The sequence below is a fragment of the Benincasa hispida genome, chromosome 6, assembly GCF_027475165.1.
Source record: "Benincasa hispida cultivar pf3 chromosome 6, pf3_genome.v1.1, whole genome shotgun sequence".
Lineage (NCBI taxonomy): Eukaryota > Viridiplantae > Streptophyta > Magnoliopsida > Cucurbitales > Cucurbitaceae > Benincasa > Benincasa hispida.
The window spans coordinates 2,533,067-2,605,155 of record NC_143483.1 but is presented as its reverse complement, the minus strand read 5'-3'; the positions used below and the strand labels follow the sequence as shown (position 1 = coordinate 2,605,155).

The 72,089-nt window shown below is 34.7% G+C and overlaps 5 protein-coding genes across 7 annotated transcripts; 2 read left to right on the top strand and 3 right to left on the bottom strand.

The window, feature by feature from the left end:
* Positions 1-6,504: 6,504 nt before the first annotated feature.
* LOC120080101 (putative nucleoredoxin 1) lies at positions 6,505-9,061 on the bottom strand. Its single transcript, XM_039034660.2, has 4 exons — positions 8,731-9,061; positions 8,027-8,506; positions 7,460-7,939; positions 6,505-7,341 (listed from the first exon to the last, which is right to left on the bottom strand). The coding sequence occupies exons 1-4, from the start codon at positions 8,812-8,814 to the stop codon at positions 6,700-6,702; spliced, it is 1,686 nt and encodes a 561-aa protein (XP_038890588.1). The 5' UTR covers positions 8,815-9,061; the 3' UTR covers positions 6,505-6,699.
* Positions 9,062-14,551: 5,490 nt separating this feature from the next.
* On the bottom strand, positions 14,552-17,118 carry LOC120079901 (putative nucleoredoxin 1). Its single transcript, XM_039034354.2, has 4 exons — positions 16,735-17,118; positions 16,052-16,531; positions 15,467-15,946; positions 14,552-15,347 (listed from the first exon to the last, which is right to left on the bottom strand). The coding sequence occupies exons 1-4, from the start codon at positions 16,816-16,818 to the stop codon at positions 14,709-14,711; spliced, it is 1,683 nt and encodes a 560-aa protein (XP_038890282.1). The 5' UTR covers positions 16,819-17,118; the 3' UTR covers positions 14,552-14,708.
* Positions 17,119-42,967: 25,849 nt separating this feature from the next.
* Positions 42,968-47,069, top strand: LOC120080232 (SUN domain-containing protein 3-like). Of its 2 annotated transcripts, none has more exons than XM_039034813.2 (5): positions 42,968-43,097; positions 43,807-44,018; positions 44,801-46,074; positions 46,151-46,236; positions 46,812-47,069. In XM_039034813.2, exons 2-5 carry the CDS (start codon positions 43,856-43,858, stop codon positions 47,041-47,043), a joined length of 1,755 nt encoding a protein of 584 aa, XP_038890741.1. In that variant the 5' UTR covers positions 42,968-43,097; positions 43,807-43,855; the 3' UTR covers positions 47,044-47,069. The 2 variants fall into 2 exon arrangements, with proteins under 2 accessions (XP_038890741.1, XP_038890740.1); XM_039034812.2 differs by lacking the exon at positions 42,968-43,097 and adding an exon at positions 43,214-43,484.
* Positions 47,070-47,175: 106 nt separating this feature from the next.
* On the top strand, positions 47,176-51,801 carry LOC120079654 (putative glycosyltransferase At5g03795). The gene is made up of 4 exons (XM_039033927.2): positions 47,176-47,949; positions 49,535-49,767; positions 50,530-50,878; positions 50,954-51,801. Exons 1-4 carry the CDS (start codon positions 47,650-47,652, stop codon positions 51,614-51,616), a joined length of 1,545 nt encoding a protein of 514 aa, XP_038889855.1. The 5' UTR covers positions 47,176-47,649; the 3' UTR covers positions 51,617-51,801.
* A 79-nt stretch (positions 51,802-51,880) lies between these two features.
* Positions 51,881-63,012, bottom strand: LOC120079653 (dynamin-2A-like). Of its 2 annotated transcripts, none has more exons than XM_039033924.2 (22): positions 62,484-63,012; positions 61,783-61,833; positions 61,549-61,669; positions 61,135-61,227; positions 60,412-60,473; positions 60,111-60,228; positions 59,474-59,816; positions 58,931-59,078; positions 58,214-58,315; positions 57,994-58,113; positions 57,244-57,327; positions 56,866-56,993; positions 56,541-56,625; positions 56,314-56,461; positions 55,242-55,318; positions 54,238-54,294; positions 53,803-53,953; positions 53,490-53,650; positions 53,076-53,189; positions 52,896-52,963; positions 52,625-52,791; positions 51,881-52,493 (listed from the first exon to the last, which is right to left on the bottom strand). In XM_039033924.2, the coding sequence occupies exons 1-22, from the start codon at positions 62,643-62,645 to the stop codon at positions 52,258-52,260; spliced, it is 2,796 nt and encodes a 931-aa protein (XP_038889852.2). In that variant the 5' UTR covers positions 62,646-63,012; the 3' UTR covers positions 51,881-52,257. The 2 variants fall into 2 exon arrangements, with proteins under 2 accessions (XP_038889852.2, XP_038889854.2); XM_039033926.2 differs by having other exon boundaries at positions 60,111-60,223; positions 62,484-62,988.
* Positions 63,013-72,089: the final 9,077 nt, after the last annotated feature.

The window sequence follows — 72,089 nt, the reverse complement described above, 5'->3', positions numbered from 1 at the left end:
ACCTTTCACTGGAAAAGGTCACATAGCCAAAGAACCTTTAGAGCTAGTGCAGACCTCTGTGGTCTGATAAATGTAAAAGCTAAAGGAGATTACGAATATTTCATCACCTTTATTGATGATTATTCAAGATATGGGTATGTTTATTTAATGTAACATAAGTCTGAATCTTTTGAAAACTTCAAAGAATTCGAGGTTGAAGTTGAAAATGCATTAAACAGAACGATTAAAACATTTCAATCTAATCAAGGTGGAGAGTTTGTGGATCTGACATTCCAAAATTGTTTGATAGAATATGGAATAGTATCCTAACTCTCAGCATCTGGTACACCTCAACAGAATGGTGTATCAGAAAGGAGAAATGGAACCCTGTTGGACATGGTTCGATCAATGATGAGTTACGCTTCCTTACCTAACTTGTTTTGGGACTATGTAGTAGAGACTACAACATAAATCCTGAACTATGTTCCATCCAAAAGTGTTGCTAGAACATCTTTGAAATTATGGAATGGTCGTAAAACTAGTTTACGCCATTTCAGAATTTGGGGTTGCCCAGCACACGTGCTTGAGGCTAATCTTAGGAAATTGAAACCACATTCAAAATTGTGCCTATTTGTAGGCTACCTCAAAGGAACGAGAGGTGGTTACTTCTTTGATCCTAAAGAAAAAAAAGTGTTTGTATCGATGAATGCTACTTTTCTTGAAGAAGACCACATAAGGGAGCATAGGCCACGAAGTAAGATTGTATTGAATGAAATTTCCAAAGAAACTATTGAATCTTCAACAAGAGTTGTTGAAGAACTTAGTACTTCAACAAGAGTTTTTGAAGTAGGATCGTCTATTAGGTCAAATCCACCTCAAGTGTTGAGGGAACCTCGACGTAATGGGAAGGTTGCGAGCCCACCTGTTCGTTATATGGTTTTAATAGAAATCATGGCTATGGTAGTTGATGGTGAAGTTGAGGATCCATTATCTTACAAGAAGGCAATAGAGGATATTGACAAGGATGGTGTGTTATGGTGTGAGTTTGCGGTGATGTACGTTATACGGTGATCATACAAGTTTTCCTAACAAGGCCCAAGTATAAACCTTCTTAGGTTTCCTGGTAAGTCCAGGGTCGAAAACAGGGACTACTAAATAGATATGCGACAAACACTTTGATTCTATTGCGGTAGTAAAAACAAATGAAGTGGATAGTGTTTTGATTGAATTTTTTCCTATGCAACAGAGTTGAACACAGAGTTGATGAAAGCGTAGAGTTACGATAAGTATGCGATGAAGGAGTTGAGAAGGGGTTTAGCTAACATTTCCTAATATTATGCACAAGTTATGCGATCATGCTACACACAAATATCAGTACTACATCTCTCAATGCAAAATGCCATAGTTCCTATTTCTAGGACACATGCGATGTATAAATAGTAATAGAACTTATGTCTAAGTTTCTACTTCTTGTTTATGCGATTCTAATCCGACTATCTCAAGCATAGATTCTAATCTGACTGTCTCAAGTCTAGATTCTATCTTTAGACTACTCTCTCAAGTATGTCCAAAGGGTGAATGATGCATACATAAGACAAGATGATCGTATAAAATGTAAATCTTAAGTCATGCTAGTTGAGTACTTCTCAACCCATTCAGAAATTTAGTTACTCATGCGTGGTATGGAGAGATTGAACATAGATTGAAATGAGGTTTCCATTTTCTACAAATAAAGTACTGAGTATAAAATAACAAATGGATTTGAGAGACAAGAAGCCCGGTAAACAATGTCTTGCTTCCCATGGCCTTTTACACTGCTCTTTATCACTTCAACTTTGTTCTAGTTGTGTATTCTTGTTCTCGCAAGTGATGGCCCTCTCTCCTTTGTGTTGCTTTCTGGCAGTCTCTCGATTTTTCCGGAAGCGATTTCTCTTGGCTTCTTCCTCGTCTCCTTGCTCTCTCCCTCCATTATGTATATGTATGAGTATGTGCATGAACAGACTAACTAACTAACTCCCTTTTTTCTCTGGTGGCCTTCAGTATTTATAGATTTCAAGGTGAAGTAGCTTTTCTTGCTAATGATTGCAATAATGGCATTAATTCCCCTACTCTATTGTGTCATTTAATAGTCACTGAAAGTTGAGTGTACTTGCTATAGTGTGGCTTTTAACGGCTTGTCAACTAAATTCAGAATCGACCATTATCAGCTTTCCGTCCCATCATGATTTATTATGTCGTCGCCTTGATGCGAGGTCTCGGCCACCTTTTTAAGAAACTTCTCACGATCACATGACTTGCGATCGCAATGTTCAAGTGCGCTGATGCATTGTGCCTTTGGATTATAATTTCATATATGCCATCGCATTGTACCTGCACAAAATAGGTAAATTAACTGCTTTTATGCGATGAGCGCTTGCGATCACAATTCCTTTCAGTTTAGCGCTTTCGGACATGATATTGCCTATTTTACCATCGCATTCTCTCATTGTTTTACTTATTTGAGTTGTAATAACTTGTATTTCTACCAGTTATCACCTGACATCTGTGATGCATTGGGGATAGTTAGTAGATATCAATCTAATCTAGGATTAGATCACTGGATCGCTGTTAAAGACATCCTCAAGTATCTACGGAGAACGAGGGATTACATGCTCATGTATGGTTCTAAAGATTTGATCCTTACAGGATACACAGACTCTGATTTTCAGACTGTTAAAGATTTTAGGAAATCCACATTGGGATCAGTGTTCACTCTTAAAGAAAGGGCAGTAATATGAAGAAGCACCAAGTAATGGTGCATCGTTGAATCCACTATGGAGGCTGAGTATGTAGCGGCTTGTGAAACTACTAAGGAAGCTGTTAGGATTAGGAAATTTTTTACTAATCTAGAAGTCGTTCCAAACATGTCAAAGCCCATCACAATTTATTGTGATAATAGTGGTGTTGTGGCTAATTCTCGAAAGCGTAGGAGTCACAAGCGCGGGAAGCATATAGAGCGAAAGTATCATCTCATTCGAGAGATTGTGCATCGAGGGGACGTGATTGTCACACAGATAGCTTTGAAGCACAACGTTGCTGATTCGTTTACAAAGCCCTCACAGCTAAGGTGTTTGAGAGTCACCTGCAGAGTATAGGTTTGTGGGACAGACCATGTTTAGACAAGGCAAGTGGGAGATTTATATTGGGCACGTGTTATGCCCTAGTTTTTGTGTACTTTGTATTTTGACTATATTGTAAATGATTTGAACAAGCTCATTATTTTTTTTAATAAAATATATGATATTTTATTCCACATTTTATTGCATTAACCACAAACCAATAAACTAACATCCAATGTTATCTTGTAGTTTAAACATATATGTAGAGACATACGGGTGGATCATGTTTAAATGATAACCTAAATGGTCTGTAGTAGATGGATAAGACTGGGTAATCCTGCCTTATCCTTGTGACAATACGAGTATGGCTTGCTTTGCAGGTGTTACAATTATTGTAAAGTACTACAAGCGATCTAATCCTGATCATTCATGTATAGAAATGTGAACGGGGATATTTCATATAAAGGAGTTTGTATAAGACCGGACCACGAAATTTTTAATCTCATTATATAACGTCATTCATAATAGAGACTTACATTTCACCAGGATGACCATAGATAACATGACCTAAATCCTGAGTGAGTTGTGAACTCCTACCTATGAGGGCGGTCCTTTAATTTGTATGGGTGAGAGTGGCCAGATCACCGACTCAATAAGCCTATCATTTTGGGGATTTGTTTGATTAGGGAGCTTGGAACATAACTACACAAGAAGGAATTCACTTTTTCCTCGAGGTCGGGGTAAGTAGATAAATTGCTCCCTTGAGAGCTGATTCTGAGGCTTGAATAATATGGCGCCACACCCTTTCCTGGCCCGAGAGGGATTGTATCATAGTTGGACTATGATCTATTTTTCATTAGAGGGATCAGTGGTACTTAAAGAGTTAGATGTAACTATAGGGACAAAACGGTAATTTTGGTCTAGCTGTAGTTACGAGCAATTTGTGAAGGGTCATCGTACTATTGATTGGTTATATCCAATGGACACAGAAATATATCTGTAGTACAAAGAGTGCAGCTATCGGTTTTAGTGGAGTGCCCGACAGTTAACGGATGATGAATAATCTAATTAAAGAGTTTAATTAATTATTCATGTATCCTTGGAGCTTCAAGTTACAGGTCCATGAGGTCCCCTTGGTAGCTCAATAGGATTAAATGAGAATCAGTTTTTGGATTAATTTGAACTGTTTCATTGAGGGATCTAATTGTATATGATATAATTAAGTTATTTTAATTATTTGTGATATAATTATTATAATGTATTTGATACGTTATAGCTTTAGTGAGAGGAAATAAATATTTTAATATGATTCAAATATTAATTATATGAATTGGATTCATAATTGTTAAATTTGATATAAATGTGATTTATATTAAATGTCATATGAGAGAGAAAAGAAACGATAGATTATATTGTATATGATATGATATTAAAACTATAGACTATATGTTATATTTGATGTAACATATAATTTAATATATATTATATGATAAGTTAGTTATCATATTTATATTTATATATTGGTAATATTTTGGCTTTTGAAAAAGAGGAGAGAGTCTCCTTCTTCAAGAGATACATTGAGTTGTTCCATGAGTCTTGGGTTGTTAGTGAATAATCTCAACTCTTCATCCTCTCTACTCAAAAATTCCCTCATTCCAAAATAGTTAGAGCCCATCACTCCTAGGTTCTTTACCTGAGAATACCGAGGAAGCAATCGTGATAGTGTTCGAATCTTGATCAAGGATACTTGAAGAAAGTGGTAAGGGTTTCTGGAACCCTAAGTTTTCATTTAACTTAGCATGTTGTAATTTATGTAAATGCATATCTTGTTCTTTCTTTTCTATAAAAATTAATTTATTTAAAGAATGGTGTTTGGGACGATCCACTTCTACTTAAGATTCCCTTCAATTTGGGATCCTTCAATGTTATATTTCAATAAAATGAACATTTCTCTACTTCCTAACGTTCAATTTTTAACTCTCAATTAATTTTAACTCAACCATAAATGTTAATTAAAAAAAAAAAAAAAAAAAAAAAGAGCCAATTCTTGTTTTTTGCCCATTAGTTGGAGGAAATGTGCAATTATTTTGGGTCCTACAAGAAATACAACAAACTAATGAAGTTAAATGCAAATAAAATTAAAATTAAATATACTACAACGTACCTTTAAATGTTTGAAATGAATTAGATCAAAACACTAAGACTTAACGGAGGCAAACTAGAAATGTGATCTAAAATAAAATGTATGAAACCACACAACGTAACATCTAATTTATTATAAAAGAAAGGAAAGAAAAGTACCATTTTCAGCACAATCTTTCTTCTAATAACCACGCTTATATGAATTTAAAAAAAAAAATAACAGAAGTGGAAAACAAGAAAGTTACAAAAGAATTGCATAGTCTTTTTTTAGTAACCACCTACATACAAATATTGCATTTAACGTAGGCAAAATACTAGTATTTATATAACCAACTCTACAATATACTTTAACAGTGATAGAACGCATGAGTTGAACACAAAAAATAGGGTTGTCATTAAGTGTCTATTTACATATTTAAAAAAGATAGGGTTGTCATTAAGGATTTATTTACATGTTCACAAAAAATAGGATTGTCATTAAGAGTCTCGTAAGAGGTGGCCTTCGCTGGAGTTGACCTCCCTAAGTGAATGTTAGTGTTGGTTGTCATATGTGGTTGTCACTTAAGTTGATCATCCAAGGTGGTCTTCGGCGAAGTTATCAGAGCCTAGAGTTGGTCGTCGGAGTTGGCCACATGGGGTAATTGTCGGAATATGTCGCTGGAGTTGCTTATTCGAAGGTAGTCATTGGAGTTAGTCGCTAGAGTTTGTCGTCAGAGGTGGTTGGTGGAGCCCGAAGTTCGTTATCGAAGTTAATCATGCGAATATGGAAGTCAGAGTGTGTCGTCAAAGTTACTTTGTACGAAGGTGGTTGTCAAAATTCGTCGTTGGAGTTATCATTAGAAGTGGTTGTCGAAACTTAGAGTTGGTCGTAGAAGTTAACCACCCGAAGATGGTCATTGAAATATGTCGCCGGAGTGTGGTACCGGTAGTCACCGACAGTGGTCAAGGGATAAACTATTAAAAACATTAGAAAAATGGAGAATTGGGAGACTTGGGGTGAGTTAGGGTGAGTTGGTAAAATAACCAACTCAACATCACCAATCTTTAGAGTTGGTGGGCCAAACATTGAATTGGTAAAAAATACAACTCAACCAAACTCAGATTGGGTTGCCAAACATCCCCTTAGACTCCACTCTTCGTTCTATAATCCAATTGAACGAAAATGTGAAATTGGTGTTGAATCCCATAAAAACTTTGTGATTTAGGCAAGTTATCTTATTTTATTAGAAACTGAATCAATCTGGTATTTTTCATAATCAGCATTCCAAAAATAAAGGGCACAAAATGCTTGAAACTGCCAACTTCTTTTGATTTATTTTAAACTACAAAATCCCATTACAGACCAGCTGATCTGGAATAACATAACTGTAGTATACAGCACAGAGAACACACCAAGGCAGCACAGAAGATAAGTCAACAAGCAAATAACATACCCTCATAGCCTTTCATATATATTCTTTGCAATTCTGCATATGTTTTCTCAGGCTCTACGGCACACGTCTCCCTCGCAAATCCACCCTTCTTTCTGCTCCGCAGCTCCCTCATCATTTTTCAAAGCACATTTTGGGTGCAAACTGAAGTCACATTCCTCACAATAAAACGACCAACCATATCCCATTTCATCACACGCATCACAAGAATATTCAGTTTGACGTGTTCGAACAAGTTCATGTTCTTCATGTAGTTCATGCTTTAGTTTCTCAGGCCACCCCTCTGCCTCTTTGTCCAACTGCTCCTCCAATTGCTTCAGATGTTCCTCCGTGAATGGATAGGCATCTGCTCCATGAGATGTTATAAGCTTACGAGCATCTTTTGAAACAGTATGACCACTTCGGTTAAGGGCTACGAGTGTAGGAATGCCTTCAATTTTGAACCTTCGATTTAGGAACTTCTTCCTTTCATCACCAAATGGTAGGGCTAACCAAGGCATCCCTGAAAAGAATTCCTCAAACGAATCTTGGTCACTATCACTCGAAATGAAAATGACTTCAAATTCTTTGTCCTTTTGTTTAATTTCATTATATGCCTCTATAAGCTTAGGCAAGAATGCACGACACGGAGGGCACCAGTGTGCTGAGAAATAGAGCAGAATGTTCTTGCCAACAAGTTCAGATACCGGTATCTGGCCAAATAGAAAATAATTAAGCGTAAGAATACAGATGGAAGCAACTTAGAAGTACTACACAATACAATGTGTCTGAACTCAGAGATTATGTTAAGTAGAAACGATTAACCATTACCTTTTTACCATTCTTTTCAATAACGAAATCTCTATCCCCAGAAACTAAAAGAGACTCCAGAGTCTGTGACTCAAGCTTTGCCTTCTGAATCTCAGTAAGCTTCTCAATTTTTTCAGGAGTGAAAGGGTAAGCATCAGGGCCGTGATCTTCGATGAGTTCCACTGCGTTCGGGTGCAAAGTCTTCCCGTCCTGCCCAATTATGACCAGAGTAGGAATATCACTAAGCTCAAAATATCGAATGAGTTTTTTACATTTCTCATCCTGAAACGGCAATGCCAGCCATGGCATTGTTTTCAATGCTTGATTGAAGTCATCATCCTCATCATCTAAAGAAATCAATACAATCTCAAATTTTTGTCCCTTCTCTTTGAGTTTGTTGTAAGTATCAACCAAAATAGGCGTAAAATCATCACATGGTTCATGGCCATATACCGAGAAGTATAACGCTATCACTTTCCCTTCTAGCTCAGAGACCAGAACCTACAGCACAAACATTTGTTTCTTATCACATCATTCCAATGAAAAGTTCAAGATTACAAGGGAAAAAAAGGGAAGAAACTATAATACCTGAGTTCCATCATTTGAGATCACATAATTGCGCGAGTTCGAAACCAAAAGGGAACTAATGGTTTGGTTCCTTTTCGCTTCCTCTTCTTTCTCCTTCAAAAATTTGATATGTTCAGAAGTAAAAGGATAGGCATTAACCCCATATTCACTGACTAGTCTCACTCCATCGTTAGTCAAAACCCTCCCATTGGCGTCGAGAACAACAAGATGAGGAATTCCCCTGACTTTGAAGAGTTCATTCAAACGTTCATTGGTATCTGAATTCGGAAATGGAATTGACAACCATGGCATTTTAGAGAAGTAATCCTTGAAAGACTCTTCATCGTTGTCACCAGAAACAAAGACAACTTCAATATCACCCTTAGAAGCTAATTCCTCATAAACCCCAGCAAATATTGGAGTGAAACGACGACAAGGAGGACACCAAGACGCGGAGAAATACAATCCCACAATCTTTCCAATTAAGGAACTGATCTTCACCTGTTCAAAAAACCAAATCAACGGGCGATAAGAGTATATTTCGCTAATTCCTTTTTACAGATTCCACAAATTTATAGAAAATCGAGTGAAAAACAAGAATCACAATTTCAAAATATTCCAGGGTCAGTTAATTATCCAGCAACCCAACACGAAATTAAACTATGGAATTATAGTTCAACAAATAGAATTAACATCTCAACTCAATATATGGAAAAGAAACATACTTGGTCGCCATTATTGCGGTTGAGAAAGTCTCTGCCCTCGGAGGAAAAGAGGGAATTGATATCGTGCACAGAATCAGAAGCCATAAGTGATTTGAAAATCCCACTCTAGTTTGTTGGCAGGACACATCAAAATCAAAGAAATCCCCACTAATATAGCGAAATCATAAGCTTCGCGAGCAAGAAACATTAGCATTAGAAAAACGCAAACAGAAGGACTTTGAAGTCACTTGGAAAAGCATCGGATCCGAGTCATGGAGTTGACTTCACTTCATTGGTCGGTCTTAAAGTCATCAGTCTTGCTTTGCTATGCACGTTGTACTTTAATTATTTCAATTTAATTCAGCCTCATCAAATTTTATGGGTCTCAGGCATTGATTGGGCCAGGCTTAGGCCAACTCAACCTCTTATATAGGCTATAACTCAATCCATCGACCTTGCTCGATAGGCCAAAATTAGATTAAACTCGGACTTACCCTTTGGAATAGGCTCAAATTGACCCTTTAAATATATTATATTATTAATACTCATTTTAAATTTAAAAATAGGTTTGAAGAGACTTGTTTATTGAGTATGCAAATTCGTTCATTATTCAAATTTTTCAATGTGAGACAAGAATAGAGTAATCTTTTAATGATTTTCAATTTCCAACTCTCGCCCACTCTTGCATTTAATCTCCTTATTTAGGGGACTTTTGGGGAAGGAGTTATTTTTATAGTCCTAGGTTATTATAGTTGGGTTATAACAATTTGTGTTTAGGACGTATTTTAGTTTTGGTTAAAATAGCATGTGTTTCAGGTATAAACTATTTTAATTTAAAAAGATAATAGTAAACACTGTAGTAAAAAATAAAAAATAAAAAATAAAAATCATTGCAAATGAAGATTTTGAAATAGTGTTGACTATAAGTAATTGGAGAATACAAAATAGTATTTACGATACCAAGAGGTGGTTATTATAGTCTTAGAATAGTCTTTCCCCAAACACACCCTTATTATTTTTAATTTAAATTGCACTTTTGGACCAACCAGATGGCTCAATCCAAATACGGGTCAAATAGGCTGACCTTGGACCAGCGCAATTTAAAAAAGAAAGATTCATATTCAATCCAATTTATGAAAGGACTACCGTATTGGTCAACCATTGACTTTGGACTGAGCTTGGATTCATATTTAGGCTTTAGGAGACTAAAATTTAATTATTGTAATAAGTTTTCAATTTTTTTTCAATTGTGGAGTGGGGTCCGAGTCTCGTAGCTTAACATCATCATGCATACTAAATGTTGGTTGAATTTGGTTCATTTGGACCCTTTTTTATTTTAGTATATCATATAGTAAAATTAATCCCATATTAAAAAAAGTTGAGTATATGCATAAAATCTTATGATTGTTTACATCTACAATAACAAATTATTTTCAAACTAAAAGTGATTTTTTCAAGAAAAGGTTACAATTTATAGAACATATTTGGATCATGTTTGATAGTCATTTTAAAACGGTATAAATCACTTGTCGTTTTCACTATTAAACATATTTTTAATTATTTCAAACTAATTTTTATGATATAAAAATGTGAATATAAAAGTGTAAAAGTTAATATTAAATTAATTTTGAACGATCAAAAGCATTTTCATAGTGATTTTAAACGTTAAAAAAATTGATTTTGACGATTTAAAATCACTCCCAACTCATGATAGTGGATAAGATTGATAGCAAAGGGTAAATTATTGTAATAAAATGGAAAATAAATAAATGTGAAAAAATGTGAAGTTCTAAGATTCAAACACAGACCTAAAATATAATATGAATAATAAATTTGTTAACCATATGAATAATAAACTTGTTAACCATAGTATTAAATTTTCATCGACGTGTCGATATTTTCACGTTTCTATGGATTCGATAGTTACATGCTAGCTGAATCAATATTTCTATTATATTATAAAAATATCTATAAAACACAAAAAATAAGCATCAAAATGCCATTAATATAGAGATAATATAAATAATTAACTTGTTTGAAAATCATAAAATTTTTATTTCTTAATTTAAATTTATTTATCGGATATTTTATTTCATAATTTTTCTAGGAATATCCATCAAAATCATAATTTTATCAAAATTTTCATAAAATTATGATTTTAATATTTTTGTTGACAATTGATGGAATTAAAAGAAACATGCATAGTGGAAGCAACGAATCATAACGCTCTAATTACAAATAATTAATTAAGATTAAGCATGCAAAGAGAATTAGAGATATATTTGTAGTTTCACGATAAACTTCGTCTCCATTCAGCACCTCTAACAATAAATTCTTCTTATTATTCGATTGAAAAACACGGTTGTGGACAGAATTGTTAATGAATGACACTGACATTTTAAAACCTTAATCTTGACCGTTAGACTAAAAAGAGATTTCTTTATTCATAAGCATACTCTAGTTTAAATTCACATATGCGCTTTTTTAAAAAATGAAAACTGAATTCGAAAAGGAATTTTTTTTTTTTTTTTTTTGAAATTTCTGAACATCTTTTAAAAAAGTTTTTAAAATTTAGAAATATGTAGCTAAATACCAATTAGCCCTATTTTAAAAATTAAAAATAAAATTAAAAAATCAATTGATTATCAAACGATCCCTTACCACCTGCCATTGGTTTTTCAATTTTATGTGATCATATATTTAATTTAAGTTTTTTTTTATGAAGAAGTTGAATAGGAATTCAACTATGATCTAAAGAAATGTTGTATTTATTATGTTGTTTTTCAAAGAAACGTTATCAAGTATAATATAATTATAGCGCATGACAAAGTTAAAACTCTTACATCTATGGATAATTTTTTAAAAAAAAATAAAATTTCTACCATTTTCACTATGACAAAAACCCAAGATCTACAAATTACAATGAAAGGAAAAAAAATTAAATTGAGTACAACTCAACTGATATATGTTAGTGACCAAAAAGTCTAGGTGGTTCAAATCCTCCACTCTTATTACATTAAGAAGGTAAAAAAATTAAGAAAAAAAAAAAGATAAATGTCTATTTTTATTATCAAATGGATGAAAAATAAGTCTTTTTTTTAAAAATAGCATCTCAAACTCTTTTAAATTCTATGAAATATCAATAAGATTTCATAAATAAATGGAAGGTAAAATTGTTCATAATCTACCTCTATATTTTGCTTTTATTTATAATGATTATAAAAGTATTTAAGCATGGTTGAAAATTAGATTATCCATTCTATCGTTTTTACAATTTTATATAAATTTTTATGTGAGTTTTTATTATTTTAAAATTTTATTTTACTTATTTTAATTATGATGAGAGAGATGTAGAGTTAAGGGGAGAAATGAGTAGGAGATTTTGGATAGATGATTGGAGTGGAATGGTTAAAGAAGTTGAAAGGATTTTCTTCGTTCAATTAGCCCAAAGTTTCAAGTTGAATGGATTTTCTTCATTCAATTAGCACCAAAATTTCTTTAATAAAAAGTAAATATTTAGACATAATTTATATTATTTAAAAAAAAAAAGGGGCTTCTCAATTAAATAAATAAAAGGAAGCAATATGGGAAGGAAAAAAAATTTGATTTCATTGTAATCCCTTTTTATATGGTATAGATATAAATATGGATAGATCATTGATTTTTTTCAATAAATACTTTTAGAAAAATACATTGATTATACAAAAAGAAGGAAAAAAATGGCATTAAAAAAAGGCCTTAGTTATACACTCATTTCTTCGTAACAAAGAGTAGAAAAACACTCTTATTCAACTTCCTTAAAATTGAGTTGTAGCGTCACAATTATTTTAAGTTCGAGATATAGATACGATATATGCATCATTTGCAACTTGAATGTAGATTAAAAAGGCTTAGAGAACAAAAAATAAAGTATTTTTTATATATAATAGTAGAAGTTGAGAGACAAAACTCTTTAATTTTAAAATAGTTAATTTTTTTTAATTAAATTAAATAAAAAAAATCTTTAGAGTAGGACCTGCATTTTTACCTTCCAACCTTTGAGTTTCCATTACACTTATTATTGATAATTAATAATAAATTATTTATTTAATATATTGATAATTAATTATTTACTATCTAATATCATATCTTGTAAATTAGTAAATTAAAGAAAGTTTGGACAATAATGTGTCCAGATTTTTTTTCCCGAAATTCTCACTTTTTAATATAAATAAATATAAATTTGTAAACATTTTCTTTTGAGAACATTTTCTGTTAAGAAACAAACACAGTAACTTTCCATTTTTATCAATGGTCATTTTCATTTCCAATTAAGTGAAAATCATGGAATGATTTAAATCAACCCCTCATAAAATACAATTTTGCAAAACCATCAATTTATCACTATATTTGTTTTGATGGTATCATATATTGTAAAATTAATATAGAATTATTATTATAATTAATGTAAATTTAAAAGGGTATTGTAAATTGTAGTTACAAAAAGGGATGAGAGTAATTAAATTAATATGTTTTTTAAGAGTAAGCAATTAACTTAATATTAAATAAATAGGATATGCTCGACCTATGGTTTTAGAAGTTATTTGCTTTATATATATATATATATATATATATACACACTAATAAACTGATTGATGATTTAGTTATTTTCTCTTGTTTAGTACTTATTTTCTATGGTTCAAATGAGGAAATTTATGTTTTATTAATCATTAGACTAAAAAAATAGGTAAGAAATAAAATTAAAAGAATGATTATACAACAATTAACAAAATTAATTAGAAAAAATTACATAAAATATCTCTAAGATAATACAGACTACACATTCAACTACAAATAATAACTTTACAATTCCTACAACTTGGTGCTACACAAATATGCAAGTTCAATTAGTGTAAAGTCTTATTCATTTAAAAGTTTTACCACATGGTAGAACAATTGTTTCTACTTTGATGACATAGTCTTGGTGATGTCAACGGTGAACATAACTGCAAAATTAGATAAATGGTAGAACTTCTATTCAACTAATTTTAATTTGTCATTGATTAGATATGCATTTGGAGACAATGTAGTGAAAGAATAAAAAATAAAGGCGAGTACAATCTCATAAATGTCACTTTTATAGTAGTTGATAACAAAAAGTTATAAAACTTTTGGTATTCTAAAACTTATAAGATTCTTTAATAAATTATAAGGGAATGAAATAAAAAAAAATTATAAGTGGTAGAAAATAAAATACTTTTGGCATTCCTTTTATTTGTTATTATTGATAATCAAGTTATTGTTTCTAATTAATTATTTTTAGCACAATCTATAACTATTTATAAATTACATAATTAAGGATAAATTTATATTTCAATTAACTTGTATAAACAAAACCGTGGATGCATGTAGGTGGTGTGTAATTAGTTATTTATTAACTATTTATTTTTAGTTAAAATGAAACTAATAGCAAGTGGCGTATTTTGTACATTTTAAATTTAATAAAGGGATAAAATAGTCTTTAAAAGGTTTTTCAAAATTTGTAGTTTTTTAATAGGTTATGGATAATAGATACTGGTAAAGGTGAACGCAGGAACGTCAAGGCAAATGCATCAATCTTGCCTTGGTTTGATCTTAAAAAGGATTCCACATGATAATTAGAGAACTTAATCACAAGTTCCAAGTGCAAGAGCATCAAACCATGACTTTTATCTTCTACAACTAAATCTAGTGAAAAGGGACTCAACTCTTATCTGTTAAGGTGGGAATGTTTGAGGCTCGAGAGACTGAACTATCAAATTTTGCAATTTAGGGATTCAAGCAATCTCAAGCTAAGATATCCAAAAACATAGGGGCAACAATCTCGAAATGATATGCCTCTTCATTTATTGAAACTATGAATACAGACGATGGTTTGAGAGAGCATAATAGCTGCAGTACATCAACAGGGCATCACAAAAGGCAACAAGCAAAGCACATACCATGATAAGATTCCATATTTCTCGCTATTCTGAATGTTCTTACGCTCTACGGCACACGCCTCCCTCGCAAATCCACCCTTCTTTTCCCTCCGCTCCCTCATTGTTCTTCAAAGCACATTTTGGGTGCAAGTCAAAGTCACACTCCTCACAGTAAAAGGACCAACCATATCCCATCTCATTGCAGTCATCACAAACATACGAAATTCGACGTGTTCGAACAAGTTCATGAGCGTCATGTAGTTCATGTTTCAGTTTCTCAGGCCACCCCTTTGCCTCTTCTTCCAGCTGGTCCTCCAACTGCTTGAGGCGTTCCTCTGTAAATGGATAGGCATCTGCGCCATGTTCTGTAATGAGCGTACAGGCTTCTGTCGAGACTGTACGACCGCTTTCGTTAATGGCCACAAGTGCAGGAATACCTTGGATTTTGAACCTGCGATTAAGGAAGTTCTTCCTTTTATCCCCAAATGGCAGGGCTAACCAAGGCATTCCTGAAAAGAATTCTTGAAACGAAGCTTGGTCTCGATCGCTTGAAATGAATATGACTTCAAAATCCTTGTATTTTTGCTTAATTTCATTGTATGCATCTGTAAGCTTAGGCAAGAATGCACGGCATGGCGGGCACCAGTGTGCAGAGAAATAGAGCAGAATGTTCTTGCCAACAAGTTCAGATACTGGGACCTGGCCAAACAAAAGCCAATCGAACAGAAACATAAAAATACAGAAACAACTTAAGAATACTATGCAGCACATTATGGGTTAACTCAAAGAGTATGCCAAGTAGCAACACGAAACTTTACCTTTGCACCATCTTTTCCAATAACAAAATCGTTTTCTCCATGAACCAAAAGGGATTCCAGAGTCTGCGACTCGAGCTTTGACTTCTCAATCTCTGCAAGCTCCACAAGTTTCTCTGGAGTGAAAGGGTAGGCATCAACACCATGCTCTTCAACCAGTTCCGCGGCATTTGAGATCAAAGTCTTTCCATCCTGCCCAATTATAACAAGGGTAGGAATAGTACTAAGCTCAAAATATCGAACGAGTATTTTACATTTCTCATCCTGAAATGGCAATGCCAACCATGGCACTGTTTTGAGTGCTTCACTGAAATCTTCATTTTCATCATCTAAAGATATCAACACAATCTCAAAGTTTTGTCCCTTCTCTTTTAGTTTCTTGTAAGTATCAACCAAAATAGGCGTAAACTCATCACACGGTTCATGGCCGTACACTGAGAAGTACAACCCAATCACTTTCCCTTCAAGCTCAGAGACAGGAATCTACAGCACAAAAATCATAGCTTATAACATTAAATCCAGTAAAAGAAAACTCTAGTTTTAGGAACAAAAGAGGAAGAATCCCATAAATCATTCAAGAAATTTTACCTGATTTCCATCATTTGAGATCACATAATTGCGTGAATTTGAAACCAAAATGGAACTAATAGTTTGGTTCCTTCTCGCTTCCTCCTCTTTATCCTTCAGATGTTGGATCTGTTCAGAGGTAAAGGGATAAGCATTAACCCCATGTTCGCTCACTAGTCTCACTCCTTGATTAGTTGAAACCTTCCCACTGGGGTCGAGAACAACAAGATGAGGAATTCCCCTCACTTTGAAAAGTTCTTTCAAGCGCTTAATGGTCTCTGAATCGGAAAATGGAATAGACAACCAGGGCATTTTAGAGAAGTAATCCTTGAATGAATCTTCATCTCTATCAGAAGAGACGAATATAACTTCAAAATCACCCTTAGATGCTAATTCCTCATAAACCCCAGCAAAAACGGGAGTGAAACGGCGACAGGGAGGGCACCATGACGCCGAGAAATACAGTCCGACATTCTTTCCGATTAAGGAACTGATCTTCACCTGTTGAAACTCCAAATTAATGACCCATAAGACGATTTCACCAAATTTCATTTCACAGATTCCCAAATGTTCAAACAACAGTTCAAATCTTCCTAGGGTAAGTTAACTATTCGACAATCAGATACGAAATCAACAACGACAGATAGTTCAATTTCCACTCAGCCAAAGGACATCGCATATTCAAATTGGAAAAAGATTCATACCTGATCGCCATTATTGCGGATGAGAAAGTCCCTCTCATTGGATGAAATGAGGGAACTCAGATTGTGCACGGCATCAGAATCCATAGACGTTGCAAATCCTTGATTGCTGTTGTGTTCTTAAGCAAATTAGCAGGGATGGAATGGGTGTATCAAAATCAAAGAAGTTGAAGTGAATTTATAGAAAGCACAAGCTTAGCGAGCAAGTAAATTTGTTCGATAATAAAAACGCTTAGACGAAGACTTCCAAGTCGCGTGAAAGTCCCATGTCGCCTTTCTTTAAAAAGTTTGACGTCTTTTTTCATACCCAATTTTGATTTTGTTCCCTCAAAAGTTCAAGGCATTTGGGATGCCAAAATCAACTTTAATTAGCACAATCCTTTTCATAAGGGACCCTTTATTATTCTCTATTTTCAGTTTTTTGTTTTTTATTTCCTGTTTCAACCAAATATTTGGTAATTATTTGTGTTTTGTTTTGTCTGAAGAAAAACTAAAACAGAAAGATAATCATTTCTTGTTTATGATTTTTTGTATTTCTTTTTTTTTTTTTTTTTTCTTATTTTATAGTTTAAATATGATTTAATTGATAAAATAAATATATATAACATGCATTAAAATTTTAAAAAGAAAATACCTGTGCAACATTTATATTATCAAAACACATAAGTCCATTTTCCCTTTTTGTTGTGACCGTCCATTTTCACTATATATTTGTAGAAAAATTTTGGGGGTGTTGTTTTGGAATGGTTTCTTTCTCCCCTTTTTGTTGTGACCGTCCATTTTCCCTGTATCTTCTTCTTTGTACTTTGCCTGATATTAATATTTAATGAATCCACATGCTTTTACACTCATTCTTCTATCTTTACTTATCTTTGCCTTATGTCTTCTATAGCTTATCCTTTTGAAATTCATTTTAATGTTCTATCTTCTTTTGCTTTGACGAATGAGCAACTGTGATGAACCTCATGTATTTCCTTAACTCATCCCCAACAAATTGCATGCTTGTTTCTATCCTAGTAACTTTTTCACTAATTAATAGTCTTTATCTTTTATGTGCACAAGCCTCTCTTCAACCCTCTTTTTCAAAGTTTTTGAATACTTTGTTTTCATTTTTCTTAAAAGTGCAATGAGGACCTTGCCACTTTCAAAATTTTGGGGGTGTGAGAGGTCTAAGCAGATGCGTTCAAATTTTGCTTTGCGTTTTCATAAACTATTTAATTAAAAAAAATAAATAAAATAAATAAAAAGAAGAAGAAGAAGAAGAAAATTTTAGTAATAAACTCCACTATCAGCGCAAGGGAAAAACTCAACCTGATAAGAGTTAAGTTGAGAAAGGTAATTACCCATAGTTGGATACTTCACATGACACCCGTGCAGGTAAGCCAAAACGAAAATAAGTCACCAGGATCAATGCAATTTAAATATCATCAAATAAAGACAACTCCACTGTCTAGCAAGAGTTAAAACTTAGCCAAGATTTGGGTCGAACTTGGGACACAATGGTAGTTGGATGCTCACATGATACCCGTGAAAGCAAGCCAAAACGAAGGGTGTAATCAAGTCCAGTGCATCTCCTAGAATTTGAATAAGTAAAACGTAAAATATTCGTAGCTGCAAACAACGCATTTCAGAATGAAAAAGGAATATGAAAATATTTGAAATGAGGAAAATATTTTTGAGCAAAAGTTTGTCGGATTCAAGAATAACAAAAGATATCCTTAGAGAAGTGACTAGATTCGAAAGAAGTAGGTGACTTGAAAAATGGTTGCTGTTAGTTAAACGCACTCTAAGAAGCTAGTCTAGCGCTATGTTAAGATGTAGGGTAAGCATGAATTTCCTTAGTATAAAATATGCTTCAGGACAAGCATTATTCTAAATTTGGGAGTGTGATAACTTGTAGAAATACAAGTTATTGTAGTCTTTTTCTTAGAATAATGAAGGAAGGAAAGAAGATGATGCGTCAATCATGCTTAGAATTCATGCTAAATATCAAACTTGCATTAAAGTATCTCAAAATCACCTGCTGACTACATATCATGAGCATATTGCGCCAAAAGTATTTATTTTGCAGATGCCGCAGGAGGCATCGCATGTGTTGATCTTCCAAAGAACAAACAGATGATCGCATGCCTCAGGATCTCTAAAACTATACCAGCGGATTTTTGTCAAGCTTTCAGAATGTTGACCATGATTACAGTGCTGACATTTGCACCTACCACGTCAGACGATGACGACTGATCAGAGCGGGAATCCCAGCAAGGAACAATGTGTGACTCTATAAATAGAGTCTTAACGTCAAGAAGAAAAGGGGAAGTCGTCAGCTCGTTAGAAAACTTACAATCCAAAGATTTTGTGATTTAGAGAGAGAAATCCAACTTTATCTTTCTCACTTCGATTCATCATCGAACCCTCATCGGAACAAGAGCCTGAGAGGGCCTTCTCTATCCTGCTCAACCATTTCAACACCAGCAGCCTAGACATTCATTTGTTTAAAGCAAGAAATTGCTACCAACTACCTTTTTACCTTATTCTTTTATCATTTTGTTGTTGTACTGCACGTTTAAGAAATTATTTACCTGTATTCAACAACTATATTTCTATTTGAATATCATCATGTCTTCATTCATCATTTTCTCTATTTTTTCTTTCATTTTAACCGTTTCCATGAGTCACTAATCTCAACGGGTTAACGGGGTAGGTTAATATCATGAGCTAAGCAGAATCTGAGGAAGTTATCCTGTTTGCTTAATGTATAGTCATTTAAATGTTGGCCTATGAACACTCATAGAGACAAGTAGTTATAACTAGCCTTCTGAGAAGGAAAGTAGTTGTGGAACTCGTTAAGCAAAGCAAGAAGTATTTTTAAAGATAGAAACAACCTTGTGCTCATAACAACTTCATTCATGCATTATAGAGATATGATAAATGTGGCTGGCCATCGAAAGGTGTGCGATAATTGGAAGTTGTGAGCCAGGATAAGTTCCTACGTTAATGCTTGGTGATGCAATATTAATCTTCTCCCCGACCCTGACTTCTCCATTCATTTTACCTTCACGTTAAGGTTGTTATTTTTTACCATCTCTCATAAGCATCTATGCCAGTTTAGAATTGAGTTAATTGCATGTTTTCAACCTTATTCATATAAATTTGTAACTCTGCCACATTCTTACATTTATCTATCTCGATTGGTACAAATCCCCACGTTTGACCTTAGAACACCCTGAGAAACTCGTAATGAGGTTACATTTGGCTTAAGAATGAGAAAATTTGTGATTGACGCATACTCACTATACTTAGACGCAGATATTAATAACGCAAATACATCTTATTGTGGACCAAAATCAACATATATTTTTAGCACAACAATTTTTTTGTGCCATTGCCGAGGATTTGGCAACTAATTGAGTCTTTGATTTTTTTTTTTTTTTTTTTTTTGAATTCTACAGGCACCCTTTCTCTTTTTGGAGTATTATAAGCTTAAGTGACAGGCTAACGACAGCATATGAGTATGGGAATAGAACCTAAACTTAAGATTGACCCTGAAATAGAAATAACATTCCGTCACAAAATACGGAAGAATCGTAACTAGCGTAGAAGGAACATAGCTAACAACAACAACAAGAATTAGAATAATCTGGTAGAAGCAAATGGTTTATTCAACCATCAATGGCAGGATCCTATTCTACTTGCTGCTGATCGCAACATTCCTATGAGGAATTATTTGACCCTAAATCTCTATGATTTCTCGCCTGGCATCATGAGGCCAACCATTTACGAAAACCCAAGGTTTAAGATCAAACTAGTAATGTTGCAAATGATCCAGAATGTCAGACAATTTAGAGGGTTGTAGGGTGAAGATCCCCATGCCCATCTTACAAGTTTTATGGAGATGTGCAAAACATTCTCCATTCCAAGCATGACACTAGAAAGGATCCATTTATCTCTATTCCTTATCACTCTCTAAGACAAGGCCAAGAAATGGGCCTATTCCCTTTAGTCGAACGAGATAGTATTTTGGGATCAGTTGATTGAACATTTTATGAAGAAGTTTTTCCCTCCAGCTATTAATGCAAGGAGACGGTGGGATATTCTAAATTTTGAGTAGGGAGATATGGAAACCTTGAGCACCGTATGGGTCCAATTCCGACATCTTGCAAGGAATTGCCCATATATTGGTATTTCTAACTATGTTCTGATGGAAACATTTTACAATGGGTTGAACAAAGCCACACAGGCAGTTGCAGATGCTTCCGCAGCGAGATGATTCATGGACAAGACCTACATAGAGGAAAAGGTGATTTTGGATCAAATTTCCAGGAATATGGATGACTGGGTTGATGGTGGCTACGGAAGCTTGAACACTAACAAAAGGAAAATGGAAAGGGCAATAGTACCAGTAGATGCGATAAGCTCATTAGGTGCCCAAATGGCTTATGTTACTTCTCTTCTATAGACCATGGCAATCAATCAAGGAGCTTTGAATAGAAATGTTGTGCAATTAAACATAATAACACAAGTTACAGCAATAAGCTGCATCCAATGTGAGGAGCCCTACTCTGTTGAAGCTTGTCCACATGACCCACAGACAGTCTGCTCTATCCACAATAACCCTCAGTAACACCTATAATTCAGGTTGGAGAAATCACCCCAATTTGCTTTGGAAGAGAATCAAGATCAGACTGGGAAGAAGAACTTGCATCAACAGCAACAGGTGCATAGAGGGAATCCTCCCTGATTCAACCAGCATCCTCAAGGCCATAAGCAACACCAGAAACGTCATCAATTCAATCATAGTCAGGCATCCAATTCCAATGCATCATCATCCTTAGAAGCACTCCTCGAGAAGTATATTAAAAAAAAAGATGCATTAATTCAATTGCAAGCCTCTTACAAAATCTAAAAGTCCAAGTGGCACAGCTTGCCAGCTATTTGAACACTAGCAACCAGGATCCTTGCCAAGTTATTCTGAAGCTCTGTGAGGAAATGGAAAAGAGTAATGTCAAGCTGTGACATTGCACAGCAAAAAAACTACAAACTACACGTCAACCGATCCCAGAGAAGCAAAGTTAGAAAAGACTCCCTTGACACAAGTAAAGGAATCCTCCACAGTTATTGAACTTACACCCACCCTAGAAAAATTTGTTAACTCTAACTCAACTACCTCTACTTTGACCAGTGATTTGTCTACCTCTTCATCTAAGTTTTCGGACCAATGTCCTGATAATGTACGACCACATAAGAAAAATTCTTCCCAAACCATCAATTTAGAGCTTGCGATGCAAGCAACTGATGCGTCCAATGAACAAAAACAAGCAAGAGAAATCTTGTAAGTCCCACATGAAGAAACTCTTATCAAAGAGTACTTCTGAGCGGAAGCAAGATCGTTCCAAACTCATTGTGACAGAATTATCGCATTCACAATCAAACAGACTAGTTATGCATTTAACAATAAACTACAGGCATGCTTTGAAACTTTTAATCAACAAAAGAGAACAAGATACATAACAGTTGAAGAACTCTTCTACACAGAAATCTCGCTCTCGTCCAGGAAGCCAATCTCGCTCTTGTTGAGGTCGTCCACCAAATCGCTATCGTCTGCCCACGAACGGATTCCTCACGAACTCGGCAGCAAGGAAGACACCACCAATTGAAACTTTCGGTATTCTCGGAGTGAGAATCCAAGAGGTGTGGGCTCTATTGAATTTGGTAGAGGGAAGGAGGCAGAGACGATCGTTTACCATGACCAAGCAAGTGGGAGATATCGGGTGTCTATCGTATAGACGATGCTTGATCGTTTAGGTAAAGGTACACGACCGTGTAGTAAAAGGGGCGAGATCATATAGATGACTATTTAGTAAAATGCTCAGGCGTGCGATCGTTTAGAAAGAGCTAGACGATCATTTAGTAAATTGCGCGTGTATACGATTGTTTAGAAACTTTGAGCTATTATGTATGCTCTCGGTTTGCTATGCAATAGGTAGTATATACAATTCGGTGAGCGAATATCTGACTTTTTACAAAATGAAAATAATTTTCATTTTATCTTTTAGTTACGAAAACTAAATGCAACCTCCCACTACCTCATTCGGTTACGGAGAAAAAGTCGACACAATTATCCCATAATTGTTAAATTAAAAATTAAATATAATCTTATTATATTTATAGCCTATGGTTTAATATTACATCATATGCAACATATGAACCATAGTCATTTTCTCCTCCACTAGATATAAATCATATTTATATCATTTTCCTCCAATTAATGTATCTCATACATCATGTCAACTATATTATATATGATTGACCCGTTCAATCATATCATATATAATCGAACTCCCTCTTGTCAATTTGAACACTTCAAATTGACCCAAAAACTGATTCTCAACTTGAATCCATTGAGCTACCAAGGGACCTTGTGGACCTATGGCTCAAAGTTCCAACGGTACGTGAATAGCTGAATAAAAGTTGTTAACCATAAGATCCACCATCCGTTAATTGTTAAGCATTCCACTACAGCCCGACAGTTGTACTCTTCTCACCACAGATATGTTTCTATGTCCATCGGATATAACCAATCAACAGTACGATAACCCTTCACAGATGCTCGTAAGTATAGTTGGGTCAATTTACTATTTTTCTCCTGTAGTTACATCTAACTCCTTAAGTACCACTGATCCCTCTAATGAACAATACAACATAGTTCTACTATGTGTGGAGACCTCTCGAGCCATGAGAAGGTGTGTGGCGCCACATCATTCAAGCTTCAAGATCAGCCCTTAAGGGAGCAATCTATCTACTTACCTCTGCTTCGGGCAAGAAGTGAGTTCCATCTTGTGTAGCTGAGTTCCCAGCTCCCAAATTAGAAAAATCCCCAAAGTGGTAGGTTTAAGTCGGCGATCTGGCCATTCGCACCCATGCAAATCAAATGACCGCCCTCAAATGAGGAGTTCCCAACTCGCTCAGGATTGAGGTCATGTTACCTATGGTCATTCTAATGAAGTGAAGTCTCTGTCATGAACGACATTATATAACAAGACTATAACACTTCGTGGTTCGGTCTTATACAAACTCCTTTGTATAGGATGCCCCCGCTCTCATGTCTCCACATGAATGATCAGGATCAGACCATCTGTAACAAGTCACAATACTTGTAACTATTCTACAAAGCGGGCTGCATCCGTAGCATAACTAGGATAAGGTTTCCCTCCTATATCCATATACTACAGACCATTTTGGTTATCACTTAAGACATGTTCCAACTGTATGTCTCCACATACATGCTAAGTTACAACAACAACCAGGGATCTTACTTTATTGGTTTGCGGTAAAGCAATTAAAACATCCAATGTTCCATAGACAAAAGTGAAGAAAAATATCATATATTATTACATCACAAGCATTTGTTAAAAAATGTGTTTACAAACTACAAGACCCAACGAGATTTTAGGTCATCATCCCCAACACCACAGCCATTTCTCAGCAAGCTGAAAAGAAATGATGACTGCAGGGAATTTAAAAGATTTCTGGATGTCTTAAAGCAACATCACATCAATATATCTCTTGTTGAAGCATTAGAACAGATGCCTAGCTACGTGAAGTTCTCAAAAGACATCCTCGCAAACAAACGAAGGCTAGGTGAGTATGAAACTGTCGCACTAACACATAAGCTCGATCAACCGTTCAAAACAAGACCCTATATGTCCCAAACAAATTGACCAAATTTCAGTATGATTCAACGATTCAAACTCTGACAATTGATAATTTTGTGGAAGTTGTCGGTGAAAAACCGAACTGCTGTCTTTCTCCGATTTTCTGCATCTTTTCACTCTCCTTCGATTTCAAGTATCCCAATTCTTTTTTCTTTTTCAAATTCCAAAAAGATAAATCAACTATTTTATCACACTATTTTCAAAATCTCCAAAAATCTATCAAATTATCTTAATTTAGGCTCCAAAAACCAAAATTAAAGGGCATAAAATCCATCAATTTGATACAAGTTAAATCCTTCCAAATATTTAAATCAGTTTAAAACCATATAAAATTAATTATCTCCTCAATTGTTTTAAGTTGGTTCCAAAATCCAAAAACTAAAGGAAATTAAAGGCAACAACTTAAGATAATTAACTACAATTTATCCGGAACTCGGGATGTTACATTTTTTCCACCTTTAGAACTTTTGTCTTTGAAAGTTCAAATCTTGAAAAAGCTTTTGATACTTAGTTCTCACCTTATCCTTTTGTTTGGGGATTTCTTTATTGATCTAAGTGAGTATGTACTTCAAACTTTAGTTGCCCATAAAGATCTATACCTTCTCTCCATTTAAATAACATCTCCAAATTTCCAAAGCAAAGACAGTTCAAGTCAACCCAAATGCTCGTTAACATCCAAATTTTAACTTAGAGAGTCAAACCAAACTTAATTTGATCTCAAAATATGAATCTCCTTTATCTTCTCAATATAATTAAATCTTTCTTAAATACTATTATTTTCTTCACACTTATTTGTTGAGGCCAACAAATTTTAAGGTGCGCTTTCCATTTCCCAAATGAAATATAATCTCTATATCAAGCAAGTCATGTGATTACCAATAATGATCTACAATTCAATTCCAAACTTCAAGCTTTAGCAAAGAGTATCCTCCACAAGTTAACATAGTTTTTAGACTCCAAATACTTATCCTCCCTCTTAGTATAGCTAATTAAACTTGAGTCCTTTCATCACAACAAAGACATAGACAAAACATAAACACCTTTGAAGTATCTTGAATTTAATCCTTTACAATTCCTTAACCTCTCAAATCCACTTTGTGTTTCCTTCCATCAACAACCTTAGTTTCATGCTTGACATGTGTTTTACATTGGCACAACTTCCTTTATGCACATATACACCCATTATTCACAAAAAAAATTGCAATGCAAACTCGTAATACATTCTATATTGGACAATTTGGGTTACTAAGAACTCCACTTTCGATTATCTCTCCTTAACTTTTATTCCACTTCAAGTCTTAGGTACTTTTCAAATTTTAACTTTCGTTTTAATCACATCAACTAAACTAAGTACTTTTATGAAGATATTCTTCACCTTAAGTTCATTTACTTTCCAACTTGAACCTTTCCAACCATTTAGAGCATAGCACATGAAAAAAGCCAAGGTACCCTATTTAGTTCATCCACCTTAAACATCATAAGAATAATGATAACCTATCAAAAGCTTTAATCAAGAGCCAAACACTCCAACTAGTAATTATTCTTCCTTTTAGGCACATTACATGAAGAACCAAAACACAACATCGTACTCAACCCACCAATCTCCAACACCACAAAAAAATGATCATGACCTATTAATCCTCTCAAAATTTCTACTGAAACATTTTGACTTCAATATCTAATAGATTTTAATAGAGCTATAGTCTCTTATTCCTCTCTTTCTTATTTATAAAGCTAATGTAACCTTATACTTGAGTGTGGGCCTTGTGATGGAGATTTATTTGTTCTACCGCTAACTTCATTACCTAATGCCAAAACATATCACCATTCCTTAGTGATTCTAAATTGGACTACTTCATTCTCTAGCTTAGATAGATACATCATTTACTATCTACACTGTCATATCATAACACTACATAGTTCATCAGGTTTAAAAATCTTTAAACTGTTTATTCTTTCTTAGCAGCTCTTTCATAAGATAAGATTGTGTTAAGTAACTTTTAACATCCATCGATTTCATTTAAGTCATAATTGAACAATCATCTCATACTAGTTTCATAAAGACATTACCAAGCAGTAGAACATAACTTGTGATATTAAACTGAACAAATATTTTTATATAAACTTTTCATAATACTTTTACTGCTCAAATGTTCCTAGCAATGATGAAGAATCCGTTGATGAGCCATAGGGACATTCTACACTTACGATATAAGTCAGTCTACAGAACCTAAAAACTTGGACTCTAATACCAAATATAACGACCCGACTTCCTAGGACTTATACTATGTTGTTACTACATGCAAGCATAAATCTCAAAATAACTCTCTCATAAATTTTAACTAAAACCAAAATAATTTTATTAAATAAATTATTTTTGTAAAATCTATAACTGAAAATCTTTGGTCGGGGTCCCCCTATAATATAAGTTCAAAAGAAATTTCATCAAACTTTATAAATAAAATTTTCAAACAATGAAACTCTAAGTTCAAACATCAAAATTGGAATTTAAAACATTAAAATATGAAAACATGAGCAGAAGCATCTCTCTGGTTCCAATGGCACGGTCACGGATTCCTTCTTTCATTCATCGGTATGTCCTTATTGTTACCTGAAAAACATAATATAAGAAAGGATGAGTATAAAATTCTCACTAAGTAACCCTACTACCAAGGTCGATCTAAGCATTTATGTCCAATAAATGCAACATTCTAATAGGACATGCAAAAACCTCTACTTATCATGAATGACCATCTAGTAAATAATTTAACCCAACCTACCGTCAGTGAGATGTACCCACAAACCTCTAGTGAAATCCCAAAGAAGATCACTAATCTCTAGTGAAGTCCTGAAGGAGATCATTAACCTCTGGTGAATCCTAAAAGAGACACTAACCTCTGGTGAATCCTGAAGGAAACACAAAACTCTGGTGAAATTTCGGAGGAGATCTCTAACCTCTGGTGAAATCCCAAAAGAGATCACTAATCTTTGGTGAATCCCCAAGGAAACACAAACCTTTGGTGAAATCCCAAAGGAGATCACTAACCTCTGGTGAATCTTGAAGGAAACACAAACCTCTGATGAATTCTCGAAGGAGATCACAAACCTCTAGTGGGTACAAGACTACGGGTAGGGGCAAGTATCACTAACATAAATGTCATACATCATAAAACAGAGTCCTACACATGAATCATAACACAAAGCTCATACGTCTTCATACATGTCAAATAAGATCTGGTTCATGCTCATACATTCTTGTAAAATATCTTTTAGAACAAGATCTTGCTCATACTTATTACATACTTCAAACAAGCCAGTCATATGTTCATATTTCCTTTCTAATCAGGCATCATGATTCATACAGTCTTAAAACTATCAAAATTATCCTTAATTTTATCGTCCGACATGAAAGCGATTCCAGTAGTAAGATTACTTACCTTGGAATTAAGTCCAAATAGCTAGCAATTTAACTTCGCAAAATATTGAATCTTAAATAAATCCAAAAGCATAAACTGAAAATAAATCCAACGTTTAGGGAACAATTTCAATCACACTTAACCTGAATGTCTCTAAACAATTTATCCAACACATGGTTTGATCCAAAACACTTTGAAGCTTGAACACCACGATCCAACAACTATATCACCAAAATCAACCTTTAACTCTAATGGACAACAACTTTAGACCATCTAATCCAACCTCAAAAAATCACAATTAAAACAAAAGGTAAGTCGACACTAGGTGAGTATCCAAAAATTCTCAAAAAAGACCCCAAACCTTATAGAAAAGGACGCCGAACAATTTTAATATTATTGGAAAGCACCTTGAGAGTCTGTAAAATCCAATTTCAACATCAAAATAATATGGAAGCCAAAACTTAAACAAAAAATTGATGGATATTCAAGATCTTCCAAGAAAACTCATAAAACACCAAATTGAAGGATCTCTGTTTACAGATAACCTGTGAGCAGAAGCGGAACGTCCAAATCCCATTGTGAATGGACTCATACATTTACAGTCATACAGAACAAATTATGCATAAATCTTAAATTACAGCATGCTTTCGAAATGAAAAACAAAGGATAAGAGACTATATCTTTGAAGAACTCTTCTTCAAGTATATCCCTCGATCAAACTCGCTCAAGAACATAACGAACAACTCTATCTCCCTCGAACAAGTAGCAACTCGATCCTCAAACTAATCGGACACTACCACTAGATTACCTAGGTATTCTCGGTGTGAAAATCCAGGAGTGATAGGCTCTGGCTTATTTTGTTTAGAGGGAAGGTTTAGAGTTTACAAGGAAGATGATCGTATAGGTAACAACACTATCGTGTAGAAAAACTAGTCTATCGCATAGACTTCCTACTCGATCGTTTAGGCTCTCAAGTGATCGTATAATAAGACTTTCTTACTCGATAGCTAATCTCGTCTATCTGGCACTTGTGTGTTTTTGGAATAATTAAAAACAATTTTATTTTGTCCCAATTTGCCATAAAATCGTATAACTACCCACTAAGGGTGGTTATGAAGAAAAATGAATTAATTATCATATAATTAATAAATTATAAATAAATCTGGAAACTAAATTATCATATTATATTTATAACCTATAGTTTTACTATTGCATCACATACAATATATAAACTATAGTTTTTTTTCTTTATTCTATGGCATTTAATATAAATCATATTTATATTAAATTTAACAACTATGAATCTAATTCATAGAAATTAAATCATATTCAAATAGTAGTTCCTCCAATCAAACAATAATGTATCTAATACATTATATCAACTATATCATATATAATTGAACTAATTTAATTATATCATATATAATCAAATTCCTTCTTATTCATTTGAACATTTCAAATTAACCCAAAAACTGATTCTCAACTTAAACTCATTGAGCTACCAAGGGGACCTTATGAACCTATAGCTTGAAGCTCCAACAGTATATGAATAACTGACTAAATTCTTTAATCACATTATTCACCATCCATTAACTGTCGAGCATTCCACTAAAGACCGACATCTATACTCTTCGCGCTACAGATATAATTATGTGTCTATTGGATATAACCAATCAACAGTACCTTTCACAAATCGCTCGTAAGTACAGCTGAGCCAAATTACCGTTTTGCCTCTGTAGTTACGTCTAACTCCCTAAGTACCACTGATCCCTCTAATGAACAATAGATCATAGTCCTACTATAACTAAACCCCTTTTGGGCAAAGAGAGGGTGTGGAGCCACATTGTTCAAGTCCCGGAATTAACCCTTAAGGGAGCAATTTATCTACTTACCCCTGCTTCGGGGAACGATTGAATTCCATCTTGTGTAGCTGAGTTCCCAGCTTTCCAATCAGACGAATCCCCAAAATGGTAGGCTTGTTGAGTCGGCAATATGGCCACTCTCACCCATGCAAAATCACAAGACCATCCTCATAGGCAGGAGTTCACAACTCACTCAGGATAAATGTCATGTTACCTATGGTCATCCTAGTGAAAAAAAAGTCTCAATTATGAACGGTGTTATATAACGAGACTAAACATTTCGTGATCCAGTCTTATACAAACTCCTTTGTATAGAATATCCCCACTTGCATGTAAAATACATAAATGATCAGATCAGATCATTTGTAGCACTTTACAACATTTGTAACACCTACAAAGCGAGTTATACTCGTAGTGTCACCAGGATAAGATATCTAGCCTTATCCATATACTACAGACCATTTAGTTTATCACTTAAAACACGATCCACTTATATGTCTCCATATACATGTTTAAGTTACAATGATAACCATGGATCTGAGTCTATTGGTTTGTTGTTAATGCAACTAAAATATCAAATATTTCATAGACAATGTGAATAAAATATCATATATTATAAACCACAGAATGTTTGTTCATACAAGTGCTTACAAACTACATGACCCTACGAGATTTAGAGCATCAATCTCAACAATCTTCCACTTGTTCTAAAGCTAATAGGGTGTACAAGATAATCAAATTACGAGTACACAAAACAATAAACTAGGACACAAACGCCCAACAAGATTTCCCACTTGCCCTAGTCCAACCATGGTCTGTCCTATAGACCCAACTCTGCAGGTGACCCTCAAACACTATAGCCGTGAGGGCCTTCGTAAATGGATCGGCAAATGTCGTGCTCCGAAGATATTTTCATGACAATCATATCCCCTCGATGTACAATCTCTTGGATGAGATGGTATTTCTGCTCAATGTGCTTGTCGCACTTATATGACTCCGAGGCTCACGGGAATTCGCCACAACACCACTATTATCACAATAAAGGGTGATAGGCCTAAACATGTTTAGAACAACTTCCAAATCAGTCAGGAATTTCCTGAGCCAAACGGCCTCCTTAGCAACTTCACAAGCCACTACATACTCGACCTCCATGGTGGAGTCTGCAATGCACCCTTATTTGGTGCTTCGCCAAACTACAACCCCTCCATTAAGAGTGAACATTGGTCCGGAAGTGGATTTCAAAGAATCCCTATCAGTTTGAAAACTAGAGTCTGTGTATCCTATAAGGATCAAATCCTTAGAATCATACACAAGTATGTAGTCTCTTGTTCTCCGAAGATACTTGAGGATGTTCTTGACAACTGTTTAGTGACCATATCCTGGATTAGACTGATATCTATTGACTATCCCTACGATATAGCAAATGTCAGATCTAGTACATAACATCGCATACATCAAATTGCCTACGATAGAGGCATAAGGGACCCGTCTCATTTCCTCAACCTCTTAAGGTGTCTTAGGACACTATTCATTAGACAATGTAACTCCGTGCCTGAAAGGCAAAAGGCCCCTCTTGAAGTTCTGCATCGAGTAATTGATCAACATCTTGTTAATGTACGATGCTTGAGACAGTGCTAGCATTTTGTTCTTACGATCTCGAAAGATTTGAATCTCAAGAACAAATTGAGCATCTCCCAAATCTTTCATTTGGAATTGGGTCACTAGACAGTTGTTAACTGAAGTCAGTAAGCCTACATCATTCCCAATGAGTAGGATATTGTCTACATATAACACTAGGAAAACTACTTAACTGTTGATGATTTTCTTGTAGACACAAAGCTCATTAACATTTTGGTCAAAGCCATAAGATTTGATCGCATTATCTGTTGAGATTGATGTCTTAATTCTCCCGGAATCTCATTATTTTGTAAAGATACACATTGTTTGATGAATAAATAAATGTTATTTCATATGGCATTTACTCATATCCAATAAACAAAACTCCTTGGTTATCTTATGTGAACTTAAGCATGTATATGTGATATACAAGTGGATCATGCCTTAAATGATAATCTAAATAGGTCTGTAGTATAAGGATTAAGGTGGGATACCTGATCCTGGTTATACTACGGATATGGCCCGCTTTGTAGAGGTTTGCAAGTGTTGTAAACTACTACAGATGGTAGATCCTGACCATTCATATGGAGACGTGCGAGCGGGGGTGTTCTATACAAAGATTTTGTATAAGACTTGAACCACGAAATGACTAGACTCTGTATATAACATCGTTGATACGAGAGACTTACATCTCACCTAAACGACCATAGGTGACACGACCTCAATCCTAAGTGTTTTGGAAACTCCTGCCTTTGAGGGTGGTCCTTTGATTAGTATGGGTGAGAGTGGCAAGATTGCCAACTCAACATGCCTACCTTTTTGGGGACTTTTCTGATCTAGAAGCTGGGAACTCAATCCACAAGATGGAATTCACTCCTTTTCTGAAGCAGGGATAAGTAGAGAGATTGCTCCCTTGAGGGCTGATTTCGGGACTTGAACATAGTGGCCACAACTTTTCTTTGGAAGAGAGGACTCAGTCATAGTAGGACTATGACTTATGTTCATTAGAGGGATCAGTGGTACTTAAGAAGTTAGATGTAACTACAAAGGCATAACAATTATTGGCCCAACTGTACTTACGAGCGATCTGTAAAGGGTTGTCGCACTTCTGATTGGTTAAGATAGACACATAATATATCTGTGGTAAGGAGAGTTCAGTTGTCATCCTTTATTAGAGTGCCTGACAATTAACTGATGGTGGATCCTGTGACTAAAGAGTTTAGTCAGTTATTCACGTTCCGTTGGAGCATCAAGCTACAGGTCCATAAGGTCCCCTTGGTAGCTCAATGGATTCAGTTGAGGATCAGTTCTTGGTGTTGATTTGAAATGTTCAAATTGACAAGAGGTATTTTGATTATATATGATATGATCGGTATGATGTATGAGATACATCTAGGAGGATTGATGTAAATGAGATTTACATTAAGTACCGTCAAATAGAAAAAGAATTATGGTTTATATGTTTCATGAGATGAAATATTAAAACTATAGGTTATAAATATAGTATGATAAGTTGGTTATCATTTATATTTATTATAATATTAATTATTGGATAATTAAATTTTTTTCTAATAAACAATTGAGTGGGAGGTTATTGGTGGTTCATGGTAACCATGAGATAAAAGAAAAATTGTTTTCCTAATTTTAATAAGTTTTGAAAATTTGTTTTGAGATTTCTCTCTCGGAAAAAGAATCTCACGGAGCTTTTCAAGTAAATATGGATTTACTAAACGACAGCTTGACAAAAGGTAAACGATCGTGTAGTGTTTGTAGGCGACAGACACGCTGCTAAACGATGAGCTAAACGATCACTTAGCTTTTGCTAGACGATCGCTTAGGTTTTGCTAAACGATTAGGCATCGACCTATACGATAGGTTCAGCCATCTCCCACTTGCCCAATCCTGTACACGATTGTTGAATCCTTCTTCGCTTGCCTTATACCAAGTCCACATAGAGTCCACCCTCTGGATTCTCAGACATAGAATACCAAGGTAACCTTCTTAATGGTGTCATACTCAACTCGACACCGTCGAGGTTCTGTGGAGGTCGTTCGTGTTGTTGGGGAGTTTGTGACCGAGGCGATCGTAGAGGACGAGTGCGCGGTGTTCGTGCTATGTTGCAGTCGTGTTGTTCGAGCATTCGAGGTTGCTGTGTTCAAGCGTTTGTGATCAAAGAGCATGGAGACGAGTCTACAAATGTGTGTAGAGATTTCTCTTCTTGATCATTTGTAGTTTTCATGGTGTAATTTCTGTATTGAATGCATAACCGTTTGTCTTTGTTTACGACTGTAATTTGTTATGTTCATACATGATTATAATTTGGAATGATCTATTTCACTGCTCATGGAAATCCTCGTGTTTGATTTCCTTCATTATCAAACCTTATGTTCCAAGATAGAGATGTCTGTTTCAGTCCATAAATGGACCGATTGAGCTTGCAAATCTTTTGCTCTTGACCTTGGACTATGAACCCCTTAGGTTGCACCATATAAATGGTCTCCTCGAGATTGTCATTCAGAAAAGTAGCCTTGACATCCATTTGCCATATCTCATAGTTATAATATGAGGCAATGGATAGAATGATGCAGATAGACTTCAACATAGCAACAGGCGAGGAAGTCTCATCATAGTCGACTCCCTCTACCTGTGTATAACCCTTTGCCACCAGTTTAGCCTTGAAGGTTTGCACCTTCCCATCAACGTTTCCTCTTGTAGATCCATTTACAACTTATAGATTTTATTGGGATTGGTGTCCTAATGCTCCCAGAGTCTCGTTGTTTTGTAAAGATACACATTGTTTGATGAATAAAATAAGTGTTATTTAATTCTGGTATTTACTCATATCCAATAAACAAAGCTCTTTGGTTATCTTATGTGAACTTAAGCATGTATATGTGACATACAAGTGGATCATGCCTCAAGAGATAACCTAAATAGGTCTGTAGTATAAGGATTAAAGTGGGATGCCTGATCCTGGTGACACTACAGATACGGCTCGCTTTGTAGAGGTTTGCAAGTGTTGTAAACTACTACAGATGGTAGATCAGGACCATTCATGTGGAGACGTGCGAGCGGGGTTGTCCTATACAAAGAGTTTGTATAAGACCTAGACCACAAGATGATTAGACTTTGTATATAACGCCGTTGATACAAGAGACTCACATCTCACCTAAACGACCATAGGTGACACAGCCTCAATCCTGAGTGTTTTGGGAACTCCTGCCTTTGAGGGCGGTTTTTAAATTAGTATGGGTGAAAGTGGCAAGATTGTCAACTCAACATGCCTACCTTTTTAGGGACTTGTCTGATCTGGGAGCTGGGAACTCAATCCACAAGATGGAATTCACTCATTTCCCGAAGCATGAATAAGTAGAGAGATTGCTCCCTTAATGGCTGATTCTGGGGTTTGAACATAGTGGCCACAGCTTCTCTTTGGAAGAGAAGACTCGGTCATAGTAGAACTATGACTTATGTTCATTAGAGGGGTCAGTGATACTTAAGGAGACAGATGTAACTACAGAGGCATAACGGTTATTGGCCCAGTTATGCTTACGAGCGATTTGTGAAGGTTGTCGCACTTCTGATTGGTTAAGATGGACATATAATATATCTGTGATAAGGAGAATTCAGCTGTCGGTATTTAGTGGAGTGTCTGGCAGTTAACAGATGGTGGATCCCGTGACTAAAGAGTTTAGTCAGTTATTCACCTACCGTTGGAGCTTCGAGCTACAGGTCCATAAGCTCCCCTTGGTAGCTCAATGGATTTAGTTGAGGATCAATTATTGGTGTTGATTTGAAATGTTTAAATTGACAAGAGGTATTTTGATTATATATGATATAATCGGTTTGATGTATGAGATGCGTCTAGTGGAGGATTGATGTAAATGAGATTTACATTAAGTATCATGGAATAGAAAAAGAACTATGGTTTATATGTTTCATGAGATGAAATATTAAAACTATATGTTATAAATATAGTATAATAAGTTGGTTATCATTTATATTTATAATAATATTAATTATTTGATAATTAATTCTTTTTCTTTAATAACCAATTGAGTGGGTGGTTATTGGATTCATGGTAACCGTGAGTTTAAAAGGAAAATGGTTTTCCTATTTTTAGGAAGATTCTATAAACTGTTGAAGTTTTCATAAAAGTTTTGGAGATTTCTCTCTGGGCGAAAAAAAATCTCATGAAGTCATCAAGTAAATATAGATTTACTAAACGATGGCTAGGGCGAGCTAAACGATTGTACAGTATTTACTAAACGATTGTATATTTTTACTAGACGATCACTTACCCAAAGTGAACGATCGTATAGTGTCTGTAGGCGACAGACCGAGCTAAGCAATGAGCTAAACGATCACATAGCTAGATAATCGCATAGCTTTATCTAAACGATTGAGTATTGATCTATACGATAGGTCTCTACCATCTCCCACTTGCCCAGTCGTGTATACGATCAGTGTTTCCTCCTTCATCTACCTCATACCAAGTCTGAACAAAGCCCACCCTTTGGATTCTCACACCGAGAATACCAAGGTACCTTGTTGGTGGTGTCAGACTCAACTCGAGATCGAGGTGCTGTGGAGGTCGTTCGTACTGTTGTTAAGGAGTTCATGGTCGAGGCGATCGCTGAGGACGAGCACGGTGTTCGTGCTGCAGTGTTGTGTTCGTGTAGATCGAGCGTTCGAGGTTGCTGTTATTCGAGCAATCGTGTGCAAAGGAGCGTGGAGACACATCTTCAAATGTTCGTAGAGTTTGCTCTTTGTTCATTTGAGTTTTCATGCTGTAATTTCTGCATTTTAATTGTATAACCGCTTGTTTGAAGTCGACTGTAAATGTATTGTTTATTCATGATTGTGATTTGGAATAATCTTATTTTCGTTGCTCATGAAAATCTCGAATCCGATTTCCTTCAATTGTAACCCCATCAGATTGATCTACAAGATCCCAAACTTAATTGAAGTACATAGACTCCATTTCGAGATTCATGGCTTTGACCCATTCATCTTTGTCAACATCCTCCATTGCCTTCTTGTAAGACAACGAATCCTCAACCTTTCTATCAGCTACCATAGCTAGGATTTCAATTAAACCCATATAGCGAATATGTGGGTTCCCAACTCTTCTACTACGTCGAGGTTCCCTCAACACTTGAGGTGGATTTGACCTACTAGATGAACCTATGACAACAACTCTTGTTGAGGTAGTAGGCTCTTCAACCAACTCTTGTTGAAGATTCAGTTTCTTTGGAAAGATCATTCAACACGATTTCGCTTCTAAGTCTGTGCTCCCTTATATGATCCTCCTCAAGAAAAGTAGTGTTTATGGATACAAATACTTTGTTTTCTTTATTATCATAAAATTAACCCTATTGTGTCCCTTTGGGGTAGCATATAAATAGGCATAACCTCGAACATGGTTCCTGTTTCTTAGGATTAGCCTCAAGCAAAAGTGTTGGGCAACCCTAGATACAGAAATGACGTAAACTAGCTTTACGACCATTCCACAACTCCAAAGGTGTTCTGGCAACACTTTTGGAAGGAACACAGTTCAGGATGTAAGTTGTAGTCTCTACTGAAAAATCCCAAAACGAGTCAAGTAAGGAAGCTAACTCATTATCGACCAAACCATGTCTAACAGGGTTCGATTTCTCCTCTCTGATACACCATTTTTCTATGGTGTACTAGATGCTGAGAGTTAGAAAACTATTCCATATTCTATCATATAGTTCTGGAACTCATAATCCAAAAACTCTCTACCTCGATCAGATCGAAACGTTTTAATAGTTTTACTTAATGCGTTTTCAACTTCAGCCTTGAACTCTTCAAACTTTTCAAAGGACTCAAACATATGTTGCATTGAATAAATGTACCCATACCTCAAATAATCATCAGTAAAAGTGATGAAATATTCATAGCCTTGTTTATAGAGAATCTTTGAGCGAAAACTGATCGTCCAAGCCCCATTGTGAATGAACTCATACATTTACAGTCATACAAAATAGATTAGGCACAAATCTTAAATTACAGCATGCTTTCGAAATGAAAAACAAAGGATAACAGACTATACCTTTGAAGAACCCTTCTTCAAGTATATCCTTGATCAAACTTGCTCACAAACACAGCGAACAGCTCGATCTCCCTCGAACAATTAGGAACTCGATCCTCGAACTAACCGAACACTACCACTCGATTACCTTGGTATTCTCAGTGTAAGAATCCAGGAGTGGTGGGCTCTGGCTTATTTTTGTTAGAGGGAATGTTTAGAGTTTAGGAGGAAGATGATCGTATAGGCAACTGAAGGAACTCTAAATCTAGAGAACCAATGAGAGGAAGCAGATCGTTCCAAACTCCATTGTGAAAGAATAGAAACATTTACAATCAAACAGAACAGTTATGCATCGAGAATAAAATTACAACATGCTTCTAAGTTAAAAATAAAGGATCGAGTAAACATATCTTTGAAGAATCCTTTCTTCTAGTATTTCCTCCATCAAACTCGAATGCTTCCAACAACACAAACGCAACGAACAAACCCAACAAACAATTGGCAAATACTCGATCATAATCAAGTACAACTCGATCCTCAACCCTCGAACAGAAACTCGACACCACCACTTGGTTACCTTGGTATTCTCGGAATTAGCCCCGAAATTAGCCCTTAAGGGAGCAATTTATCTTCTTACCCCTGCTTTGGGGAAAGAGTGAATTTCGTCTTGTGTAGCTGAGTTCCCAACTCCCCAATCAGACGAATCCCCAAAGTGGTAGGTATAAGTTGGCGATCTGGCTACCCGCACCCATGCAAATCAAAGGATCACCCTCATAGGCAAGAGTTCACAACTCACTCAGAATTAAAATCATGTTACCTATGGTCATTCTAGTGAAATGAAAGTCTCAATTATGAACGACGTTATATAACAAGACTAAACATTTCATGGTCCGGTCTTATACAAACTCTTTTGTATAAAGCATCCCCACTCGCATGTCTAATATACAAATGATCAAGATCAAACCATTTGTAGCACTTTACAACATTTGCAACACCTACAAAGCAGGCCATACTCGTAGTGTCACAGGGATAAGGTATCCAGTCTTATCCATATACTACAGACCATTTAGGTTATCACTTAAAGTACGGTCCACTTGTATGTCTCTACATACATGCTTAAGTTACAACGATAACAAGGGATCTTAGTTTATTGGTTTGTGGTTAATGCAACTAAAATATCTCATATTTCATAAACTGAAGTGAATAAAATATCTCATATTATATATCAAAAAACTGTTTGTTCATACATGTGTTTACAAACTACAGGACCCTACTGTTGGGTTTTATGTTCTAAAAACTCGCAGTTTGTAAAATGATAAACATTTTCTATTATCAATATACTTGTTATTGATCTCATAAATTGTGTGAAAGTCTAAATCCAATAAACTAAGACCCATGACTATTGTATGACTACTTGAACTTTATGTGGAGACATAAGAGCGGATCAGGTTCGAGTAAATAGCCAAAATGATCTATGATACATGAATAAGGTTAGGTACCTTATTCTAGTAACACCATTGGATGCGGCCTACTCTGTAGTTGTTACAAAGAGTTGTAAAGTGCTACATACGATGTAATCCTAATTCGTACATGTTATGACATGAGGAGTGGGGGCGTCCTATGCAATGAATTTGTATAAGATCAGGACCAAGAAATAAGTCACTTTTACTTTATAACGTTGTTTACTGTTTAAGACTGACTATTTCACCTAGATGACCTAGGTAACTCGATCTTAATCCTGAGCTAACTATGAACTCCTGTTTATTCGGGATTGTCCTTAGATTTGCATATTTAAGGGTTGGCTCAACAACACCGGTGTTCAATAAGACTCCCATTTCAGGGGTAAGATCGGATAGATAGCTGGGGACATACGGTGCAAGACGGAGTTCATGCCTACTCGATTTAGGGATAGGAGAAAGGTTTTCTCTCAAGTACTGAATCCAGGTCTTGAACAAGGGGCCCCACCCCCTTACTGGGTTGAGAGAGTTTGGTTTGGTGATTGGATCACAAACTAGTTGTTCATTAGAGGATCAATAGGGACTTGAGGAATAAGACGTAATCTGGGGGGTAAAACAGATATTTGACCCAGCCGTTATTACGAACAACCTGTGAAGGGTCGACTTGCTGATTATGGTTAAATCATGTAGACATAATATATCTACGGTGAGGGGAGTACAACTATGGGCTTTAGTGGAGTGACCCATTAGTTAACGAATGGAGATTAATTTGGTCTAATGAGTTTAGTCAATTAATCTCGGATCGTTAAAGCCCATGATCTGTAGGTCTGCAAGGTCCCCCTACTAGCTCATAACGGACTAGCTCTAGAATAGTGTGATATGTTAATTTGAAACGTTCAAATTAGAATTAGGGGAATTAGTAATTATATGAGATATAAGTATGTGTTTAATTTTAGAATTAAACGGAATAGGAGAATTTATATATTTAAATATATAAAGATTGATATGTGTTAAAATTAATTTAATATTTGATATTAAATTAATTAAGTTTTATTTAATAATTAATTAATTAAATTTTCTTTTTTAAAATCAAAATAAGATTTTATAAAATAAAATTTTGATTTTTAGATAAAATTAGAAAATTGGAAAACAAAACACACAAAATGGAAAAAGAAGTTTTTCCATTATCCATCTTTTGAAGTAGCTTACTCAAATGGCAATATCTTTGCCTTGTCTTCTCCAAGCATGAGCTGCAACTCATGCAACTTTTCTCTTTGCATGTTGATTTGCAATATAATGAAGAGATTGAAGTGAAATCGGGATGCAATCTATAGAGTTTTTGAGAGAAAATTCGGGTTGAAGAAAGGGTTCTTCAACAAGGTTGCTACAGTGAACTTTTCTTCTTCTACCCTTGATTCAAGCTTGTTTTGAGTCCCACAACTCAATCTAGAGCACCAAGAGAATAGTGGAGAAGGTCTTGAGGTGGTCTACAACAAGATTTGGAGAAGATAGCAGCTGATGAAGGTGGTTTGAAGAAATTCTACAAAAGGTATGTCTTGAAACCCATTTTTTTCTACAAAAGCATGCTTTATATTTTGCCAAAATTAGTGAATTTGAGTGCTTAGATGATCCTTGAGCTTCCGCTGTTGTTGATACAATCCCACACCAACGAGAATTAGGGCATCAACCCTAACAGTAACAACACTATCGTGTAGAAAAACTACTGGTCTAGAAAGCGTTATGCTTGTTCTAATTTCGTGTGTAATTATTGGAGATGCTTTTTTCACTCGTAATTGTTTGGTCATTTTTCCAAAGGGTAGTATAGGGCTAATTTTCATTGTTCTTAAATGGGTAAGATTGGCCTTTTCTAGAAAGTGCCCTTGTAATATTATTGTGTGTATTGATTAAAGATTGTTCTTAAGAACTCGAGAGATTTGAAATCTTAAACCCTAAATATAGGACTTGTAAATCCGAATAAGAAAGAAGAGACCCCACAACAGATAATCAAAACATGTGATGAAAAAAATGAGTGATATTGAACTTCTTTCAATTTCACTGAGGACATCTGAGGTTCAAGTTTCATGAATATGAAACCAAGTATTCAGTAGGAAAAAACACAGTAGGAAAGCTCTTTGCACGTGCCCTTCATTGGTCGTTTTTCAAAGGGGTAACATAAATGAATTTTCATCGTTTTTAGAGATATTTTGAGAAATCTTTTAATTTTTAATGCAATAGTCGTATTATTTGTTTAACTAATATAACTAACTAATATGAAATGTTCAGTCTCATTCATACATTAATTATTTTCCAATGAGGGAAGTTAATTAATCATATATGCTCTCAATATTTAAGTCGTCTTGCTATACTCTTCCATAAACTAAATTAAATTCACATTAAAATTATATATATTCATTCTTTTGAAGTTTTGTCACGATTATTTGACTATAATTTTGTAAATATAAGATTGATTGAGAATAAGAAAATACAAAGCTTAGTTTGGTAGTATCTAAAAGAAACTAGTTTGGAAATAAAAATAATTTAATTATTGATTGGCTAAATAATACCCTTAAACTTTGAAAAGAAGTCTAAAGATACCCTTACGTTAGTTTTGGATGGAAACCGTTAGGCTTTAGTTTCAAAAGTATTTTTTTGAACTTTTAAAAGTTTCAATAACAACTTTAAACATTAAATATACTAAAAAATACTTTAGCATCTCGTTTATATATATATATATATATATATAACCATCAAGGGTTCTTAGGACTTGACTATTTTAACAAAGTTGTATATTAATCTATAAAGTATAAACACATATACGATAGATACGGCGACACATCAATTTCTAAAAAAGTAGGATACAAATACATTGGGGATATGTTTTTTTATATAACAAAATCTAAGAAATATGTAAATTTAATATGAAGATACTAAATGCAATCCAATTAAAAGCATAAAATGTTAAGTTAATAACAACAACAAAATACAATAGAAATACTGATAGAATATAAAAGACAATACCAAAGATATTGAAATACAATATTCAATAAAATACATATAAAAGGTTGGGGGTATACCAAGTCAGGTCAATTAAAGAAGAAGAATATTAGAGGAGGGAGTACGAAGATAAACAAAGAACTTATTCATGAAATTGTTGAAGATAATCAAGTGAGTTCTTTTTTGCGTAACTTTATGGGAACTCAGGTTTAAAGATGAAGATTGCATGATTTTACAGTTTGGTCCTTTTTACTTTTAGTTTTAGGCCGAGGAAGTGTGTTTTTTAAATAGGGCATTGCTTAGTTCTGGAAGGGGACACACGTATTCGATATTTAAAAGAGAGAGAGAAAAGAAAAGAAAAAAAAAAGATATGTCAAATCGCGTATCAGATACGTATCTAGAAAGTATCGGGAAGTATCAGTATCTGATATCGATTCTCTGCCTCACATAAAGTATCCATGGTTCATAGATATTAATATTTAAGTGTGTTAATACATCAATGGAGCTTAATACACAAAAAGAGACACATTGACAATTTGGGTCATAATTTAGAGGGCAACTCGTAGGAGGTGAAAGAAAGAAAGTATGTGCATTATTATGAAACGTGTAATAATGAAGAGACTTTGTTGATCTTTTCGCCCTTCAAATTAGACTATTTATTGTGGTCACTTAAGAATTTAATGATATTCATTTATCAATTTTTTTTCTTTTGTGTTTGATGATTCATAGTTTTGTTGAGTTTTGATGTAAATTTTTTATTTTAAAATTTTAAATGTTCAGTAATGTTTAAAATATCGATGTCGATATAAATATCGAAGCCTTAGTTTTACGGAATATTCGATGGAAATATACATAAAATTTCGATTTCAATGGATATTTTGGAAACATTATAAAAAAAATAAATAAATTTAAATTAGTAATTAATATTTGTATGATCTTTAAACCAATTAACATATATATTATTTATATTATATTTAAATTAGTAATATTTTATTACTTACTTGTCATATTTTTTACATTTTCTACTGCATAATGGAAACATCAATCCATCCCTATATCCAACCTATGGAAAGTTAAAAGATAATTGATGGAAATATCTAACATTTCGAAATCGAAATTTAATGCTATGGTAATAAGTTTTATATTTTGTTTTTCTTTCTAAATGATCTTTGAAAACAGATTGAGAAATCAGAAGCTTGAAGGCTCCGAAAAAGGAAGAACAGTTTCAAGTTTGATCCAAGGAAGCAAACTTTCAGGTACTCTCTCTCTGCCTCCATTAATGTCGAACTTCAAAGCGCTTTCTCATCTCTTCTCTGTCAAGAAGCACGAAACAGTAATAATTAAAGAAAGCAGACATTCTCCGGATGAATCCATCACTGTTTACTTTAATTACGAAAATGGCAATAAAGAAGGTAACAGTATTCTTTGAGTATTCTAATGGTTGACAATTCCCTCAATGACGAAGTAACCACGCGGAATTTCGCCTTAAACTACGTCGTTTCGTTCCACTTCCTTTGCTTCTCCCTTTTTTCTTCCAATTATTATCAATTTTTAATTTCTTTGGAAACTGAATCAATCTGCATCTTCCCTCCCTATCTATTTCTTTGGTTCTCAGCTTCTTCTGACACTGATTTTGAAACCAGGTTTGTTATTGGATTATGAATATTTCATTTTTATTACTGTAATTAGATAGATGTCTGATTTACATTCTGGGTTTTGCTATACATATGTTTTTTCCTCAACTTTGGGATGGATCTGGTATTTGGGTAATTGAGTGGAACTTCAATCGTGGGAATTTTAGTGGGATCTGCCCCTCTGTTTGCTTTCTATTCCTTTTCTGTGGAATTTGGGTTTCTGATTTGTATAGAAAGCGAAAATTACTCATTTTTAATGTGGATTATTGTATTCTATTTGGTATTTAGAGTTTGGTCGTGACCAAGACTTGTTCCCTCTTTTCTGATGCAGAGTGGCATCATTTTCTAGTTGATCAATCAGCAGTTTGAATTGATGTGCAATGCGGAGACCTGTTGGAGCTCTTCTGCGTGATAGAAGAGCTGTTCAAGTGCCTATTAGTGGAAGAAATCTTTTGTATAAAATTTCTGTGTCTTTGGTTTTTATTCTGTGGGGAGTTATCTTGCTCTTTAGCTTATGGTTCAGCCGTGGCGATGGCTGCCAAGGTATGCTTGCTTTAAACACAGTTTCGATGTCCTTAGTGAAGATTTGTTTGAATTTAGAAGGGAATTGAAACTAACTACACCATTCTCTTGTGATTTCTGATTCTGACTGAACTGTTTTCAATTGGTTTTTATCAGTTGGCTGCTTCCGTGTTTCCTACATATAATGGGATTCTGAGTAATTGTGCCGTTCTATTATCCCTTCTTTTATTTTCCAATCCGTTGGTTTTATAAGATTCAAAATTGTTTTGTTCCCCTTGTATTCAAAATTCTGGTGTCGGTTTTAGTCTTGTAATATTGGGTTGTGAATTTTCTCAACGCTGTTAACTGATAAGCACAATTGGCAATCCTTCACTAATGAAGTTCGAGCATAATAGGATGCAAACCCAGTATATCTGTGTGGGTATAATAGAGTAAGCCCACTATATGACCTTACAGTTCAAAGGATACAATAGAATAACCCCCTGCAGAGTACTTTGCTTCCTGAAATTATATTTATGTAGACGCTTCTTAGTGGAAACTTTAATGGAGTCCCTGAAGTTGGCTTCCTTTGCTTAAAATTTGTTTTATTTTGTTACCACTCTTGTAAGTTAGTTTCGAACTGTTGAACTGGTTTGGCTTTGTTATTAATCACCAACCTGGCTAAATTAAAATTAAAAAAGGATTTTCTACGCTAATAGAATAACTCCATGATTTATTGACCAGACTTGATATTGATAGTATTACTGACTGATTGTCTATACCCTTCTTTTCTTTGGGTTTCACTTCTTTTCTTTGGGTTTCAGAAGGATCAGTTTTACTTCCTGATGGTGTATCTACTTCAAATGAATCTAAATTGGAAAAGAACAAGGACTCTGACGTTTTATATGAACCTCCAATGGGAGAAACTGAATGTACCATTCATTTAAAAGATTCATGCTCAATTGATACTGCAAGCCCTGGTTCTGACAATGAAATACTTTCAAGTGAAGAAAGTAGCAGTCATATACAAGCTCCTACGAGGTTGCCTGAGGCTGAGAGCTCTAGCACTGGAGTAAAATCTGAAAGCAAACCTCTCAAGGGAGATATCTCGTCGGACACTGTTCTACTCAGCCTTGAAGAATTCAAAAGCAGAGCCTTTATATCCCGGAGTAAGTCTGAAACTGGCCAGGCTGGGAATCCTATCCATAGAGTAGAACCTGGTGGTGCAGAGTACAATTACGCTTCAGCTTCAAAGGGAGCAAAGGTTTTGGCTTTCAACAAGGAAGCAAAGGGAGCTTCAAACATTTTAGGCAGGGACAAAGATAAGTACCTCAGAAATCCATGTTCTGCTGAAGAGAAATTTGTTATCATAGAACTTTCAGAAGAAACCTTAGTAGTAACAATTAAAATTGCTAATTTTGAGCACCATTCTTCTAACTTAAAAGAATTTGAGGTACATGGGAGTTTGGTTTATCCAACAGATGTTTGGTTCAAGCTCGGTAATTTCACTGCTCCAAATGCAAAGCAAGCACATAGATTCGTTCTCAAGGACCCAAAATGGGTGAGATATTTAAAGTTAAATTTTCTTACCCATTATGGTTCAGAATTCTATTGCACACTCAGCACTGTGGAAGTTTACGGAATGGATGCTGTTGAGATGATGCTAGAGGATTTAATATCTGCTCAACATAAACCTTCTATATCAGATGAAGCTACTACTGATAAGAGAGTAATTCCCTCCCAGCCTGGACCCAATGATGAAGAACAACATGGTAGAGAGTTGCATTCTCTTGCTACTGAGGAAAGTGATGATGATGTTGTTTTAGAACTCACAAAGAGCAAGACACCTGATCCAGTCGAAGAATCACACCATCAACAGCCTGGCAGAATGCCTGGTGACACTGTTCTCAAAATTTTGACACAGAAAGTTCGTTCACTAGACCTAAGTTTATCTATTTTGGAGCGGTATCTGGAGGATTTAACTTCCAAATATGGCAATATATTCAAAGATTTCGACAAAGATATAGCAAATAATGATCTACTCATTGAGAAGACCCGAGAGGATATAAGAAATATTCGTAAAACCCAGGACATCACAGTATGTCATACTCGTGTCCTTTCAATTCATCTTTTGTTAATAACATTGCCTAAACATTGCTTTGTTGTCAATGTAGGACAAAGAACTTCGTGATCTCATTTCTTGGAAGTCCATTGTTTCCTTACAGTTGGATGGTCTGCAAAGACATAATTCTATCCTCAGGTTTAAATTCTATTTTGGTTCTCTGAATATAACTCTTAAATATTCTAAGTTTGTTCGCTTGAATTGTTAATAGAAACACGACATAGGTATATTCTGTTTATAACTCTTAAATATTCTATTCATTACTTCTTTCGAACGGTTAAATACTATTTATCACTTTGCACAAGTATTGTTTTTCTAATACAACAAAGATATTTCGTTGACAATTTTTTATTTTTCTTTTGTATTTTGCTCAACTATTTGTTTCCTTCCTACTTTCTTCAACATGTATCGTATCCAATAAAATTCCTCCATAAAATTATTCTTATATTTTAATTCTGGAAAGTATTCTCATACAGCCCCTTCTGTCCTTTTGATTCGCCCCCCTATTTTTGGCAAGCGTTATAATTTTTTTTATCATTCTTATCTAAGTTTTCCTTTGGAGAAGAAAAGAATAAAGATTTTGTCGTTGAAAGCTAACTGCACTGCCTAAAGTCACCTTAGCAATCTTTGTTACTTCAAAAACTGTGTAAAGTTCTCTTTGTAAAATTCTTCCTGTGGTGAAAGAGGCTGAAAGCTTCTGTTGTATTTTGCAGATCTGAGATTGAAAGGGTCCAGAAGAATCAGACTTCACTGGAAAACAAAGGAATAGTTGTTTTTCTTGTGTGCCTCATTTTTTCATCATTTGCTATTTTTAGGTTATTTTTGCACATTGTTCTTAGAGTATATGAAAGAACAAATAATTCCAGGAAATTTTGTTGTGTAAGCCCTTCCTGGTATCTATTGCTTTTGAGCTGTTGTATTATTCTTTTCATACAGTCACTGTAATCAAGGATTGCCCCCTTATTTCTCCATTTTCCTTCTCCAATGTAAATGCTCCATCTGCCCCCACCCAAAGTGAAGAATTAAAATATGAATATGAAAGATGAATGAGAAAGTAAGACTAAAAATAGATGTTTTTTGTTTCAATAAGAAATTCCAAATAGCCAAACTGACTTTTAGTTTTTATCTTGTGCCCTTGTGATTCAGATACAGTAATGGCTTAACTAATTACATTAAATGCATTATATAACATTAATATGTCATTACACATTGTCTTCTTTAATATTTGATATGGATATAGAACTTGAGATACTTTTAAATGCAATAGGAATAGAAAGAAAGAAACAGAAAACAAAAAAAGAAATGTTTGGATAATAAGGTTGGTATCAATCTTTAGAAGGAAAATGCAATGATTGTAATATGAATTTGTAATAGAAAGAATCACAATATGCAAGCCAACAAGATCTCAAAACAGCATTAATATGTATGAGAATTGAGAATCTCCTTCAAATTCAGCAAGGAATGACTCACAAAGAAGCAATGAATCTTTGGAACTATGAGTTGTTATAACATTATAGTTATTATTAGTACACATTCACAAGCATTGTGTTGATGATGATGATGATGGAAGATCAAAGGCATGGAGAAGGAGAAATGGAGCATTATTTTAAGAAGCCATTCTTCTCATCTTTTTCCCCATTTTTGTTTGTGTTGGTTTTACTTCCTTCTCTTGTACTAGTTTTTCTAGTTTGTAAGATTGATTTGGAGATTCCTTGGAGGACTGGCTTGGATAAAGACTTCTCAAGTTTGCAAAGCTCACAACTTCATTCTTTTTCAAATAACATTTCTTCTCCTAAGTTGCTTGAACCAGCTGCTTTGGACCTCAATGGACAGTCTTTTCCCCCTCCAATTGTAAGTATAATCTTGGTTTTTCACACTTTGATACACTTTTTTGTTTGCCTCCTTATAATTAAATGATGTAGACAAGACTATTTAATCACTCTTCCCAGTTATAGGCCAGATCTTTTTTCTTTTTTTTTTTCTTTTTCCTTTTAGCCTTTAAACCTCATTTCACAGTCATGGATAAGTGGTCCTTTTGAGGTGTATTTGGGACTCCAACTTGCCGTAGGGATATGTGTCGAAAAAAGATGATATTAATGGTTATTTTAACGTTGGTTTTAGTAAAACTATTCACAACTCAATGGTTAAAATAACAAAATTTTCTTTCGTCTAATGTTTTCAATGACTCTATCATCGATGACCAACTCCGGTGACTAACTATGACGACTATCTCTTGCAATCATTCTAGCGAGGACTACCTCTGACGCCCAATTTCTATGACAACCACCTTAAACGACTAGCTCTGACGCCCAATTTCGACAATCCTCTGAAATTTATTTAGGAAAAAATACATTTTTGATCCCTATATTATGAGTCTAATTTTTATTCGGTCTCACGTTTCAAAGTATTACACTTTTGTTTTTGAATTTTAGTTTAATTTCTATTTGATCCTTAGTTTTCATTTTATCACTAAGTTTCAATATTTTTATACTTTTATTCTCAAGTTTTATTAATTCTCACTTTGATAATTGGTGTTAACTTTCACATGAAAGATTCGTCAAAATAATTTATTTATAACTAATTTAATTCTTTTAAATTAATTACGAGCGTTAATATCATAGAGTAACAGTGAATAATTAGTGAAAAATAAAAAATATAAGTATAAATCTCGAAATTTTAGAGACCAAATCGAAACAAAATTCAAAAGTCAATGATTAAAAAGTACGATTTTAAAACTTAGGTATCAAATAGAACTTACATTCAAACCTTAAAGATAAAAAGTATAGTGTTTTGAAATTTGGAAACCAAATAAAACTGGACCCAAACTTAGAGACAAAAGACCGTTTTCCTTTTTATTTCTCTGCCTCTCAATTTTTGTCTCTCTTTCTAGCCTTTTTCTCTCCTGATTTTTTTATCTACTTCTCAAACTTTTTTCTCCTAACGATTTGTACCCTTAAGTAGAAAAATCTAATTTCGAAGTTGATAGTATAATTAGTTGAGCGAAGCTCGTACCAACAACAATTCGTTCCTCTAAATTATTTCTCTCTCGTTTACATTTTTTCTCTCAACTCTTTTTCATGTTTAATCTGTATCCTTTGATCTATTTCTACTGTTTTTGCTTCCTATAAATTTGTGTTTCTCTTCATCCCCTCCCCTCCACCAAAACGAACATAGTTCAACTGGCAAGTTATATTAAAGACTAAGAGGTCTATAGTTCGAATCTCCACTCCTATTGAATTTCCCTCTAAACTTTTCTTTAATTCTGTTCTTTCCTCTCAAATATGATGCCCTAGTAATTTGATCATTTAGAAATCATATCGAAAAACATACACTAACCATTCAAAAACTCTTTTAATCATTTCAAAATCACACCAAAAAATGTAATTTTGCATTGTGTTGCTAAATAAAAACTGCATTATTGCATCATGATCATCAGGAAGAATTACAGAAAATAGAACGTGAAAACAAAGAAGCCAATGGAAAAGGTGCAACTTCAAGAATCAGCAGAATTAAGAGATATAGTAAGTTGAAGAAAATAGAGGAGAATTTGGGAAGAGCAAGAGCAGCCATAAGAGAAGCTGCTCAACTTCATAATCTTACATCTATTCATCATGATCCTGACTATGTTCCTATAGGCCCAATATACAGGAATCCAAATGCTTTCCACAGGTATATGTAAGGTTAAATTACAATTTTAACCGTGATGTCTTCATCTAGTTACAATTTGATTCCTATATTTTTAAAGTTTTTGTTACTGTATTTTTGTTTCTATTAAAACTTACTCGATCTTGCTCCCACTATTGAAAAGCATACGAAATATAAGTGGTATACATTTTCGTGAACGTGACGAGTGAACTCCATGACGTAACAATTTTAGTCTCTATGCTTTAATCAATTATTTCAGTTTGGTCCTTATGCTTTTATATTGAAAAATTATTCTCTTTTATGTTATGATTAAAATTCTCTAAATGTCTCTGGTATTGTTAATCTAGAAATAAATTATTTGTAAATGTAACCCGCGAGTTTCATTATGTGACATTTTGTTTTAGTGTTATATAAGTTGCTTTCTTTTCTTTTCTTTTCTCTTCTCTTCTTTTTTGAGTTCAATAATGTATGGACTACAAGATTCAAAACATTGGTCTCTTGGTCATTGACATTTGTTTTAACCAGTTAATTTAAGTATTATTTTAGAATATAAACTATAATGTTTATTGATGTATATATAGTGCAACCATGATCAACTTATGTTATATTTCAATGGGGCAGAGATATCAAGAAAAAGATGGATGATACATGATGTTTTAAAGTAAAGGGACTAAATTCAAACTAAATTCAAAAGCTTGAATATATATATATATATATATATATATATATATATATATATAACTTTATTTAGTTCAAATCATTAAAATGAAGAGGGTGCCTGTGCAGGAGCTATCTAGAAATGGAAAGGCTTTTGAAGATATATGTATACAAAGAAGGAGAGCATCCAATGTTCCATGAAGGTCCATGTAAGAGCATATATTCCACAGAAGGAAGATTCATTCATGAAATGGAAAAGGGAAATTTGTATACTACCAATGACCCAGATCAAGCCCTTCTCTATTTCCTCCCATTCAGTGTTGTCAATTTGGTTCAGTATCTCTATGAACCAAACTCTCATGAAGTTAATGCCATTGGAGTTGCAGTCTCAGACTACATCAATGTCATCTCTAACAAACATTCTTTCTGGAATCGCAGCCTTGGTGCTGATCATTTTATGCTTTCCTGCCATGATTGGGTAAGCTTTGGAAATTGAACGAGCAATGGTTCCCGCACTCGGTTAGATCTCACCTTTCTTTCTTCTTTGATGCAGGGGCCACGCACAACTACGTACGTTCCACTTTTATTCAATAACTCCATCAGGGTATTATGTAATGCGAATGTTTCTGAAGGTTTCCGTCCCTCTAAAGACGCATCGTTTCCTGAAATCCATCTTAGAACGGGAGAACTCGATGGGCTTCTTGGGGGTCTCTCGCCTTCTCGTCGACCTATTCTTGCATTCTTTGCAGGCCGTTTACATGGCCATATAAGGTACCTACTCCTGCAGGAATGGAAGGAAAAAGATGAGGATGTGCTTGTTTACGATGAGCTTCCAAGTGGTATATCATACAATTCGATGTTGAAGAAGAGTAGATTTTGTTTATGCCCTAGTGGCTATGAGGTAGCCAGTCCAAGGGTTGTGGAAGCCATTTATGCTGAATGTGTTCCTGTTTTGATATCTGAAAGCTACGTTCCTCCTTTCAGCGATGTTTTGAATTGGAATTCATTTGCTGTGCAAATACAAGTGCAGGATATACCAAAGATAAAACAGATACTAAAAGGGATATCTCAAACTCAGTACTTGAGAATGCAGAGGAGAGTGAAGCAAGTACAGAGACATTTTGTACTCAATGGAACTCCCAAAAGATTTGATGCTTTCCATATGATACTTCATTCTATCTGGCTCAGAAGGTTGAATATACACATTCAAGATTAAAGCCACCTTCACATATTTTTGTATGATCCTTTTTCAACATATTTTTTTAGCTTCCCAAAAGTAAATAAAATATCAAAAAAAGGGGGATAAAAGGCATTGTCTTTGCTATTTTGCTAGGTAGAGAGGGGGAATGCCCATTTTTTCATAATCTTTAATATTGACATTTTGATTTTCATTTGAATTCATCCTTCTGCAGTTCAAGCAGAACAAGGCACCCCAAATATTTAACTAGAAACCCAATGAAGAAAAGCAAATAGCTCACAATTTCAAATTACAACCCTCACTCCACTAATAACTGAATATTATATATAACCCATCAGAGATGGATTGTGGTACATACAAAATCATAACTGATACATTCAAATACATGTTTCTTGTCCAAAAATGAATGGGGCAATGGTAGAACAAAACCTTAAAGAGGGGGGAAAAAAAATCAAGAATCCCTTGAATCTAGTATTGTATATGAAGACAACAGTATAACCTGACACTAAGAAATGTTATATATACACAAACCTCTCCACTTTTATGTTTCTAGTAGAATATGAGCTTGAGGAGATCACTAAATGAATCATGAAGTGGAGCTTAATCTTGCCCAATGTTGCAGAGACAATATGAAGCATCAAGTAAGATCTGTTATAGTGCTAGAAGTATTTGGAACCAGAAGACGACTGCGGAGGCGCTGGTGGCAGCCGGTTTGGAGTACGACGGCTGCTAGAGTTTGAACCTGAGTTTATGTCACCATTTTGTGCGGGATCACTTGAATGTCTACTGTGGCCATTGGAAGAAGATCTTCTGTAATCAACCCGACCATTAGCAGCAGCATCAAATGCAGATCTCCATTCATCTCCAGGTGATCCGCTAGTTTTGGGACTACTTTCTGCAAAGGTTGAAAATGTTACACAAGGTTGGGGGGGGGGAAGGTAACAACGAAGCATCTTTTTGAATTTTGAGGTGAGCAATAGAACGTGCATACAAACAATGAAAGCAGCAACGAATGACCAAAACTACCTGCACCACTATCGGACCAACCAGCACCAGCTGCTCGATTATCGTGAATGCTGAGCTGGCGCGTAAGTTTTGAAAGGAGAGAAGATTGTTTTTGATAACGTTCTCTCCTCCGTTTTACATTCTGGTCCTCCTGAAGAAGCTCCTCAATCCTAGCCGAGCTTTGGGCACTGTTTACAGAGTTAAAAGACAATTAAAAAGGATCAGAGAGGCTATGTATGAATATAGATCAAGAAAAAATCAAGTCTAAACCAACATTAAGACCAAAGTCTACCTGATCGAGCTATATAATTGATTTAGCATGTCTTCCTTGGCCTTCTCAACTTGACAAAGGACAACAGCCTGCAAAATCAACAACTTACTAATGAAAATGTGTTGCAGACAAAGACATCAGCTACTTGGGATAATCATTCTAAACGTAAGTTTCCACATAACCAAACTATTCCAAACTTACCTTGGGAACATTTGCAGCCAAACTATTCAAAACTGCTTCAACATAACCACGAACTTCTTGAGACATCCACCTCAGTTCTTCTTCAGGATCAGCAGGTTTTCGAGCCATAGTATCCTAAAAAAAAGTCGATAAATTATTTAACATTAATTCCAAAATACAATCAAAAGCAAGAAGAATAGAAAATTTAAAGTACGTGAGAAGTGATTAATTTAGGCTCAACTTCCAAGGAAAATAGCTTAAGAAACAAATAGAACATTAAATAGAAAAAGCAACAAGAAAGAAAGCATATGCAACATCCTATCACATTCCAAACAGTAAACACAAATACCCACGAATGTAGGATAATTATCTAAATGTGAACGAATTCTGAAAAAGAAAAAGAAAACAAAAAAAAAAATCAGAGCGATGACATACTAGAGAACCATCAGATAGACTCTGCCGCATGGTAAGACCACCTTCGGAGGATGCACCTCTAGTTTGTCCTCCTCTGGATGGTTGAATGACATTGCGTATCTTGTTTGTCCATTCCACCTTGTCTGCAGCACTCTCCGCTTTCAAAACAACAGCAGTATGGGCTGAAGAACAAAGCACAATTAAGTCAGCAAGCAGGTTTTTAACATGGAATTTACAGATTTGGAACATTTATGAAAAGAATCTTATGACATTTAAAATGTCTTCTTTATAGGAATACGACATTTAAAGTATCAAAATCCTTATGTAACTTTACCTTTCAAAACAGTTTTATATGGAACCTTGCTGGTAATCTTAAACACAAGACTTGATCCTTTTCCAGAGTCTGGCCCATTAGCCTTTTTATCCTTTGAACTCTTTGAAGGTGTAGGCTCTTCCTCATCTGTAATTTCTTCGATATTACAATCCTGTAAACATTTTGACAGTCAAGTGTGGCAATTCAGGTAAACAACAGTATGACAAAATCATAAAAAAAATCATTGCTAAACTTCCAGTACATCTCCAAGAATGTCAACAAAACTCACAAGATATGGCCACCCCCAAATTCCCATCTATAGTGATGTTTTATTGTCTTAAATGATTGTGCATGAGAATATACAAAATGAGACTTAATTATAGAAGAAAAAGAAAAGCAAATAATTATTTGTGAAACTTGAAATAGGAAGGAGATGGCGTTGTATGCGTGTGATACCTCTAAAGTAATGACACCACGAAAGTATCTTTCTTCTTGCTTCTTGGTGTATCTAAGCTGCACAATGAGGGTAAAATAAAAGTAAATAAAGGTAATAATAATAGACATATGCCACCTATTTCAAATAAAAAGATAAATAATAGATAAATGTAACAAGAATGCAGAACATAACATTTCTCCCTGTGACCACACAAAAAGATGGCATGGCTGAAACGGTTAAGTGAACTAATTTACTTAACCTTCACATGTGATATCATCGTACACTCAAAGAACAGTGAAGCTACTACAAGATTATCAGCTGTTATGTAATGGGTAGATAATCGTCAACACATGAACTTATGATCACCAGAAACATCCCCATAATCTACTCAGATTTTTCCTCTTCAATATAGGAAACAAACATATGAAGGTCAATGTAATGAAAGAGCACATTGTAAAAAACAAGTGAAATAAATTTCTCACTTGAAAACAAGAAGCACAATCTCTGGTGGAACTATATAAGCAGTCCCTAACCAAACTTAAATGGAGAGAGTAAATTTTACTCTAAGGAGCATTTTGATGTATGCAAAAATCCTTCTAATCATGATACACACAATAGAACACATATTTTGGCTTCAAGTATATAAGCTTCTAGCACCTTAAACACATATCAATATTATTGACACTAAATCCCTGTTAACAATTACAAAACAGGATACTATGTTATTAATAGAATTTTAGTAATCTCCAACTATCTTACTTAAGGAGTACGAATGGATGAGCCCAGCTACAAGTACAACACATGGTTCCCACATTCTAAAATTATAATATAGTTTACACAGTAGTAATAAAGCATTAATATTGATGTGATGTCCAGAGCTACAACCTGTGGAATTTACATTAAGAACAGTCCTGAAATGCATGTGAAAAGAACAAATGCTACACTATCTGACTAAGTATTGAGGAATCAATAACCACCCATTTGCACTGACCATTAACGCAAACATCCACAAAATTTTACATACCTTCCCAGTCTTCTCATTCAAAACAAACCATCGCCTGCTCCATCCATTAGTTTTTGTACTTTTCTTTAACAAGAAACCTACAAATAGAAACAAAAATTTAAAAATAAACCTGTAAATTTAATAGTCGTCTTAAAGTTTACTCTGAAACAAACTGCTCTACTAGTAATGCAACCACAGTGCACAAACTATGATATAAACCATCATACAGAATTCCATATGTATAACAGCCGAACTTCAAAATTGCAGACAGATAAAGACAGTTTGACATGAGTACAATATAGCATGGATATGCCAACAAATAATAACTATAAATTGTACAGAAGAATAATATTACATTAAAAGTTCATTCATTCTACATATTCAAAATGACACAGCATTTTACTTTCTATAAAAAAAAAAAAGTTTAATGGGCTCCACAACCAATAAACGTAGGTAAGCGTTTCAATAAGTTATACATAATAAATAAGGGTTAAAAAGCAAATTCAAAAACCAAATGAGTCTTCAATTATTCACAATAATTCCAACGGCCTAGTCCCAAGTCATTCCTTGATTTGTCTATTTCTAGTTCCTTTCTTTAATCCATGAGTCCAAACATAACTAAGTGCCAGAAAAAAGTTAAAGAGTCAAGACTATAGTTTGAGTGTCCAACTTTGATCTGAAGTCCAACACGTACCAATCAGCACTCGTGGATGCATCCAAAATAAAACTGTCATTCACGTGTAACAGACAAATTGCGTTTAAAGTATTTTAGTTCATCTCTATTTTAAAAACTAGATGATCAAGATCCTGCTGTATATTCCAAGAGTTGAACACATTTCAGCTTGGGGGATTTACCAGAATAACAACTCCAAACGAATCAGAACAAAGTTTACTAATCAAGATGTACACAGTTCATTTAATCCAGATTTAAGAGATAGAGAGAAAATAGAAACAGAAGTTCAATTAATCATCTTAATTTAAAAGAAGGGAAAAAGAGTCTGCTAAAAAACAAATCTCAAAATGCCTTCATGAACAGTTTGAAAGAAATATTCATGATGAAAGTCAAAACCCAGTAATAGTATTGCATGCATACCAGCTGTTATCTCTCCCTCAACACCTGCTGTCTTCAAACCCGAACTTTCCTTCTCTTCCTTCTCTTCCTTCTCTTGCTTACTAGGTTTTTCTTTCATTGATTTCAAGCTTCCACCAGCTTGCTGACTATTTGTTTGAGGACTACTTTCCTGGTAAAAAAAGATATACTAGTGAGAATGGAAAACAGAAAAGAGAGTCAGCACCCCTCTGTTCACTCAGATTACTCACCCTGTTTGACACCGCTTGTTCAGCCTCTTGTGCTTTTTTTGATGATCTAGTCTTCACTTCCTCTTCCCGGCGCTGTCTTTCCATCCTAAATTGAGAATTAGGAATTGACATCATTTACAATCAATTTACAATTAAAATTTAAAATTTGTCACAAAAAATTGCATAGCATGCATATGCATAGGTGGTTGTGGAGCAGAAGAGATTTCTATTGGAATGTGCACAGCATTCAAGATCTTAAAACAGATTAGCAATATCAAAATTTTCCCTTCTCCTTTCTCACGGCACCACAAAAAGGCATAGCAGTAAAAGATTGTACCAAGCTTACCTTCTTTGTACAAGACGTATGAAGTGTTGTGGTGGGACAAATGCTCGCTCCATGTCAACTAACGCCACAACCATCTTTTTTGCTTCATTTTTAAACCCATCCAGTGCAGCACTTGCAATGGCCACAACCTAGGAAAATAATTTATTTTAGAGGGTGGGGAAACAGCTGGTTGTAGCTCTATTACAAGAAACAGCGTTTGTGAAAAAAACAATAAGAAACCCTTTGTTAAAAGAATTACAGCCTATATAATAAAAAATTTCAGCACAAAAAATAAATAACGATGCAAACTACAAAAGGATATAAAATAAAAATTTAAACTATGAAAAGTTAAGAGGCTAAACAATCAGATCAACCAAAATAAATAAATAAACTACTCACCTCTCTTTTGAATGGTGGGTATCTTCCAAGACCTGGGGTGCCATTAGCAGCAGCAGAAACAATATCTATCAAAACTCTATGCACCTATATTTTTGTCAAACCAGAAACATAATCAATTTTTTTAACAATTCAAAGAAACAAAAAAAGCTCCTAGCTCCTTGTTAAAGAAATTAGAGAAATTACGAGGCTAAGAGTAAAAATATCCTTGTAATCCCAAATTCTATATTAATATCCTTATAATCCAAATTCTATATTTTGGGGTTCTAAATAGTCTCCTCAATTATCAATTTAACTTTTTCTTTAATTATTCCCTATTTTGCTTAATTTGGATTGAAGAGCCTCTTCAAAATCGATCCTGGCTTTAGAAATATGGAAGGATATCCCATCTTTCCATTAGTAAAAATATCCTTGTAATCCCAAATTCTATAATTTAGGGTTCTAAATGGTCTCCTCGATTATCAATTTAACTTGTTTTTAATTATTCCCTCTTTTTCTTAATTTGGATTGAAGAGCCTCTTCAAAATCACTTCTGGTTTTTGAAGTATGGAAGGATGTCCCATCTTTCCATTTTTTCTGTGGTAACAAATTGTCCATCATCCACCAAAAAAATTTAATCAAAACAAAAGAAATTTATAAGCTAAGGCTCAAATTCTAAAAGCGATCTCAAGACAACAAAGAAATATTCCACGATGAATTAAGTACCCCAAAATTTAAGAAGCTAAGCATTTCAGGCCCTTGTGTATATCTTACCTCATCAACACAGAGACGTGATGGTTCTTTCGCAAGCTCCAAAACACCTTTTATTAAAGATCTCAAACCTTTCTCTGGTGAGATAAGATAAGGCTGATAACCATCAGCTTCTAATACAATCTGTTACAGAGAAGTCAAGAATGAATCTACAGCTAGATAAAACATAAACAGCTGGGAAAAAACAAAAAACAAAGAAAAAAAAAGGAAAGATAAAACATACCCTCTTCACATTATTAATATCGAAGTGTCTGTCTAAAGGCAATTGCTTAATTCGATTTGGAAAATTCCCCTCAAAGCTAGCAACAATTTTCCAACCTGCACCCTGAAATATGCTAGGTATTGTTAGACTTCTAGATCAAAACCCTCTACTGCAGTTCCCCGAGGGTTAGCTTTGTTCTGATGCAGAAATTAACAAGATGAAGTGCATGCTCTATGAGTACACTTCCAATCACCTCCAAGTGAGTTTAAAAGACAGGAAGTAGAGAAATATGAAATAAGCACGAAAACAGAGAGGGGGAGATTAACAAGATAAATTCTACATCCAACCAGCGATGAGGGGCAAAACTTCTTTGAATTCAATTCACCAATTCCAAGTCCCTGACAACCTCTTTAAATCGATATCATCCTTCACCTTACAATTTGCTTCCATTTCCCCCTTCCACGTGTTTCAACACATCCATACTTCTACAGTAAGAAATTAACTTTGTAGCGAAGTCCAACATAAGATTAACTTAAATTATGAGAAATAGTTTGTTTACACAGAAGATTACCATGCTTAACAATTTTATAGAAAGAATACAGAAGTTGAAGAGAGGCACTCTAAGTGTCTAGCCCCAACCTAAACTAAAGACCATGATAACTATAAAATAGAAGCATCCCAAACTTGTTGTGCAGTAGAATTGTGAAAAAAGTAAATAAATAAAATAGAAGACCCTACCTCACCAGAGCCTATGTGCTGGAGAAACTTATCTTCAAACTCACGGCAAAGTTCCAAAGCTAGAGCTCTAGTCCCCTCAACACCATTCACCATTTGCTCACCAAGCCTAACCAACTCATCCTGAACAACTTGAGACTTCCCTTGTAACCTTGAATAAAAGTAGGACATAGAAATCAATAGGGAGTTAATTTCCTCCCATGTATTAAAAATATTTATTTTATCAATCTGAAATTCTGCCAGATAAATATGTCACTAGGAAACCACAAATATGGCAGACTCCATTTCAACTCAGATAGTGGAATCAACCTCAGAAGCACTTTAAAATGCAAACTATATGAAGTTTTAAATCACAAATGCCAGAAATTAAAACATCTTCATAGTTGTCCATGATTTTTTTACCCAGGATATATTGTGAGAAATAGGTGGTCTATTTGTTAATACACTTGACTAGGTACAACAGAAATGACTGGAGACAAAAAAAACTAAGATATGCACAACAATTTGTAAATAAAAATTTCCTCATAAATTTTGGGAAATATTTACCCAGAGAGAAGATTAGGAAGCCGCACTTTCATGCACTTCCGGATCTGTTGGGACAGTGCACCAACTAAAGCTAGCCTGCCTAGCTTACTTTGAGGGGCACCAGTTAGTATAGATTTTAGACTTTCACTCTCTGCTCTCCAAGCAGTCTCCATGGAATTCTCAGAGCCAACAGATCCAGACTGTGCAGTAGCTATTGAAACAGATTGACCAATTAAAGCAACCCATGGGATATCTGACGCTCGTGCTGGCCCTTGATTTAACAGGAGAGCTTGCACTGCAGCAAGAGATTTCTGGTCTGAAGAAGCTTGGTCAATTTTGCTAATTACACCAATGGTTCTGGTACCTATATTGAGGATATCTCTCAGATTGAATCACTTAAAGAATACAGTGGCATAGAGAGAATAAAAGATGCATAATTTGATATAAATCAACAAAAACAAAATTTTAACATTGAAATTGATCCCTATAAACCAAATAAGGAAAACTAAGAAAGAGGAAACAAAGATTCATGATAAATAATCGTGGTGGTGAATATAAAAAGGAAAAACGCAGTAATTAAAATTTATTCCCAAGGTATACAAATAACATTACACTGAATTCAGAAAAGAAATGAGATCATGACTGCGAAGCATAATACCATCTTTATCAAATTCCTTGGCAGATCTTAGGGCTCTAGATGAAGCAATTTCAGGAGCCTGAGCTGCTGGTACAATAACTAGCAAAATTGCATCATTGTGTTCGGCATATTCACTAACCTATGCAAAAACCATCAAAATATAATTACTTATACCATTGACAACAGTCTACAAGCTACTCCAAACTATCACTTGGTTAAGAATAAATGCATAAACCATCTACATGGATAATGAATCAGAATTCGGCCAAAAAGTATTCATCTTTTAATAAGTATATAAGCAAGTCCATGAACAACTACTTACCACAGAATCATCCATGGCCCGTTGATCAAGCCCAGGTAAATCAACCAACTTCAATGGAGGTGCTGAAATGAAATTGTGCAAATGAAAATTGAAGGAAACAAATAACTGAATGAACTAGAGACAAATAGTTGATAATTTATAACGAAAAATGTCAGTGTATGTAAGAACTTAATTATTTCAACATTACAGAAATGAAAATAAAATAAAAAAATCAGAAATTTGACCATCGTCTGATAAAATCCTATTCACATAGAGTGCAGCAGATTTTCATTTTTTTTTTTCGACGTTCTCTGAATAGTTACAATAAATTATAAACTTCCTTCACTGGCTTTAGCTGAGTACTTCTTTGCATAGTAGGCAGTTGTTGCCTATATTTCCTTTATTATGGACAGGAAACTGAATGTGTTGTGCATAGTTAATTTACGTACGAGATTAACCCATTCACACAATCTATATGATATACTTGATTATGTATTTCTTTTTTCATGTAAAGCAGTGGTTGAGAGGAATGGCATAATACTTGATTCGGTGGTTGTCATAGTAAGCCATTCAAATAAAAGTTTTTACCACCACTAATTCGCCATGCACACTTTTTAAAGTCATGAGAAGTTCACAATTTCAAAAAATATATATAAAAGTATTATATATTAAATTAAATTATTATTAATAAGAAAAATTAGAGACTTGTACTGCATACTCCAATGCCCAGATGAACAAACTAACCTGTACTTGTGCGAAGCTTTAGATATATTTCATCTCGGCCCTTTCCTGAAGAACCCTTGCTCAACCTGTCCTGTAGAGAATGTCTCAAAGCACCTAAAGAACAATTGGAATTAGTGCTGACATTAAATATAGGAGTTTACCTAAATAACCATTAATATCTAAAATAGCATCACCTCTTATACTAAAATTATAGTATAGGTGATGCATAACCAAAAGCTTACAAAGGAGAAGGTGCTAGAGCCATTCTACAACCAAGGCCCATTCGCAGATCATTGATACATGAAAAGTTCACACAGAATGATGCTAATTGAAATGAAAAGAGAAGGATGGACCGAGACAGAGAGAAAAAAAAGAAAAGAAAAGAAAATGTACTTTATGAAATTTAAGAAACGAGCATTTTGTTTAGTTACTAACTTGCAGAAACCTGTTGAGATTTATTATCAATCTGCAGAATTATTGATTTGCTACTCAAAGAACCATCCCTCTGTAGATCAATGCTTATTGGAGCTCGCGTAGCACCATTTTCACCCGTTGGCTGAACACAGAATAGAAAATAAATTACACATCAGAATAGTGTACTCATAAGATTGGCCTGTAGATCAATAGAAAGAAAGGAAGGAAGAATAAACCAAGTAAAATTTAACTTACCAACACAGGATGCCCAATTAAACTATTCAAAACTGCAGATTTGCCAGCGCCCTGAAAATTATTATTAAAGAAATAAAGATATGAAAGACATCTTCATAAAATAATCGAGTGTAAATTTTGAAGGTTATAAGAACGTTCAATAGGAACTGAATAACATATCCAATACAGAATTGTTGACTGAAGAAAGCTTAAAATTATGCATGTAAATACAACTCCAACTGCAAACCATGATTAATAAAAAATTCCAACTGTAAAAGTACGATCACACTAGAATTTTCACAGCCGACCAATCTCTAGCAACTCTCATGGCACAACAATCTAAATAAATAATCCATCGCACTTCTAAAAATATTACTGTCCCACTACAAGCACTAAGACTTTGTTACAACGGTCAATCCATGAAGCCGGCCTTGCAACTCATGCATCAACAAGTTAGTAAGAAATAAAACAATGAACTAAGAAACACGCCCCATCACAAGGGAGCTGCAAATTTTTCTTATATAGCAACTATAAATTCAAAACTCTAACAAGCAGACGACATTAAATTTCACATCGTTTCATTACTAGAATGCTCCAGCAAGTTGGGAGACCCAGATAGACACGAAGATCTGCCGCCTCAGACTATCAAATTATAAAAAACTGATCCGATATCCAAAACCCAGTAACAAAGTAAAGAAAACAGGAAGAAACAGTAAACTCACAACATTGCCCAAAGCCACAACGTTGAGGAAAGTCGTAGCCCTACGAGAAGAAGCGCTAGAAGTAGAATTGTCATCAACATCTTCATCGGCAAGCAAAGCCGCCGCTTGGCGCATCGATTCAGACAGTTCTCCCAACTCCTCGATCGCATCCATTGCATCCATAGAAAACTACCCAAGATCAACGATCTAAAACTAAGAAAAACCCAACTGAAGTAATCGGTAGAAAGGACAAAAAGAGTAGAAATTTGAAGAGGGGGAAGATGAAGAGATCGATTAGAGAAGAACCCTAGAAGAGAGATCTATAAGAAGGTAGAACTGGGTATCTGTAAAAGATTTTGAATTTGAAGAAATGAAGAATTGAAGAGGTCTGTAAAGTTGAAATTTTGGAGAAACGAGGGTTATAAGAACAAAGGAGAAGAGGAAGAAAGTTCCCACTTTCTCTCTCTAAAAGACTCTCTTTCTCTCTCTTACTGTCACTGTTAAGTTCTTTGCGTTTTGAAATGTTAAATTCAATTTTCTCATCCAACCTGTTTTCAATTTGATTTGAATTTTCTTTTTTATATATTTTTTAAAATAAAGTATTTATTATGTCATTATTATTATTTCGGTGGTGGCCGGTGGGTGCCTTACCACTTCGGCACTTTTTTTTCCAAAATATTCTTTTAAGTTCAAAAATAGAAATTTAGAACATGTTTGGATCGGTTGTCGTTGATGTCGAAATTTGGTATTAACAGTGAATTTATAATTTATAATATTGATAGTCCTACAAAATAATAAGATCTAACATTAGTGTGGTATCATCTTCAAGACCTAAATGATAGTTGTGAGTTTTACTCTATCTGTGTCGCTTTCTATTTATAATGCTTCACGGTTGAAATGAGAGAGATAATCTTCATGTTTCTTGTTTAATAGTAAGGAGTTGGGTTGGTAGTTTATGTTGATCATGTCCTCTAGAAGTTGCTTCACAAACACTTGAAGCCAATTCTTAAAAAGAGGAGATCGACTTCTACTTTAGCCGCCTGAATTACACCATTTCCTTGTAGGTCTTATGAGTGTGAAAGAGAATGTTCGACACTTGATTCCATCCCAAACTCTGTGAAATTTAATTCATGACCAGATTGTATCTAGATGCTTTACAGGATCTTTTGACATGCCATAGGCCTTCCTCGTTCATAGCTTAAACTTGTGAGGAACATCTTCTAGCATAATTCCATGCATAGAATGGTAGATAAACATGTTCATGAATATTCTCCAAGTCGAGTCCATCTTTGTTTAGTGCCTTATTCATGTCCTCCGTGGGCTTATCCGTAGTTGTCCTTCTTCTTTTTCACCCATCAAGTCCCTTTCGCTTTTGTTTCGTGCAAAGGACTAAGAACTCAAAATTCTACCTAGAAACCTAAAACTTAATTGCACACTAGTTAATAAGTCAAAATACAAAACTAAACATGTAGAAAGTTTTCAATTTCTCTTACACAACTCCTCCAGAAGGCAATAAAGTTGAAGTGCACGTTTGATGAGGTTTGACATCACGTTTTCCTATGCACTGCACACTTGACAGCATTTTCTTCATAAAATTTACACATTTTTTTTATCTACCATGCCATCTATCAAACTATAAGATTTTTCCCATGTCATCTTTACTTCATTCTCTTCTTGACTCATTAAACTAACATTATATTTAAATTCGGACTCAAAATTATTCGTTGCTTCTTGTAAATTTGCTAACTTTTGAAAATGTAGTGTGAAGGTCTCTTGAATCTTTTTTGCCTTGTTTCTCGTAATTACTCCTTCCGATATATGCAATGGTTTAGTGGTTGAATTCATATTACTAAGGATGCTAATTTTTAACATTTAAAAAATGCTTACATCATACATCACACACGCGCGCACATGCACATGCACATACACACAATTTAAAATTTTGACGTTTACTTTCACTCATTCTCCATCTCTTTTTCCCTCCCCATTGAATATATATTTTTTAAGCTTTCCCTTATTTTTCTATAAAATGATATTATAAATGGATAAATTTTGTACAGAAAATTTGTAATTTAAGTAGTTGTGAGGACGAGAAAGGATTTTAGGATGGAAAAGTCATTTACATCCCCACTTCATTGAAAGAATTGTTGAAATAGTGCTACAATGTGGTTGCTTCTAATAAATCCAATATATAGATCCAAAATCTTTGTCTCTCGATAAGTATGAGATATAGATTAAAAATAATGATCATTTCTCTCTCATATATCTGACAGTGTAAAATTATTGACACATTGTAGTATCTTCCACAAATAGAGAATGAAATTTGACACCTCTACCTGAAGTGGGAAGGATGAGAAGAAGGGATTGCGGGAGGTGAATGGGAGAGAAATGAGACTCAAAATATTGTAAAGTCATTAGTTTTTGCCACATCGACATCAAACAAATTTTAAAATTTCATGTGAACTTTGTACTAAAAGTGGCCAATGAAAAACTAAAACTCTTTCATAACCATTTTATTTTTCAAAAAAAATATTGGAATTAAGATTATAAATATTATTCCTATAAGTGGATAACTAGACGCTCACAAGAATGATATTGTTGCCCTAGTCAATAGTAAAGACCAATTTCTTCCATAAATAGATCAAAGTTTTTTAAACCTAAATTGCTATAAAGAATGAGAGAAATATACAAAAAAATGGGAGAAGATAATATTCTCTTGAAAGGATGAAAGACGTTTTTTCAATGTCTAGTGTCAATGTTTTTTAAAAAGGTCAAGAAATCCAATGTCAAGAATGTGGATGTTCTCGACTAGGAAAAAATATCAAAAACAATGACACTTGACATAATTGTAATGTCAAGAATATTGACGTTTTTGATAAATAAAAAACGTCAAGTAGTTTTACTTGACAAGTGAAAAATGTCAAGATATACTTGATACTATAAAATGTCAAGAATATAGGTGTTCTTGACAAGAATAAAGTGTCAAGTGCAAAATTTTTTGATAGTTTCTATTTGTTATATATATATATATCTTGACACATTTAACTTGTCAAGTTTGTTTGTGATTTTTAAAAAATTTTAATATGGATGTTTACCTACAAATTGTTCTTGTATTCTATTCCAACAATCACATATATGATATATTGACAAATATTTATCAAACCAAATAATTAATTAAACACATTTGAATCTTATGAACCAAAATTTTCTCCAATACCTTTGACAAAAGATCACATTCTTGAACATTGTCATTATAAAACTTTATAACTCTATGAAGGATCTTCTAAGTTAATTGGAAGAATATAGACAGGCCCACATGAACATTTTCAAAAAGAATATATGGAACATAATTCCAACAGTAAATTACATTTCCGAAACTTCAATCAAAACCACACATCCACCTCATATTAACAAAACTATATCATTCTCCCCATAACAACTATCAAAACCACCTTTGCAATCATCATCTCCATATGAATACATGAAACAATTAACCACATTTGGATACACTATACCGGATAGAAAATATTTGTGATCATAAAATATAGAGCATATATATACTATTAAGAAAGAAAGACCACACCTTCCTTCAAGCACAACACTCTTAGGTAGCTCCAAACTTATTAACGTCTCTCCAGATGTTATCTTCAACTCCTTGAAATCTACAACTGAAAAGAGAAGAGTATTAAAACCTAGAGTTGTACCTCTTGAATTATATTAAATAAACAAAAAAGTCCTACGAATAAGCGAAACTCTAAATTTCAAATTAATATCAACAGTAGGGAATACTACTCAAGGAATCAAAACAACAATTAAAGGTACTTGGCTTGCATCAACACAAATTTACCATCCTACATTAGGGTACAACAAAAGGATTTATAGATTTTTTCTCTATAATTCAATCACTTTTAAGCAAGAGTAGAAGTAGATAATGCTAAGTGCTAACAAGAGTCCTGGCATCCGAAATGGATTTTAGCTTATGGCCTTTGATTACAAGATAAATAGATAATTATAAGTTGTCAAAATGCATAAACATATAAAAGAATAAATCAACTTCCTTACTTTATTAATATGAAACTATGACTATCATAACTGCAAAATAGTCAAAACACTGTATCACCTTGTCTAATCAAACACCTTAGAATAAAATAAGAATTATAAGAAGAATTATACTCGAGACCATACAAAATTTCAAGCGTGACCATGAACAATTTTCATATCTCATTCAAAAATTTGAGCTATCCTCAACCTCATCAAGCTCGTTTCTTCTAAAATGATAATTAAGAGGAAAACTTGCCAAATATTGGCTTGACAGGTTGTTCCTCTTCAAATCAGACCTAAGAATCTACACCCATCTCTTCAAATCCAACAAAATCATACCTAAAAAACATAGAACCCCTATAAAGGTTAATACTTGGGAAAGTCCATTATTTCTTATCTTCATGTCATTGATCAAGATAATGGCTCATAATGCATCCATAACCGCACAGAAAATGCAAGATACAAATTATTGAGTAAAATTATAATTCAACCTAAAAGAAAAACTAATAGGGATGTTCAAAGTCAAGGTGCTTACACTGACCAACCTTAGACATGGATAACACAAGTCTAGAAATTGTTGGGAAAATTGCACAAAAAAATAAAATAAAACTATCAAATTATGGAAGGGGCAAAAGAAGAAGTCCCTAGAAGAAGAAGAATCAAAAGGAGTGAGTAGAAGTGAAAAACCCGTCTCGAATCACCATACAAGTTCCTAGAAGAAGAACCAACAAAACGATGTGAAAAGCCCTCTCCATTCTCTCAAGCTACAAGCAAAAAAAAAAACGCATAAAAATGCACGAACCTCCTTCAGTATTTAAATATAGAAAGTTTATGAGCCCAACAAAATAGAATAACCATAGGCATATTAGCATATATTAGAATTGATGCTAGAAATTTTCAGCTATGAAGGTAACATTTCACCTTGAATACAAATCAACATCCTATACTTCAAAAACATTTATAGTATACTAACAAAACAAAAATAAGGAACTATCAGTTGAAATTCATAACAAAAGAAAGAAATCCACAAGCTTAGAGTTCATGACAACGTACCATCAATTTGCTTATAGATCGAACAATTTTAATAGCTACAACCTCTTTAATGAACAATCTTTTCAGAGACATATAGGGAAAAAGTAAGAGAAGTAGCAATTGTTGGGGTTGATGCCCTAAAGGTTCGTGTCCTGTAGTTTGTAAATAGTTTGTACGAACGCTTGTGTTGTATAATATATGATATTTACTTCACATCTTGATTTTGCTCAGTTGTATATTTTATTTGTTTTACCACAAACCAATAAACATAAAATCTCTGGTTATCTATATGTAACTTAAGCATGTAAGTGGTGACATACAAGTAGATCATGTCTTGAGTGATAACCAAAATGGTCTGTTGTATATGGATATAGGAGGGAAACCTTATCTTGATAACGCTATGGATGCGGCCCTTTGTGGAATGGTCACAAGTGTTGTGACTTGTTACAGATGGTCTGATCCTGATCATTCGTGTATGGGACATGCGAGCGGGGGCGTCCTATACAAAGAGTTTGTATAAGACCTGACCACGAAGTGTTAACGTCTTGTTATATAACACCGTTCATGACAAAGACTTCACTTCACTAAGATGACCATAGGTAACATGACCTCAATCCTGACTGAGTTGGGAACTCCTGCCATTGAGGACAATCCTTTGATTTGTATAGGTGCGAGTGGCCAGGTCGCCGATTCAAACCTACCATTTTGGGGATTCGTCTGATTTGGGACTTGGAAACTTAGCTACACAAGATGGAATTCACTCCTTCCCTGAGGTAGGGGCAAGTAGATAAATAGCTCCCTTAAGGGCTGATTCCATAGCTTGAACGATGTGGTGCCACACATCTTTTCTTGGCCCGAGAGGTGCACATAGTTTATGTTGTATTGTTCATTAGAGGAATCATTGGTACTTAAGGAGTGAGATGTAACTACATGGAAAAAACGGTAAATTGGCACAACTATACTTACGAGCATCTGTGAAGGGTCATCGTACCCATGATTGGTTATATCCGATGGACACAGAAATATATCTGTGGTAAGAATAGTTCAACTGTTGTTCTTTAGTGGAATGTCTGGCAGTTAACGGATGGTGGATCTTGTGGCTAAAGAGTTTAGTCAGCTATTCACGTACCGTTGGAGCTTCAAGCCACAGGTCCATAAGGTCCCCTAGGTAGCTTGGATAAAGTCAAGAATCAGTTTTTGGGTCGAAATGTTCGAATTGATAAGAGGGAGTTCGGTTATATATGATATAATTGAACTGGTTATTTATATATGATATAATTGGCTAAATATATGAGATACATTATTTTGGAGGAAATTAGATATAAATATGATTTATATCAAGTGGAAGAGAAATTACTATAGTAGATATCTAATATCAAACTATAGGGTAAGAATATGATTATATTCATTTATTAATTAAATTGGTTAATTACGTGATAACTAGCCTAAATCTTCTCCTCGATCGTGCGTTAGTAGAAGAATCTATATTCGGTTATTATAACTGAAGAATAAAACGAAAATTTGTTTCCATTTATAAGGGGTTCAAAAAAATTGCAATCGGTGTAAACGATCGCACACCCGCGTCTAAACGATCGCACGCCTTTCTCTAAACGATCGCTTAGCTTTCGTAAACGATCGCCTAGCATGCCACATTTTCTAAACGATCGTTTACCTATTACTAAACGATCGCTTAGTAAAACCTACATGATCGTGTAGCTTTATCTAAACGATAAGCATCCCCACTATACGATAGCTTTCTCCCCCACTTGCTTATCGTCTACACAATCAGCCCGTACCTCCAACCTCTACCAAATTCAACAAAGACCACTCTTTGGATTTTCACTCTGAGAATACCAAGGGCTCTAAGTGGTGGTGTCATCCCCGCTCCTACTGGATCATGCTTGTTCGTGTTGCTGTCGTTTATGTAGACGATCGTGCTACCATAGTCGACTCTTTGGTGGACGATAAAGTTCGTAGAGGGTAGTTTCCACTGCATTGAGTTCGAAGTGAAGAGAGTCTTCAACTAATATGTGAATTCAATCTCTTGTATCTTATTTATCAAAGCATGTCGTTAATTATTGTTGAATTGCATAACTATCTGTTAGAATGCGTGTGTGATATTTCAGTCACAATAAAATCGGAAAGATCTGAACGCGTTCACCATCTCGTAGTTGTGCTTGTTGTTCCTGTTGGGATTGGTGTCCTAATTCTCCCGGAGTCTCGTTGTTTATAATTTGTACATATTGTATGAATAAAATAACAGTTATTTTATCTGGCATTTACTCATATCCAATAAACAAAGCTCCATGGTTATTGTATGTAAATTTAAGCATGTCTATGAGATATACAAGTGGATCATGTCTTAAGTGATAACCTAAATAGGTCTGTAGTATAAGGATTAAGGAGGGATACTTGATCTTGGTGACACTAAGGATACGGCCCGCTTTGTAGAGGTTTCCAAGTGTTGTGAACTACTACAGATGGTAGATCCTGACCATTCATGTGAAGACATACGAGTGAAGGTGTCCTATATAAAGAGTTTGTATAAAACCAGACCATGAGATGATTCGTCTCTATATATAACGTCATTGATACTGGAGACTTACATCTCATCTAAACGACTATAGGTGACATGACCTCAATCCTGAGTGTTTTGAGAACTTCTGCCTTTAAGGGCGGTCCTTTGATTAGTATGGGTGAGAGTGGTCAGATTGCCAACTCAGGACTTGTCTGATTTGGGAGCTGGGAACTTAGTTACACAAGATGAAATTCACTCCTTCTCCGAAGTAGGGGTAAGTAGATAGATTGCTCCCTTAAGGGCTGATTCTGGGGCTTGAACATAGTGGCCACAACTTCTCTTTGGAAGAGAGAACTCGGTCATAGTAGGACTATGACTTATGCTCATTAGAGGGATCAGTGGTACTTAAGGAGTTAGATGTAACGATAGGGGCATAACGGTTATTGGTCCAGTTGTACTTACTGGCGATCTGTGAAGGGTTATCACACTGTTGATTGGTTGATATGGATACATAATATATCTGTAATAAGAAGAGTTCAGCTGTCGATCTTTAGTGGAGTGCCTGGCAGTTAATGGATGGTGGATCCCGTGACTAAAGAGTTTAGTCAGTTATTCACGTACCGTTAGAGCTTCGAGTTACAGGTTCATAAGGTCCCCTTGGTAGCTCAATGGATTCAAGTTGAGGATTAGTTCTTGGTGTTTATTTGAAATGTTCAAATTGATAAGAGGTAATTTGATTATATATGATATGATCGATGTGGTGTATGAGATACATCAAGTGGAGGATTAATGTAAATGAGATTTACATTAAGTACCATAAAATAGAAAAATAGTTATGGTTTATATGTTTCATGAGATGAAATATTAAAACTATAAGTTATAAATATAGTATGGTAAGTTGGTTATCATATATATTTATAATAATATTAATTATTGGATAATTATCTTTTTTTCTCTAATAACCAATTGAGTGAAAGGTTATTGGTGGTTTCATGGTAACTATGAGATAAAAAGAAAAATGTTTTCCTAAATTTGGTAGTTGTTGAATTGAGAGTTTCTATTCTTGGAAGTTCACACGGTGGTTGTCAAGTAAATAGGATTCACTAAATGATAGCTGAAGAGAGACTAGAAGATCGTGGAGTGACTCTACATGATAGTCACTTAGCTGCCCGATTAGCTAAACGATCATGAAGCTTTTGCTAGACGTTCGCAGAGCTTCTTCTAAACGATTGGGCATCGTTTATACGATAGACCTTGTCATCTCCCACTAGCTTAATTGTTTACACGATTGTTCTTCCTCCAGTCTCATCCTCTAACCAAGTCCACACAAAGCCCACACTTCTAGATTCTCACACTGAGAATACCAAGGTAGCCATTGTGGTGTGTCATACTCAACTCGACATTGTCGAGGTTTATTGGAGGTCATTCATTGATTTCATTGTGTTCGTGATCTTGGAGATCGTCGAATTCGTGGTCGCTATGATCATGCAGTGTAGCGGTAGTAGTGTTCGAGCATTCGGGTTTGCAGTCTTGCTGATTGTTCGAGCGTTCGTGATCAAGGGTGTTGAAGATGAGTCTTCAAAGGTATGTGTATTCTTTCTCTTGATTGTTTAGTAAAGCATGTTGTAATTTCGTTTTGTGCATAGCCTGTATGTTTCCATTTCTTGATTGTAATTGTTACTGTTCAAATACGATTAGAATTTGGAACGATCATTTCGCTGCTCATGGAAATCCTCATGTCCGATTTCCTTCAGTTCCATGGCTTGGAGACAAAACTTCAGTTCATTATTCTAGTTTGTAAGCCCAACCAAATCTCTCTGAATATAAAGCAATTATGGAAAAACCAAGAATTTAGCAACAGAAAAATGGAAATAGAAAATAATCACCAATACTCAAGATTTCTACCTATAAAATTGTGAGTTGGACAAACAGAGTGGTGGCTTTTGTTTGAAGAGTCTGAATATTGTGTTCAAACTCAGTTATATACCACATCTTTCATTCTTTTGATTGAGCAGTAAATTGATAGTTTGCCAAGA

What these genes read in the sequence shown, in the direction of transcription:
- LOC120080101 (XM_039034660.2), bottom strand. Translation starts at nt 8,814, where the DNA reads ATGGCTTCTGATTCTGTGCACGATATCAATTCCCTCTTTTCCTCCGAG. An exon ending in ACCGCAATAATGGCGACCAA is followed by an intron (nt 8,507 to 8,730) that starts GTATGTTTCTTT and finishes TTTTTTGAACAG; the next exon opens with GTGAAGATCAGTTCCTTAAT. An exon ending in TCTCAAATGATGGAACTCAG is followed by an intron (nt 7,940 to 8,026) that starts GTATTATAGTTT and finishes TTTGTGCTGTAG; the next exon opens with GTTCTGGTCTCTGAGCTAGA.
- LOC120079653 (XM_039033924.2), bottom strand. Translation starts at nt 62,645, where the DNA reads ATGGATGCAATGGATGCGATCGAGGAGTTGGGAGAACTGTCTGAATCG. An exon ending in AGCACATAGGCTCTGGTGAG is followed by an intron (nt 58,316 to 58,930) that starts GTAGGGTCTTCT and finishes AGCATATTTCAG; the next exon opens with GGTGCAGGTTGGAAAATTGT. An exon ending in AACAAGCGGTGTCAAACAGG is followed by an intron (nt 56,462 to 56,540) that starts GTGAGTAATCTG and finishes TTTTTTTACCAG; the next exon opens with GAAAGTAGTCCTCAAACAAA.
- LOC120080232 (XM_039034813.2), top strand. Translation starts at nt 43,856, where the DNA reads ATGCGGAGACCTGTTGGAGCTCTTCTGCGTGATAGAAGAGCTGTTCAA. An exon ending in CCGTGGCGATGGCTGCCAAG is followed by an intron (nt 44,019 to 44,800) that starts GTATGCTTGCTT and finishes TTTGGGTTTCAG; the next exon opens with AAGGATCAGTTTTACTTCCT. An exon ending in GTAAAACCCAGGACATCACA is followed by an intron (nt 46,075 to 46,150) that starts GTATGTCATACT and finishes TTGTCAATGTAG; the next exon opens with GACAAAGAACTTCGTGATCT.
- LOC120079901 (XM_039034354.2), bottom strand. Translation starts at nt 16,818, where the DNA reads ATGGATTCTGATGCCGTGCACAATCTGAGTTCCCTCATTTCATCCAAT. An exon ending in TCTCAAATGATGGAAATCAG is followed by an intron (nt 15,947 to 16,051) that starts GTAAAATTTCTT and finishes TTTGTGCTGTAG; the next exon opens with ATTCCTGTCTCTGAGCTTGA. An exon ending in TTGGAAAAGATGGTGCAAAG is followed by an intron (nt 15,348 to 15,466) that starts GTAAAGTTTCGT and finishes TTGTTTGGCCAG; the next exon opens with GTCCCAGTATCTGAACTTGT.
- LOC120079654 (XM_039033927.2), top strand. Translation starts at nt 47,650, where the DNA reads ATGATGATGATGATGGAAGATCAAAGGCATGGAGAAGGAGAAATGGAG. An exon ending in AATCCAAATGCTTTCCACAG is followed by an intron (nt 49,768 to 50,529) that starts GTATATGTAAGG and finishes GTGCCTGTGCAG; the next exon opens with GAGCTATCTAGAAATGGAAA. An exon ending in TGCTTTCCTGCCATGATTGG is followed by an intron (nt 50,879 to 50,953) that starts GTAAGCTTTGGA and finishes TCTTTGATGCAG; the next exon opens with GGGCCACGCACAACTACGTA.